Genomic DNA, 61,869 nt, shown 5'->3' with positions numbered 1-61,869 from the left:
TCAACATGTGTGACGTGTGAGCTGTTAAGAAAAATGTTTAATCTAATATCTATTTTTTTTATTTACATGACCCACGGTCTTACTAAAAACTTTTCATATTATGTATTGTAAATATTTCTTATAATGAGTGAACGGTTTACCTAGTTTGCTCATCTGAAATTAATAATCATATGTAGAGTCCGGATTTATATTCTGTTAAAACGTTTGAAATATGATGTTTATATGCAGCTAAAATTGACGAAATATTCCCCAAAAATATTCTTAATATTCTCAAAATATTGATAATACCATTGATTATAAATACTCAATGATAATACTAACTAATAAGTAAAAAAAAAAAATGCAATATGATTATTGATTATGATTATGAATTTATAATTTATCATTATAGGTATATATAATTATATCTTATGTTACATTATTGTCTTATATATGCTGAATATCCTTTAATATAATCCAATATTACGGAAATATGCTAAAATATTCTATAATATGTACCATATACTAAAATATTCTGAAATATTCTCTGAAGTCAAAATATGCACTAATATTAATATGCAAAAAAAACTTTTTTTGACAGATTCTACAGGTTATGAAATGCAAACATTTCTTACGCTTGTTAAAAATATGTTTTTGCATAAAAATCCGGACTCTAATCATATGTCATTACTTTTTTTAAGTGAAAAAATTAATTTTAATTTTTTTTCTAAGCAGAAAAATTGTTCGGAGTAGGTATTTTGATAAATAAAAATTAAGTACTAAACACTATAAATAATATCATAAGTATTAAAAATATATTGATAGGTAACGTCGTTACTCGTTAAATACATCAATTTACGATAAACGTTTTGTTACGTATGGTTGAATTGATTGTCAATTACAATTTATATAATTAGTGAAGTGATGAGACTGATAACCGTCAGTTAATTTTGAAAAAAAATAATAAATAAAAATAAAACAAATGTAAAATGTACGTAGGCCCAGTGACGGACTTACCTCTTCAACCGCCCTAGGCTATTAGGAAAATGCCGCCTCAAAATCATACAATCATTTTTTTTAAACCAATATGAGCTTCATATAAGTGTTATTTTAGTGCACAATTAAAAACTTGTGAAATCAGGTACTGGAGAAACGGGAGATTTAATTTTAAAATACAAATACAAAAATACAAAAGTAACATTGCAGGTGTTCGTGTAAAAACAAAATAACATTAATAGTTTGAGTATCAAGTATCGTCCCGCGTCCGTATGCAATGTAAATATAACAATAATAATCGCTATAGCAAGTTGACGACAACAAACAAAAATTGAAAAAAAAAATAATTCCCAGAATAATAGTAACATTCGATTCCTATAACATACTAAAAATAGCACGTTTGATTAGAGACGTCGGATTTATATAACCAACGGTCGACGTGGCTCTGAATCATCAACTGTCATTAGTTGGTGATTCAACTCTATTTCTTCATCAGATGAGACCAAACCAAGTGTGACTGATGCTTGCTCCAGGAGCTTAAATAAGTTATAGAATTAATGAAAAAAAAATCACCCCAAAATGTCCAAACTGGAGGATGTCGGCGAATAGAGGTTTTTAGCATACTGTGGAAACTCTCAATAAAATTATTGGTCCGAATATTTAATCCAAAAACGAAAAATCCATCTGGATGAATAATATTCAACCAAAAATTTTGTATATATTTAAAAATATCTGTCAGATGTACAGATACATTCATGCTTCTTGCTAATTCTTGAATGATCAAAAAACCTCAAACAATGTGGAAATTGTTTGGAAGATCTGGATTTCTTTCTGATGGCAAATGAGGTAATGCTATAACCTGTGAAAAAATATATTTATTTATTTTTATTTATTTTCTAAACTTAAAAATGTTTAAAAAATTTAAATCACCATTCTAATAATAGTAGCAATATTGCTATTATTGCGAACTAATTGAATCATGTTATGATTTTGAATAAATCGTACTATACTCTGTAATCAAGTAAATTAATTATAATTAAATATTAAAATTAATATCATCCAATACATTTAAGAGGCATCCTTGCCATCACATATACATTTAAACACATAATAGTCTCTCCCATAGCCCTCAAAGTATTCGGTACTTGTGGACTAAATCTACGCTGAACATAGCGTATTGCTCTATGTGCATGTTCTCTTGACTCCTCTATTGCTGCATTGGGAAAATGGAATTGAAAATGGTTAAATTACATTTTAATATAACTATAATTACTCAACATTTTGTAGTAATATATTTACCTTCTAAAGACTTCTTCATAAATAGCTCTTGCTGGTATACCCTCGTTTGAAGCCCTCAGTCTTAATGCTGCTAAAAAATAGCCAATTTCAATATCATGACCTGGCCCATGGTTATGTGGCTGGTACATAATAACTGGATCATTATCGTGGATCAACGACATGGACGCAGTCGTAACTGCCTAGAGCCAAAATATTTTTATATATAATTTTACATGCATATTTATTATTTTAGTTAATTAACCTTCGATTGGTGGATACATGATTTTGAACATAAGTATAATCTTGTGTATATGCGTATATTAAATCGTCTCTAATACCTGAAACTCTTCTAGATTGAAAGTTATTGTCTTCAACATTTCCCAAAACATGAGCAATGTTAAACATAGTTGAAGATCGAGATCTAGAACGTGGTGTTGGATCATCTTGTGAATCTAAATAATTTAAATTAATAAAACTGAATGAATATCTTTAATGCCATAAGTGTAATTTTATTTTATGTATTTATTGCTGTGAATTTTACTGTTTTTTGTTTCTTAAATACATGTAAATTTTAAAATAATTGGTGTCCATCTAATAGTTAATATATAATAGTTTGTGCCCATTAACGTTACAAATCAATAAATTTGGCAACATTGCAGTAAAACTCAAATTTCTCGTCCCACTTTTTTCAGACTTCGAACTGACAGAATAAAATTTATTGGATTATTCTGGTGTGGTTAAAAAATGTTCTTCCTTGTTCTGTTGCATCGTTATTATTTCTTATTGTAGGTACCTATTATATTTTTAATAAAATTAAATTTAAATTTTTCGTGTTACTTTAATTTTGCTACTTATATTCTTTATGAAGTTTTTTTTTTTTTTTTTTTTTTTTAATTAGCTTTTAGTATGTAACTATAATAGCTCAACAATTATTAAGTAAAACAAGTAATAGCTATGACAAAAATATAGTAAAACAATATATGGTAGTTAAAAAGAAAGAAGTAACAAATTATAGTATCTAATTAAATAATGATATGCGTAGATACCTCCTTATATTACAAAGCCAGCTTCCAATAAAAAATGTATTATTTTTTTTATAACTGTTTCGACTTGGGTGTTGAGTATAGAAGGGAGAGTGGGAGGAATGTTTAAGAACTTAATATAATTAATCAAGGATGTACGCTTAGAATACAATGACGGACAGTCAAATAGTAAATGAGAGATGTCACAGATGCTTTCGGTTATGTGTAGTGTACAGAGGGGAGAGTCATTTAGGCCAAGTTTGTATGCATGATCTGGAAGAAGTGAGTGGCCCACGCGGAGTCGGTTAAAACGGACAATGATAGACCGTGGTAGGTCTAAGTTGTAGAACCAAGTTTTTTTATTAGTGATACTGGGGACAATTGATTTATACCTAGAAGCAAAGTGAGCAGGCAGGTTATTCCAGTGATTGGACCAGAGGCTGATAATATGACGACGCAATAAAGGGGAAAAATCGGTCCAAGGCAATTGCGCAGGAGGAGGAAGGATAGTATAGGATGCAGCTTTGGCGAGCCCGTCAGCCGTTTCGTTCCCATGTATGCCGATGTGGCTAGGGATCCATAAAAATTGAATATGATGATTGGACTGCTCGAGAGTGTATATATATGATTTAATTAGAAAAACAAGAGGGGATAATTTAGAATTAAATGGATTAGATGTAAGAGATTGTAAGCAGGACATGGAATCAGAAGCAATTAAGTATCTATTAGGGGCTAAATCAGAAATAAAAAGAAGAGCTTCGAGAATAGCGTAACATTCAGCAGTGAAGGAAGAGGACGAAGGGGGGAGATTGTTAGAGAAAGAAATATGAAGTTCGGGAATATAGAAGGCATAGCCGGCTGATAAAGGAGACACTGAACCATCGGTGTATATGATAGTGAAGTTGGGGTAATTAAGATTGAGGAAATTAGAAAAAAGTTTATTAACAAAAGAAGAAGACATAGATTTAAGTTCAACGAGTGAAAAATTAGAAAAATTGTCAATTTGGACTAAAGGGGTATAAAGGAGAGAGTCAAAAGGTTGCTCATAGAGTGGAAGTTTATAAGAATTTAAGACAAATTGGTGAAAATTGGAGAGAGAGTTTGCAGCAATTGATAGGACCGGCATTGACTTGGGTGTATAACGCCAAGTGATATATAGAGAATAGAAGGTATCGAATATAATGTGGTTGGAATGAGCTAAAGATTTTAAAATGAATTTTCCTGCGAGCCATCGGCATCTAATATTAAAAGGAGGACAGAAGGTTTCAACTTCCATCGCCGGACCAGGGGTAGACCTAACATATCCCATTATAGTTCTAAGACAAGACGATTGGAGCATATTAATTTTTTTCCAGTTGGAGTAGGCGGCCGAGCCGAAAAGAAAACAACCATAGTCCAATTTAGAACGTATGATAGAGCGATACATGGATAGCAAGCTAGAAGGATGGGATCCCCACCAAGTATTAGATACAGTCCTGAGGAAGTTTGACCAACGGGATGTGAAGAGAGAAAGTGAAGATATGTGAGGTATCCAACGCAGTTTGGTATCAAGGGTAATGCCTAAATAGGTTACGGTTGTAGCAAAAGGAATGAGGTAATTGTCTAGGTATATGTTATGTGGATCAAAATATCTGCGCCGAGTAAAAATAACCGATTTACATTTCTCAGGAGCGATTTCCAGAGATACATTAGATAAAATGGTTTTTAGATCTTGAAGAGCAGCATTTAATCGTTCTATGGCGAGAGGTAGAGATTTATTTGAAGAGAAGATGACCATATCATCTGCGTAGATAAGGCAGTTATGGCCAGACTTTGAGAGATTTTTTGCAACGAGGCTCATGTATATATTAAATAGAAGGGGACTGAGGCAACTTCCTTGTGGGAGACCTGTGAATGTAGAACGAGAACTAGAAGAACCAAATGAAGAAGAGAAAACGAGATTCCTTTTATTGAAAAGGGAGAGTAATATATTGCCGAATTCCGGAGGGGCATTTAAAGAGATAATATAATCAACAAGAATATGTATATTAACAGAGTCAAACGCACCCCGTATGTCTATGAAAGTGGCCACAAAATATTCTTTATTATTGAAGGAATGATAGATGTTACCAATGAAAGTTGAGAGGCATTCTATGGTACCCATGCCTTTCCTAAACGCGAAAAGATTAGGAGGCAGTATGGAATTTGATTCGAGCCACCAGTCAAGTCTTGTTTTGAGCATATGCTCAAAAACTTTACATAGTGAGGAGGATAGTGCAATAGGACGGAAAGATGTATTTGAATTTGATTTAGGTATCGGAATGACTCTGTAGAAACTCCATGAAGTAGGGAACAGCTGAGTGACTAGCAAATTATTGAAAATATCAAGAAGAGAGGCTAACGCAATATCAGGAAGTTGTTTTAGCAGTGCGGGCGAAATGTTGTCGAGTCCCGGGGCAATGGATTTCCGTGAAAATATAGCAAACTTTAATTCGGAGATTGTAAATTTGTTAGAAAGAACGTGAGGATGTGACGTATGGGGGTAGTAAGGAGGACTAGTTTCTAATTCGGAGGGGGCGTAGCTCGGAGCAATTTTAGCGCAAAATGCGTCAAACCAATCATCGTTATCAGGGCGTATGGTGGGAATAACACAATTTTTAAATCTTCTAGCTGTGGCCCAAAGATATTGAATTGAACAGGAAGGGTTTAAATTGGAACAAAACTTTTTCCAGCTATTTCTTTTTTCATTTTTAAGAAGACGAGTGGTGTGTGCACAGACGTTGCGGTATTTGAGAAGATCAGATAAACTGCCAGAGCGACGAAAAATTTTAAAGTGTAAGGATCTAGTTTTGACGGCCTCCGAACAAGACGGGTTCCACCACAAGGGAGAGGATGTATGCGATTTAGGATTGGTTTTTTTAACTGGTATAGCCAAATTTGCGGCGTTTAATATAATTTCTGTAAAGTTGGAGTAAGAATTAATTAAGGCAGAGTCCTCGGCAGCCGAGGATATCGCGTCTTGGATATTGAGTCTAAAAGAAGTCCAATTAGCCTTGTTGAAGTTATAGGGTGTGTGACTAATGAGAATGTTATTGGGTTGATGGTGAGATCGGGTAAAATTTGAGAGACTCCTGTTAGTAGCTGAAATTATAATAGGTATGTGGTCACTACCATGAGGCTCACCCAGAGTGTGCCAGGATAGGTTCCAATATAGGTTTGGGGAACAAAAAGATAAATCTATAGCAGAGTCCGTAGAATTAAGCCGTCCAATGTGGGTAGGACTGCCATCATTGAGTATACAAAGGCCGAGAGAATCTATAGTATTGTAAATAATGTTTCCACGGGGAGACGAAGAATCGGAGCCCCAGGCCGGATGAAAGGAGTTAAAATCGCCACAGAGAATAGAATTACAGGAAATCAGGCTAAACAGAGATTGCCAAACGATAACAGGTACGTTGGAACTACTAGGGATGTAGCAGGACCATATCTCTAGGGGAGGAGATGAATCTGATACAATCTCAACGCCTATAATATCCATTTTGTAATTATTAAGATTGTTCCTAATGATATTATCTATAAGAATTGGTCTAGATTTAAGAGAATGATGGATTGCTACAGCCACACCACCAAACCCATCGGGTCGATCCGATCTGTAGATTCTAAAAAAAGGTATATTAATAGAACGGGAGGGATTGAGCCAGGTTTCGGAAAGTATAGCAATAGAGCACTTATGTGCATGAAGGAGGTGCATAAGAGACGGGAGACGTGCTGAAAGACTTCTAACATTCCACTGTAAGATAATCAAGTTGTTGGTAAAAGAGTTATTATTCATGTTAAGAGACATATGAGTTGCATATAGATATTTGTGAGTCTAGAGTAATAATATGTTAGAGTAATTAAATATCCTAGGTACTTGCGTTTAGGATAAATGTTTAACATTAGGTATAGCTAGTAAGGAAGTTAGAGAAGACTCAATTAGTGATTGAAGGGAAGAGGAGGAGAAAGGAGAGGATAAGGAGGGGGAGTTGATTAAAGTTTCGGATAATTTTATGGATAATGTATGTACCCAAGAAAGATCGTTTAGATTATTCACTAACGGGTTGTGTTGGTTAGAGATATTATTTAAATAACTGCCATTAGGAGGAGAATAAGATGAAACAACAGGTAGGACAACTCTATTATTATTTGACATATTAAGAGGTTTTCTTTTGTTTTTTTTAGAATTAAAAAAATGATGACTTTCATTTAAAATAGGAAAGTTCTCCTCATTAAGAGGAATATCAGTATTTAAATTATTAGAATTTGGAAGCTGGCTATTTACAATATCAGAGTATTTAAAAGCAGACGTACAATATTTATTTTTCTTAAAATCTAAGGCGTCTTTGTAAGAGAGATTCTCTGTAGCCATGATTCTCTTGATGTCCTTTTGAACAGACCATTCCTGGCAACTACGATCAGTGGCAACATGAGGAAGTTTGCAGAAGAGGCATAAGGGGTCCGTGGCGTGGACGGTCGGGCATTCTGTGATAGAATGTTTGGAGCCACCACAGTGACCGCATCTTGGATCACTGCGACAGAATTTTTGCGTGTGTCCGTAACGTAGACAACGATTACATTGTACCGGAGAACGGATGCTGGGGTTTACTTCAAAAATCATATTGTAGATCGAAATGTGTTGAGGTAGTTTAGGAGACAAAAATTTAAGTTCAACGATGCGTGTAGCTACGATATTGCCATCTTTTCTAATAGAAATGCGTTTGAAGCTTACAATTGGAGAACTTGATTGAACTCCATCCCGAAAATCGTCCTCGGAGACGTCTGGATCTAGTTTTATTATACCAAAAGAGTAGATAAGGTTCGATGGGATATTCGCTGTAAAACCATGTTCGTTTAGAGTCTCGGAGTTCAAACAAAGATTTCCGTTCAAAATCGAATCAAAGCTAATTTTGATTTTTTTTGAGCCAGCGGGCTTGATATTGGTTATACCGGTGAAATAAGTAGAAAAAAATTTTGCTGCCTTTATTGGGTGCCAATTCCCCAAGTTTTTATTTAAATCAATGCATTCAACTAGTATCATGACGGGGCCAATATAATCGGATGGGAAGATCTGTTGTGAGCATTGAGACAACATAATTATATCATTGGAAATAACAGTGGAGTGTATAGAAGCGGTTGCAGGTGTAGAGTTTATTTCAGGTACTAAAAACGATGTAGGGTCATTAGCATTATCAATAGATAAACCGTCATTAGTGACCGGGTCTATCGACAGATTGTTGTCAATAGGTGCGGAGTCCATATAATTGAAGGTCGAAGGCGACGTATTTAGAACCGGAGTGTTTTCCATAATATGTTGAAGTCCGGGAGACGTGGGTGTAAGTAAATTAGAATTCGACTTACGTGCATTTTTTTTAGATACGACGAGAGTGTAGTTGGAATCCGAGGAACGATTGGTAGACAGCGTAGGTTTTATTTTGTTCGGGGCGGGAGATTTGCTCACACGAGAGTCGCCGCCCGAAGACGACGACATAATTAGTAATAAGCCGCGTTAACGATGTATACGAAACAATAACGGTAACTGCGATAAGAGTAAGCGAAAGGCACAACCGAACACTATGACTGCAGAAACGCGACTGTCTTTATGAAGTTAATTGGTGATGTTGATGTATCTCTTAATTTGTTGATATCCTGGTGTTTTTTTATAACTGCTTTATTTTTTGTTTGTTTTATTGTTGTTCTAGAAAGCTTAATTTTTAAATATGTATCTGTTTGAAGTTATATTAAAACTTCCACAAATTTTATGATTGATGGATGAGCGTTAAAAAAATATGAATTAAAATGTTTATGAAATGATTCACATGCGTTTGTTGTCTGTGTTAGATTATTACAACCTTTTTCCCATAATTCAGGGGGAAATAGACTATCTTTGCTTATAAAATTGTCAACTAAATAATCAGCAAATGATTGTATGTGGCTTGGCGTGGCGCGTTGGCTGCTACCAGTCGTGGAATGCGACTGGGAGTAAGTAACGGCCACAGCTACTAGTACCCGGATGGGTGACCATTCGGGTTCTTAGTAGTTAAAAACCTTGCCACACATATACACGTGTTTGCAACCGTAACACAAACTACCATACCACTAAATCCCTACCACAATTTCATAACCCCTACAACAGCTGATGGCCTTAGTCGCCGGGCTTAAATTCAATAAAAAAAAAAAAAAAAAAAAAAATGATTGTATTTTTCCTGCTGGAATTTCAGACATTAGTTCTAAAAAGCAATCTGATACTTCTTGTGGATGTAAAAATGGAAGACCGAAACAATATTGTAACTACTTTCCTTCTGGACTATTAGATTTATACATATTTGTTAATCCAAGACTTAGAATTTTTCTGAACCAACATTGCCCAAAGTGAAATCTGCAGGTGGAAAGTTTTATTTCCGGCCAAATATTAGATGCAGAGTTTAAAATGCTTTTTTCAAAATCAGAATATATTTCAACAGGACAAAACTCAAAGTTTAAATTTGAACATAAACGCTTAATATTTTCGAATACATATTCATAGACTTCACTACATTTTGATGGTAACAAACAAAACACTAGAGGTATGTAATGATTATTATAATCTAACGTGTCAAAACTATTCTTTGTAATTTCGGAACGTATAATTTTAATTGGGCAATCAGTCATGTCTTTGGCTCTTTTTTTACACGCACTTCAAAAAATTTGACGATTTAATTTTTTTTCATCAGTATTATGGTTATGATTTAAATTGCTACTCACAGTTACATTTCCATTTTTAATTAGTCTTGCTAAACACGATTTCATTGTACAACGCCAAGTTATATTACCAGATATACTTTCATAAACTTTTCTGAATTTAAAACTGTCCATAATAAGTTAATTTTTAAAATTGTTACTTGCACTTTTTGCTAATATTATTTTATTTTCTGTCATTTTTGAAACAAAAATACACCAAACAGAAATGTGTAATTAAGTGAAGTACGGTAACGACTAACCTGCGGTCGGGATTTCAGAAATATCGTCGTAAAATGCCGTATATCGACTATCTAGGTGTAATACAAATTATCTGCAGCAAAGATAAAAAGTTAGATATGATTAAAGATAAGTATCTATGAAGGTATATTGAGACACAACTGATATAGAAATTAAATTTCCCAATGTTTAGGGTTGCCATACGTCCCGGAAAACCGGGACTGTCACCGGTTTTTGACTTTGTGTCCCGGTGTCCCGAAAACATTTTTCGGGACGCCTATATGCCCCGGTTTTACTGGTTTTAGGAAAAAATTAAAATTGTTTAATTTCTACAATTTTATTTTTAAAAATAATAATTGAAATCGAGAGTCAACATGTTAATGTTAAAGATAACGAATAATTGATAAATCCATAGCCTAAATATAAAATAATAATACCGTTCTATTCGAGAACAACAAACAAGTCATGTGCGCTGTGCACTATGCAGTTTACATGTTTTATTTTTATATTTTATCGTCTTATCGATAATCGATATAGCCATACGGGTGATACAGAGACAGACTAATGACTTTTACATCAGTAGAACGTCACTAGTCACTCGTAGATCGTAGCCTAGATTGTTTGTTTTTTATTTTATTCGTTATTATGGCACCAAAAAGAAAATGTCACTTTCGTGATGAGTTTTCCGTTACTTGGAGTTTTATAAAAAAAGGTAGAAATGAATTTGAAGCTTATTGCACTTTTTGCAAAAGCTATCTTCAAGTTGACCACGGTGGAAAATCTGACATAGTCGATCATATTAAATGTAACAAACATAAAAAAAATTCTCAAAGTGTAAATATTAGTGAAAAAGTGACCAAGTTTTTTGTAACTCCTGATACAAAAGAAGAAAAATTGGTAGCTGCTGCAGAGTTGGTTAATGTTTATAAGGTAATTTTTCACCATAATTCATTTAATTCACTGGACTGTACTACACCGCTTTATTCAAAATTATTTCCCGACTCAAAAATTGCTTGTAAAATGTCAACCGCACGAACTAAAGGCACTGCAATAGTAAAATGCATTTTAGCTCCACATACAGTTGATATATTTAAATCAGATTTAGAAAATACAATGTTCTTTAGTTTGGCGACGGACGCTAGTAATCATAAATCAGAAAAAATATTTCCAATTATAATTCAATATTTTACAAAGTCAGATGGTATAAAAAGTCAATTAATAAAAATGAGTTCTCTTAAAAACGAAACTTCAGAAACAATTTCGCAATATTGTATTGATACATTAAATAATTTGAAAATACCTTTAAAAAAATGCATTGCATTTTGTGCAGATAATGCAAACACAAACTTCGGAGGAATTCATAGAAAAGGACAAAATAATATTTTTTTTAAACTAAAAGAAGCCATTCAAAATGAACTGGAAGGTGTTGGCTGCTCTGCTCACATATTGCACAATACTATTTCTACAGCTGCAAATACGTTTAGTTTTGATGCTGAAATGATCATATTTAAAATATTTGGGTACTTTTCTATTTACACTGTAAGAACAGAAAAATTAAAAGATTTCTGTGAATTTGTGGATATCAACTACAGAACTATTTTAAATCATTCCAAAACTCGGTGGGTATCATTGCTACCAGCAGTAGAAAGAACGCTATCTATGTGGCCTGCACTAAAATCATTTTTTCAGTCCGAAGAGAAACCTCCAAAAATACTATTAGACACATTTAATAGTCCGATGAGTGAAACATATATGTGGTTTTTACATGCACAACTCGTTATTTTTAACAGGAACATTTTATTGATTGAAAAATCTAAAACGAGTATAATTGAACTAAGAAAAATATTAAGCACCATTTTAGATAACTTAAAAAATAGACAAATTAATAAATTTGTTGGTTTAAAAGTTCTAGAAATGTTGAGAAAAGAAGAAATATCTGATCAAGTAAAACATACATTTTATGAAGAAGTTGATGAGTTTTACAATACAGCAATTACATATTTAACCAAATGGTCGGTCTCAACAAATCACTTTCATGTTTTTGACTGGATGTCTTTATTGGAGCCGATAGCATGGCGTGACGTAGAAGAAACAATAATTTATTTATCTGATAAAAACATACAGTTAAATGATTCTTTATTGTTTGATCAGCTAACATACTTAAAAAAAAAAATCGAAGAATTCAAAAACAGTATATTAGATTGGGATAATAAAATTGCTAGTGAAAAATGGCAATGTTTTTTTAGTGTGTCAATACACGATGAACAACACTCAGAACTTTTAAAAATTGCTCAGTATGTTTTTGCAATACCAGCCCACAATGCTAACGTCGAACGTGTATTTTCTTTAATGGAAATACAATGGACTGACGAACGAAATCGTCTTCAGCTTGATACTGTGGAAAGTATTATAATCAGTGGCGCAACTAGGGGGGGGCTAGGGGGGGCTTAGTCCCCCCTGGCTATGGTTTAGCCCCCCCAAAAATATCCTTTATTAATTTTAAATATTACACGTAAAATTGTATTTTGTCACTTGGAAAAAAAGAAATGAATATTTTAAATCTCGAAAAGTTTTCAAGTAAAATAGATAAGAGATAACGATTATGTTTGATAAAATATATTGAGTGAAAAATATCTATTTTTAGACAGGGACTGTGGGTTTTATATTATTTTGTGATATTTAGGATTGCATTGATAAGCTTTGTCGTACTGTCATCTGTCTTGTAATTGAGGTTGGAATATTGAAGAATATTTACAATTATAAAACGTTACGCCTCTGTATTTTTCAGTTATTGTTATTACTTATTTCTTATTAGTTTTGTGAATTTATTGCTATACGATATTAAGATGAACAATAAAGTTTTTAATATTTTCAATATTAATAAAAAAAAAAATGATGAATGCGTAGTGCCCGTAGTGGTCAAAGAAACTTCCATAGTAGAAGCTGAAGAGCCCGTAATAGCACAGAAAATACAGCCGAATAGCCCTAATGATTTAGGTGATATTCACACCGGGCCATACCGACCAATATTACAGGTAAGTTATTCATTATTAAATAATTTTAAAAATTGTGTATATTTAACTTCTATTTTTTTTTTGTTATTTTTGCATGTCATTAATGCCTTAATATATAAATACCTACAACATTTATCATAAATAGCCTAACTATTTTAATATAAAATAGGTATATAGCAACAAAAACCTTTAGGTGTAGGTATGTAAATATTTTTTATAATAAATGAGTACCTATGAACCTACTTCCCTTTTGCTTAAATCATAATAGTATTTTGCCATTTTGGTAAGTACTTTGTTAACTTAAGACTTGTAATAAAATGCATTATTATTCAATTATGTTGCTACCTGACACTTAAATTTTAAATTTTGTTTAGGTGTATCCAAAAACCAAACATGGAACTCAAAACAGAAGTTTTAGTGCTTCATGGTATGATCACTTTCCATGGATTGAGTACAGTATCGAGAGTAATGCAATTTATTGTTATGTGTGCCGTATATTTGGTAATGAGACTTCAGAGGATACATTTGTCAAAATAGGATTCAACAATTGGAAAAAGGTAAATTTTAAACTGTTTTTAACTAAGTTTATTATTGTATTAATTTTGAAATGTGTAAAAGATTACATAGGAGAATATTTCTAAAAATCTGATGCTTTTAAACTTTTTATTTTTACATAGGTGGTGTAATAGAGTGTACATTTTTTCATACTGTATTATATATTTGTATATAGCCTAGTCATTTGTGAACAGTTATTAGTAGGTAAATATAGACATTAATTATTTTTATTTACAGCTTAGTGGCTCTAAAGGGAAAGGATCAAAATCAAAATTACAACTTCATGGCAGTTCTAATCACCATTTGGTATGTTCAGCAAAATGGTTTGCTCTTAAACAAACAAAAAAGTCAGGTTCTGTTCACACTAGCTTAGAAACTGCAAACCGAGAACAAATTTCTATAAACCGTGAATATTTGAAAATATTAATAGATATTGTATTATATTTATCTAGACAAGGTCTAGCTTTCCGCGGTCATGATGAAAAAGAACTGTCTACTAATCAAGGTATATATAAAAAATATGTATGTATCTTATTAAAAATATGTAAAACATTTAATAAACATACATACTATAATTATTATTTTTCAAAATTAAACAATATTATAATATTGGTAAAATATAAAAGTTTTTGTAATTTTCAGGTAATTTTTTAGAAACATGTAAATTAATAGCTAAACATAACACAGACTTTTTCAAAAAATATGAAACACCTATTAATTATACAAGTTGGGCAATTCAAAATCAAATTGTTCAACTATGCGCAGATAATGTAATTTCAACTATAAGCACTGATATAAAGAAATGTGGTTTTTTTTCTATAATGTGTGATGAAGCCAGGTAATAAACCATACCTGAGTTACTAACTACCTAATGTTATTAGCTCATATTTTTTATAATAAAATATATCTTTTTAGAAGTTTTAAAGAAGAACAAATGGCATTGTGCGTTCGATATACCAATCATTTTCAAATCTTTGAACGTTTTTTGGGTTTCATCAATGTTTCTGAAAATCAAAATTCAGAATCGTTGACATCAGCAATTGTTTGTTTTCTCAAAAAATATAACTTAATTGATGTTCCCATAATTGCTCAATCATATGACGGAGCAAGTGTTATGTCTGGGAAACATGGTGGTGTTCAAAAAAAAATTCAAGAAAAGTATCCATATGCAATCTATACACATTGTATGGCACACAGAACAAATTTAGTTGTAATAGATATGTGCATGTCAGTTAATGTAAATATGAAATATAAATACATTTTAGTTATGTTTACAATTTTACAGTATTTATAAATCATTTTTAATTTATTTCTAGGAAGCTAAAAGTCTATTTAATACTTTAGAGGCAGTATATGTACATTTTGCTATGCCTACTACCAACTATAAATTTCTAGAAATTAAAAATAAACTCAAGATTAAGAACAAAAGTATAACTCGAATAAATGACACACGTTGGTCTTGTCGTTATCATAATTGTAAAGTAATTATGGAAAATTATCCTGCTCTAATTGAAGTTCTTAATGAAGAAATTGAAGATAACAATGATAGAGATGTGGCACAAGCTAAAGGTTAAATTAAACTGAAAATAATAAATAATTTTAATCATACACAATAAAATATAAAATGTATTATTTTTAGGAATTTTATCATTACTTCAGGAACCAGGATTTGTGGTTCATCTATTTGTTTTGTATGAAATTTTACTTGTAGTAAACATTCTGAGTAATAGATTACAAGAAAAAACCGCCACTCTAGGACAAGCAGCTCAAATAATTCATTCTGTAATACAAAGTCTAAAAGATTATCGAAATGATGATAAATTTTTGGTTATTTGGAATCAAATAAATGAATTTGCCAAAAAGCATCAAGTTTCGATTGAGAAACCTACAATTGGTAATAACTAATTTGTATTTTTTCAAATTATATTACTTTCTAATTGTAAAAATATCAATGTTATAATTAGTAATTTATATTCATTCTAATTTTAGGTCTTGGGTCGAAAAGAAGAAGAGTTGAAAGTACACGTTTGTCAAATTTTTATGTAACTTCTACAACTAGTGCTCAACAAGAAGTTTCTGCTCAAGTAACAAATGAAGCATTTTGGCGAATCAAATATTATGCTGTGCTTGATTCTGTTATAGAAAATCTTATTCGTCGTTTTTCTGATCAAAGTTTAGAGCTTGCTCAGTCCGTCGACAATTTTTTTCTGCTTGATTTTAAAGAAAGCAAATTATTCATTAACCATTATAAAGTAAGAATACATCATCTTTCAATAAAATCTCTAAACAATGAATATTATGATTATATGCTTTAATTTATATTTTTTTACTACTGTATTATAGGATCTGTTTCAAATTGATACTGATACATTAATGGCGGAAATGACTGTTGCAAAAAATGCTTTTCAAACTGTGTATCAAGATCAGGTATTAGGTGATCCAGAGCAAATGAAAAGTATCATAAATGAAGCTACTTTTCCAAATCTATACAAACTCCTTGGTGTTGCATATACTTTGCCAATAAGTAGTGCAACTTGTGAAAGGTCATTTTCTGCGATGAGGCGAGTCAAAACATGGTTACGGTCTACTATGATACAAGAACGGTTTTCAAATTTATCTATCATTCATATTGAGAGAGACATATCAAACAATATTAACAGTGAAGACATTTTAAACGATTTTTCAAGTGCTAACAATAGAAAAATACCGTTAATTTATTAAAATGTTACCTACTATAAAAAGTTGACTTGTTTTCTTTTTTCTTACTCTCATATTAGAGGTAAACAAATTTAGTTATAATAATAATTAATATTACATTTTTAAGAAACTAGTAAGATACTAATTACTAGTGGTTGCTATAAAATGTTGAGTAGAGTATACCATTTTTATGATGGTATTTATGGACTAGGGGGGGATGGCACCCCATGGGATATTTTAAGTTCATAGGTTTGTTAGGAGGGCTGTAGCCCCCCCATAATTTTAACCCTAGTTGCGCCTATGATTATAATGTGCAAGTACAATTATAAAAAGACTTGTTCCGAATTTTACGAGTATGTTAAAACACAGCCATCTTTACTTACATCGGTTAAATCATCTAAGAAATATGAATGGTACAAAGAAAATGAGACAGAAGAGCCCAGCCACCCCGGCCCAAGTACAAGTAAATAAATAAAAAGTGTTGTTATTTTATAATTATAGTATATTAATTTAATATTGTTAAATATTTTAAATATTATAAAACAATAAATTTAAAAAAAAAGTTTACATTGTCAATTTGTTATAGTAATAAAGTGTATAAGTTATAACACTATAACCTATTTTAGTATTGTGTCGTTTTTTTAATACATATCCAATGGCGAATATAGTTCAATAATATTTAATTCTAAATTTGTTTACTATTTTTCTGTCTGTCCCGGTTTTACCTGATGAAATTATGGCAACCCTACCAATGTTTCAATCCTATACCAAATAATTTCAAGTATAGTTCATGGTGTTCCAAAATTAAAAATTTAAATAAAATAGTGTCCTTTAGTCTAATACATTTTTGAAAAATAATATCAACTATTTTTTTAAGAAGAATATATAATGATCAAAACTCTGAATTAACTGGAACTAAATCACCAATTATAAGGCCAAGGTGTGTCTAGTAAAACATAAGGATTCTGCAGCTGACATTTTAATAACTCCATGTTTCAAGTTTTCAGTTGATATCAATGTAGGTCTATTTCGAATATCTATAGCAGTGGTTTTCAAACTGGGTGCCGCGGCACACTGGTGTGCCGCGAGTATCCACTAGGTGTGCCGCGGTTTTTCCATAAATTACCGATTGCATTGAATTGCGATATAAGAAAATAAATGCTTTCATCTCTATGGATTTGATATATATTTATATATTAATAAATCGACAGTTTGTAGGAATAAAGTGATTAAGATAAGTAATCTCAGATAGCTATTGAACTATAAAATGTATAGGTTATCCGTTATATTGTTAGACCTCTGGCAGTGTATCCGTCGCAATCGGCCTGGACGTTTACGTCGTATTCGTAGAGTAGTTTGTCTCCTAATTGTATTGTAAAAGCATACGAGTATTTAAAAAAAATATATTTGTGATATAGGTACATTTACATATATTTATAATTATTTTAATCATGGATAAATTTGTTACTCGTTCTGTTGACAATAATTCGTCAGTAAGTCAACCACCAAAAAAAAAAAAATAAAATACAGTAATATTCGTCAGTATCACGAAGATTACTTAAAAATAGGATTTTCTTGTACTGGTGATACAGATAATCCTCGTCCATGGTGCGTTGTATGTGGTGAAAAATTGTCAAATGAAGCAATGGTGCCCAGTAAACTTAAACGTCATTTGTTTACTAAACATTCACATTTGGTCGACAAAAATATAACATATTTTCAACGTTTATTAAATTCACAAAATAAACAAAGTAAAAATATGACAACAATTGTAAAAATTTCTGATAAATCTCAAGAAGCGAGCTATGTAGTAGCAGAGCTTGTGGCTAAAACAATGAAACCACATACAATAGGTGAACAGTTAATTTTACCCGCTTGCCGTGAAATTGTAAAAATATTTTTTGGAATAGAAGCTGAACAAGAAATATTGAAAATTCCTTTATCTGATAATACAATAAGTAGGCGCATAAACGACATGTCCGAAGATATTGAGCAGCAAGTATTAAATAAGTTACGCGATTCTCGTATGTTTGCGCTGCAAGTAGATGAATCTACAGATATAAGTGGAAAAGCACAGCTTTTAGTTTTTGTACGCATGGTAGTTGATGATGATATTATTGAAAACTTTTTTTGTTGTAAAACATTGTCCGAAACAACGAGAGGTGAAGATGTTTTTAAAGTTTTGGACGATCATTTATTATCAGTAAATTTATCATGGGACAATTGCATTGGAATATGCACTGATGGTGCACCTTCAATGACTGGCTCAATTAAAGGTTTCATTTCTTTAGTCAAAAAAAAAAATTCAAAAATTATTTTTACCCATTGCTTCCTTCATAGAGAGGCCCTAGTGGCAAAATCCTAAGTAAGTGATTTACAAAATATTCTTGATCAAGTTGTAAAAGTTATAAATTTTATTAAGAGCCGACCTCTTAAATCAAGACTATTCGAAAAAATTTGTGAAGAGATGGATGCAGACTATTCAAGATTGGTTTTATACAGTGCAGTAAGATGGCTTTCAAGGGGCAATATTTTATCACGATTTTACAATTTGAGAGAGGAGTTACTTGTATTTTTAACTATGGAAGAAACTGAATTCAACTTTCTTGGGGATGAAGAGTGGTGGACAAAGTTATCTTTCTTAACTGATTTGTTTGAGCATCTCAATAAACTAAATTCAAGTATGCAAGGTCGTGATGAAAATATACTAACATCGTCGGATAAAATTATGGCTTTCATCGAAAAATTGAATTTATGGAAAACTAAAATTAATCAAGGTAATTTAATCATGTTTCCACGTACTGCTTTACTAGTTGCGGATGACAACATTTTGTCATTAATAGTCGAATCTATCACATTGTTAGAAGTAAAAATGAATAAATATTTTCCAAGTATTAATATTAAAAATTATGACTGGGTACGAGACCCTTTTAATGTGTCTATTAGTGACTTAGTTGATTTAAAACTTGTTGAAGAAGAAAATCTCTGTTCAATTAAAAATGATCGAACATTGCAGTTGAAATTCAAAGAGATCACTCTCAATAAATTCTGGATATATGTTTCTAAAGAATATCCAGAGATATCTATAAAAGCACTGACTATTCTTTTGCCGTTCTCAACCTCATATCTTTGTGAACAAGGGTTTTCAGCGCTTACGAATATAAAAAATAAAAAACGAGAAAAACTAAATTCAGTGGAAGAAGAAATGAGGGTATGTCTGTCAACTATTCGTCCAAGAATTAAGAATATATGTAACGCCCATAAGGCACACATTTCTCATTAAATGTATATAAAATTATAATTAATTCAAAACAATTTTGTTCATCTAAATTCTAAAAAATGGTGAGTGTGCCGTGAAAATTTTTTGAAGTGTACGGTGTGCCGTGTATAAAAAAAGTTTGAAAACCACTGATCTATAGGACCATAATTGAATGTTTCGATTCTATTATTTAATATTTCTACAGTGAAGTACTTGAAGTCAAAAACCATGTATTTTAAAATTAATCCCAAATCATACTTGCATAAACCCTCTAGCATATCATGCATAATATCTACACTGTAATTTTCAGTTGCCCAAAAAGAATTTAAATCATTCCAAACACATTTTTCTTTAATACCTGTCTCTGATACATTGTTAATTATAACATCATTGTCATAGTTAAAAGAATTTCTTAAACTAATATCATTTTGCAATAGCTGTTGTTTACATTCAAACTTTGAACATTTACAAAATCTACTAGGATATCTAGCAACAAAACTTTCTACAAATCCCAGTATGGAGTGTATGCCAAGATTGTCCCCCAGTATCAAACCAACAGAAAAAAATGTTATACTTTTCATTATTTACTATTATGTCTATTCCAACAGTCTCTAAAGAATTAAGTTCTGAGATTAAGTCATTAAATATTTTCTTATTTCCGTACTATTTTTTATCGTCTGTTTTAAATAAAGAGGCAAGAAATATATGATCTAAGGAAGAAGATAGTTCAGGTGGTAGGCAAGCCAAGGAAATATAAACAGCTCCAAGTTTTTGGTTTCCAGAATGTGAACCAAGCGGATAAAGGGAAAATTATTTTATTTTCATGAAGCCTTAATTTTTTTTTCATACCTGTGATTGTACAAAACTATAAATGATCTCGCCGTCGTAAGATATAAGCTCTTTAGTATATTTTAATACAACATCAAAAAAGTTAGAATGCTCGAATAATTGTTTAAAGACAAATTTCAAGGGAGTTAAAACTATTTTAACTGGCTTTGGATCTAATACCACAACTCAACCAAGATGGTCATTTAACCTATATCCAATTACAATTTGATAATTAAAATTATTAAAATATACATCATAGAAAAATAAATATAGTATTTGATGATTCCTAAAAAAACAGTATATATGATAATATCAAAATTTTATTTTACCATTTAGTTGAAGGAGTTAAATTTATTAGCATTTATTTGTAAAATAAGTAAAATTTACAACTTATTAATACTATTACTAGCATTCTGTGTGCCTGTGCTAATCTTTTAGTTGGTAAGAATGACACCAAGCGCTAGTGTAGTTGGAAACCGAATATTTGGTCGAGTTGCTTATCTATTAATTTTTTATCTATGATTTTAATTATCTATAAATACAATTAATTGTTGTATTTGTGTTCATATGTGTGGTTTTGAATATTTTAATAGGTATAAGTTTCGTCATATAAAGTAGTTCATTCTGGAACCAAAAGATGTAAGAAATACATTTGCACAATTATTTTTTTTATCGATATTGTATTTCAAATTTGGACAAATTTAGCTCAAAACGAAATTTTGTGACATTTTAATAATGATAATAATATACATTCTGACGCATCAATGTCTACGGGGAAAATACATTTTTCAAGAAAAAAATCTTTAAAAAAATACCTGTCTTATGAAAAACTAAATTTTGCAACTGAAAAAAGAGTTGTTGATGGTAATAGTAATTAATATTATTATAGTAATTATAAAACTAATTTTCCTTTTTACGATAAAATGTGCATGGCAAGAGCTTTTGGGTTTTCTTTGATAATATGTGCTTGAAGTCCACTATATGGTCCTCTCATATTTGCTACACCATCATATGACTGTCCAATTAAATTTTGACTACAATTTAATCCAAATTTTTCCATAACTGATTTAAAAAGTTCAAAAAGTGACCAACCTGTAGTATTTGACGATTCAGCTAATGCAATTAGCTTTTCATTGAGTTTCGTCTATGTATTTTGGAATTGAATAAATACCTGACTACAAAAGACAAATTGTTCCTTGTGTGAAATATCTAACGTGGAATCAGTACTAATACTAAAATAACGAGCTGATAATATTTGTGTTTTAATAGTCGATAATATATAATGTGAAATAGACTCTATTAACAAATTTTGCAGGCTCGCGATATAAAAGAATTTTCTTTTTTTCCTTTACTTTTGAGTTGGTTTATGTGCACTAACAATATAGGAGAATGTTTAATCAGTAAGACAACCAAATCTTTAAAATTACCTTTAATATTATTTTTCCAATTTTCATTGTGACCTCTGAAGGAATGAATGATTGTGTTGTCCTAAATAGATTGTTATTTCAATTAGCTGTTTTACCAATTCTCTATTAAAGGATACTTGTTGATTATGTTCTTCTACTAATGATGGTAAGAGTCGTAAACAAGATGCTTTTAGTTTAACTTTTAATGATGCCATTATATGAGCAAAAGTTGTTTTATGTTTAACTAAAGCCATATGACCATTTTTCCAATGACTGAAACCATATTTCACCCAGGCATCATTTGAGTTTTTTATATTTATTTGTAAACTTTGTACTGCAAGCAGTAGTTGATTACGAAGGAACCGACGCCACCTTAAATATACTAAAAAATTAAAAAAATGAGCTTAAAGCCATTTTTTTCCAGGACAAGGAAATACAAAGAATATTTTCTTGTGTCACGAAATATTGTTTGTCGATCTTCTTCTTCTTCTTCTTCTTCAGATTATCGGCCCATTAAGTGCCATCGCTGCCATCACAAAACCTCTCCATTTCTCTCTATCGTATGCGTCGTCAAAAGATGACGCTTCCTCTATGTTTTTTATATCTTGAGCTATAACGTCCACCCATCGGGTCCTTGGTCTTCCTAATGGACGTTTTTTATTTATTGTGTTAATTAAAACTTCTTTTATTACTTGTCCATCCGCTCTCCAAACATGACCGAACCATTCCAGACGCTTGCTTCTTATATATGCAATAATATTTGGCCTGTTATATAACTCCTGTAGTTCTTGATTATTCCTTCTTTCATAAGTTTGCGATTCTGCATCGAATTTCGGGCCGTATATATTTCTCAGTACTTTTCTTTCGAAGGTCATTAGCCGTTTGCTGTCTCCTTTGGTCAGTGACCATGTTTCACTCGCGTATGTGATTATTGGTCGTAGATAGCTATGATACAGTAGTGTCTTTGAATTACGTGACAGTAGTTTTGATTTAAGGAGTCTCATTATGCTATAGTAGCATCGATTGCCACATGCTATTCGATCATTGATTTCTTCATGCATGTCGTTGATGCTATTTATGTTAACACCTAGGTACTTAAATACCTCCACTTTCTTGAAACTATAATCATCTACTGTTATGTGGTCTGTGTTTGGGCTTCTTCTTGCTACCATTAAGTATTTCGTCTTTTCCACATTTACACGCAGCCCTATGGTTTTACTTGCTTTCAAGAGTTTGGACGCAGTATTCATGACTTCGTCTCTAGTTTCTCCCATTACCACAATGTCATCTGCGTATGCCAATATTACTCGTTCCCCAAATATTTCCATCTTTTGACCGTCCCATACTTCTCTCATTGCTTTTTCTAATGCTAGATTAAACAAGGTGGGTGATAGAGCATCACCTTGTCTAAGGCCTGATTTTACCTCAAAAGTTTCAGACATTTCTTGAAGGAAACGGACTATGCACACAGTTCTGTTGTTACACACCCTTTTATAAGGCTTACGTACTTTTTAGGAATGCCTAGAACTTCCAGTGCTTCCCATAGTTTGTCCCTATTAATGCTATCATAAGCTTGCTTATAATCTATAAATATAAGGTGCAGTTCTTTATCAAATTCATAGAACTTAGCCATTATCTGTCTCAGTGTAAAAATATGGTCCAATGTCGATTTACCTTTTCTAAAGCCGCTTTGATACTCCCCGACTATTTCGTTAACATATAGGTTAATCCTTTCTAATATTAATGACGTATACACTTTGTAACACGTGTCTAAGAGAGATATACCTCTGTAGTTCTTTGTCTTGGTCGGGTCCCCCTTTTTTAATATAGGACATATTACTGCAAGTATTCCAGTCCTCTGGGAGGGTTTCTTTATCCCATATAATTGAGATCATTTCCATAATTTCTCTTCTTATTTCAGTACCACCTTTTTTCAGTAACTCAGCCACTATATTGTTTTCCCCAGGTGCTCTATTGTTCTTAAGCTTATTGATTATATTGTCGATTTCTTCTCGTTCTGGTTTTTCTATCATTGGTTCTGCTGTATGGTAATAGATCGTTTCGTTGCCTTCCTCTACTACTGGTTGATTTAAGAGCTGATTAAAGTATTCTTTGAAATGGCTCACTACCTCCTTCTCTTCTGTGATTAGGTTTCCGAAATCATCTGAAAGTATTCTTGTTTGTGGTTTGAAACCAGCTTTGATACTTCCGCTTTCTTTGAAAAACTTTCTAGTATTGGATCTATTCCTTTCAATTTCCTCTATCTTTTTCTTTTCATGCAACCGTTTCTCTCTCCTCAAAATTCTGTTTGTCTGTCTACTTTGTTCTTTGAAAATATTAATATTTTCCTGTGAGGAATTTTGCAACATTCTTTTTCTCAGTTCATTTCTCTTGGTTACGGCATCACTACATAAATCATTAAACCAGTCTTTTTTTCGCTGCTTATTCTCCATTCCCAAAACTTGATTTGTATTGTTTGTCGATGCAATATATAAAGTTAATGACCTCATAATGCCTCTCTACGTTTTTTTAGGTATTTATCTTCACATTTAACAAATTATAACCAACTGTTATATTATATTCAGTATACTTTTTTTGCCTTAAACATTACTATAGTGATTGACAGTAATGGCCTCAGTGAGATTCTTGGTTTTTGACTCCTCTCTAGTGAAGACAAGGAAAATATATCAGACATAGCCTCAGCATTTAAAAAATATAATCCACATAATCCTGAGTGGACAAATATCAAGTGTATAATGGCGGACAAAGATTTTAAAGAAAGAAATGTATTCAGTTACCGGGATCACAAATATTGATTTGTTTTTTTTCATTGTTTAAGGTCAACGTTACGTCAAATCGCCTGTGAAAAAATGAAAATTAACACGGGTAAGAAGTATTTTAAAACCTAAATGTATTTGTTTTCTAAATTTTTTTATGTAGAAGAAAGACTGATTTGCTTGAAAATAATACAAAGCATTGTTTATGCTAAAAATTCAATACACCATGATGAACTTTATAAAAAAATCAAAGTTATGGATATAAAATCGGTAATCGATTGCTTTAACAAAAATTGTCACAGTACAGAATATAATGGGTTATATATTTCCAATCAACATTTATATAAAATAGGTATAATTTTACTATATGATAATACTGTCAGGTTTGGTTTCAGACTCAGTTATGTACTTGTTACTTTATTGTTTTAGGAAATAGAACAAATATCAAACTTGAAAGTATTAATCAGAAAATTACACAAGTAATAACAATTTGAGATTAGACCAATTATTTCAAGGTATCTACTTAAGCACAACATAATAGCATAACATTTATATATATCTATTTATAGGGTTAGAGATGTTAATGGTAACGCTACGCGCCCAACGCGACCACATTGCCATCGAATGCTTTTCTAAAACTCTATATTTTATAGCTGGTTTAACTCAAGAAATAAAACAACTTTTTTGGTATTTAACACCATATGCGTTTTATTTAGTGCAATCACCAATAAACAAAATAGATCAAGTTAAAGTTATATCACACATTAGTATGACAGGCGTTGTGAATTCTGGAGAGGGTATCTTAAACGTTACTACAACAATATGTGAGCGCTCATTCGTAACGAGAATGTCTTCCGTGCCACAACATATTCAGTTTGAAGAAGATTTATGACCTCTCTTTGTACTGTCCAGAGTTATGTGTAGATAGGTGGACCAGAAAGTATTATCAAGACGTATGTAGAGTAATTCCTTCAATGGCTGTGTCCAACACTATGGAGCAAAACTGTGTTAATATTGTTACTGTGAGCACAATAAAAAAACGTATTTATAATCAGCACAAAAAATTTCAACATGCATATGTTCAAGCAAAAAGATTGGCCTCTGAGGTTTCTGGAATAGAGTTTTAAAAACGCTTGAAATTATTGAACTTTATTGCAAATGATTGGAAAAAAAATCGAATAATTGAAGTGGATGAAAATATAATTAAAACCAGAACTGACAGAATCTGAGAACTCAAGAGTTGGTACTCAATGAGCCTCAAGAGTTGGTACTAAAAGAGCCTCATGAGACTGTTCTTAATGAGTTACCAATATTATCACCTAGAATTCCAAAAAGGCGCCGTCCAAAAGGTAACCCTAACAGATTAATTGTATAATTAGACTTATACTTATCATTTCACTTACTTAAACCATAATATAATAATATGTAGGTAACGATAAGGCAGCAATTGGCATTCCAAAAAAAAGAAAAATAGTTTCAGTAGGGTTGGTTTCATTTCAAAAACTGCCATTGAAAATGAAACAATGTGAAATGTTAAAATAGTTGGTGGATGAAGAGTCAGCAATGTTTGCAAATGATGAGCTATGCGCCTATGCCCGAAGAGAAATTTTAAGTACCTAACACTGTGAAATAACCCCTGGTGGTCAACCTATTAATTAACTTATTAACACATAAAATGCTACGTTCGAAAGTAACACAAGGAATTTACATAATATTATTTCGTAATAATTCATAACTAGTTTTTGGAAGTTTATGACATAAAACAACTTTAAAAGTGAATTATAAAAGTATGCATTCTTATTGGGTTTGATATTGTTTATTTTAGCGGGTATTAATTATTTTTTCCGAATTACGACCACGGCGAATGCCGATAGCGATGTCAACAATGCGGCTGTGCTATTTCAGTGGCGTAATTACGGGGGGGGATTTGGGTGTCGTATCCCCCCCCATGACCTTTTTTTTTTTAAGACTGGTTAACTACATTTACCTATGTATTTCTTTATCTAATAATATTATTATAAATAGCCTATATTTTATATTTCATAAAAATAATACAAAAAAAAACACAAATCCTTTATGGTAGTTGTACATAATACCATTGATTATATTTATAATCAATGATAATACTTCGTAGTTCGTTATAAACGCAGCCACACATGTGTAAAACTGTTGCAAAACATTTTGTGTATGTTTTGACTTTTTGAGTATTGAGTTTGATTATGCATTGTGTAGTGGTACAAAAATAAACCACCGAGCGGTAAAATATTATTTTATCGTGGATCGACGACGCTCGATGATTATCACGTTATTTTATCTAAATTAAAGACTATCGTTCTATTGAACTAAAAATAACTCATCGAATTGTACATTTAATCGGAATTTTCGTAATGACTTTCGTAGTTTCGTCGTCATTTGGTAATCGGACAATCGGTAATCGGTTAAAATTTACAGTTTCAATCAGCAATCGGCATTCAACTTTTATAATTCATATACTGATATTAGTCTATTACATTCGTCATTCGTGTCTCGTGTGGTTGTGGTTTTGCGTTAATTTTAATATTTTTATTATTTACTCGCCTCTCAGTTATTTTTAAAATTATCAAAATGGAAGGAAAAAGAAAAAAAGATGAAAATACGAAAAATTCACTATTTAATTATTTTAAAAAACAAAATCGTGATGATGTAAGTACTTAGATCAATTTATAAAATGTTTTTTTTTTTAATTAAAATTTTTATTTATTTTGTAAATTGTAAAGGCTCATCTAAATTAGAATGTGATAAATGACCCAGGTCCCAGAGATGGCACTACGGCAGAAACACCAGAAACACAGATTAATGTATTGTCAGGAGAACAGCCTTCATGTTCAACATCAAAAGAAGTAATAATAAATAATATCTAGAACTTAGTATAACTTAGTAGTTGAGATGTTTTAAATATTTTGTTTTAAACTAGTGCTTATAACAAGATAATAATGTATTATTATTATTACAATCTATTTAAATTAATCAAACATGGTTTGTTTAAAAAAAAGCATACAAAAACTAAAAAAATCAATAATTAATTGCCTTAGTAGCTTACTTCCATTTATAAAATGGAATATTGAATATTAAATAATTGATTATATTATACTTTTACTTATTACAAGGCTTAAACGATAAATGTTAATATATTTTAGAACCTGTACTTTAAATTTTGATTTTTGTTATTTTTCCTCAGGTTGAAATTATTGATAATGGATTGGAAACTAATTTTAGATCAAATGATATAGGGCTTTTTGTTAATCGTACACTTACTGACGCTGATAAAAAAATTGTAAGTCAAATAGTAATAGCACTGTAATAAACTATTTTCCATATCAAATCTATTATCTTATTTATTTCAATAGCAATTAACAAAATAATATATCATCATTTTTTTATGCTTATGCAGTCTTATATCTTTATTAAATATTGTACTTACTACTATCATTTGATTATTTGCTTTATGCTAAATGCTTAATATATTATAGGTGCTTAGAAATTTATGGATACCAAATGTAAATTATGAGTTTCCATTGTTAGAAAAATATAAAATAAGAGGTTTGAAATATCAACATAAATGGTTTGCAGAATTCAATTGGCTTGCTTACTCGGAGATAAAACAAGGAGTTTTTTGCAAGTACTGTTTGCTTTTTGCTAAACATGGTGGAGTTGGTAGCCAGCCTCTGGGGCAACTTGTTTCAAATGCTTTTACTAATTGGAAAAAAGCAAAAGAGGTTTTTAATAGATATTAGATATCATAATGTTGCTTTTTTTATTAGACTCTTAGAGATTAGGACTACAAATAATTCATTTTTTTAAATTAAATTAATATGTTATTAAAAAAATTAAAAAAATAATTATTTGTTATCCTACTTGGCAAGTCTAACAAAAAAAAAAAAAAAATTATTATATTTTCTATATTTAATAGTAAAATTATACATTCTTTTTAATTTTAGACTTTTCGAAATCATTCCCAATTAAAGTATCATTTATCATCTAAACTAGATGCTGACCATTTTTTGTCTATACTTGACCATAAACAAGTTTCCATAGTCGATAAAATAGAAACAAATAGGACGGAACAAATTAAATTAAATAGAAGTCGTTTAATTCCAATAATTGAATGTGTAGTGTTATGTGGACGACAAGAAATAGCCCTCCGAGGACATCGAGATTCTGGAAAAATCAATGGTAACTATTGAGACTTGCTACTATGTATTACCTATTATGATAATGTTAAGTGGTTGAGTTATTTATATTTTTCATTATTAGTGAATATTAATTTTTATTAATTTTACATGATTTTTATTATTGTAGAATTTGAAAACCAAGGTAACTTCCGGGCAATATTAAAATATAGATCCCATGGTGATACTTTCTTAAATAATATTCTTCAAGAAGGAAGTGGTTATAAATACATTTCACCAAAGATACAAAATGAAATTGTTTGTATCTGTGATCAATTGATTTTAAAAGAAATAGTTGGGAAAGTAAATGCAGCTGATGGGTTTGCAGTTTTAGCTGACGAAACAACAGATATTGCTACAAAAGAGCAGTTAACATTATGCGTTCGTTTTATAGATGGCAACAATAAAGTAAATGAAAGTTTTCTTAAATTTGTTATTATCCACAGTTTAACGGGTACTCACTTAGCATCTGCTATAATAAATGGTAATGATAAATGATTTATCAAAACAATTAGTTTTAAATAATTTATTGATAATAACATACCTACTAGTTTTATGTACTTTCTGCACTCAGGTTTAAAAAGTTGTGGTATTAATTGTGAACATTTAATTGGCCAAGGGATGGTGCCTCTAATATGAGTGGAAAATACAAGGGAGTCCAAGCAATAGTTAGAGCAGAATATCCTAAAGCCATTTATGTTCATTGCGCTGCTCACACTTTAAATTTAGCAGTTTCAAATGCATCAAATATTCAACCAATTAGAAATTGCCTTGGTATTATTGAGAAACTTTACGACTTTTTCAATACTCCAAAACGCAACAATATGCTTTTAAATTGTATTGAAAATGTAAATGAAACACCAAATGCAAAATCATTAAAGAGACTATGTGCTACACGTTGGATTCAAAGATATGATGCAGTTAGTGATTTTGTGGAGCTATTTCCATATGTTATCGATGCTTTATATAATATTTCAAATTGGCATGACTCTTCAGCAACAGATGCCTCATTACTATCTAAATCAATTGACTCGGAATTTATTATATCACTTCAAGTTGTAAAAGTAAATCAATAATTATAATTACACGTACAAAATAATTATATTCATATTTATGTTACTATAGTTGTTGTTTTCTTATGGCTTACCTTTGTGTAAGCAATTACAAAAAATAAAAATTGATTTGAAAGAAGCTGTCGAACTTTCTAATGATACTGTTAAACATTTAGAATCAATTAGAGCTAATGCAGAAAAAGAGTTCCACAAACTATTTGTACAGGCAGAAGTCAGTATTATTTTCAACAACTAATAAATAATTTTATGAATGTATATTTAAAAGTTAATTTATTTAGACTATGGCTTTGGTAATTGATCTTGTGTTGGATGTAAAAAGAATCACCAAAAGACAAAAAAATAGAGGAAACCCATGTACAGATAATGCAAGAAATTTAGATATTGAAGAATACTATCGAATTACAATTTTTATTCCTTACCTAGAACTTTTTATAAACGAGTTGACCGAACGATTCTTATCTCATAAATCTATTTTTAATGGTATTTAATTATTGTAAATCTTGAATTTCTTTGCATGTTAATTTGAACATTTGCAACTTCTAAATTAATTAAATAATTGTTTTAACTATTCTACAGGATTTGAATGCTTATTTTCTAAACATGAGCTTACTACTAAAGAAGAAAATGAATTTACTGAATTAATTAAATTTTATTCTCCTATGGTTTCCAATAATTCTTCGGTTTTGGTTGAATTAAAACTGTGGTAATCTAAGATACAACGATGTGAAAAAATACCAAATACCGGACTTGAAGCACTGGATATTTGTAACAAAGACATATATCCCAATATTTATGTTCTCCTAAAAGTGCTATGCACTTTACCGGTAACAACATCTTCACCTGAACGTATGTTTTCTACTCTGAAAAGAGTGAAAACATATTTAAGAAACACAATGTCTGAGGTTTGAAATTAATTAATTTAATGTATTAAATACTTATTTATATGATAGAGATTAAATTTAAGTATATTATCTAATTCTTTACTTTTTATTCTGCAGAATCTATTAAATGGCCTCGCTATGTTGGCCATTCATAAAAATATAACAATTGACCCGGAAGAAGTGATTAACGAATTAGCATTAAAGCCACGTAGAGTGGATCTCTTATTGTGAAGTATAAACTGCATTAAACTGTTATGAAGATATCAATAAAGTATAATACCTATTCAGTATTTGTAAATGTGAATATTTTGTAATCATTTATTCCATGTCTCATCGTATATTGCACTGAAAGGTGCTTATTATAAATGCTTTTTATTTTTTATTTTTTTTAGGGGGGGGGTATAAGTAAAATGTTAAAAAATTTCATCCCCCCCCACAAACATGACCAAATTACGCCACTGTGCTATTTCCAAATATGTATTATTTTATTATTTTTGTTGTTACTAAAAATCGTAATTATTTATTTTTTATCATTTTTCCTTACATCGAATAATGAAAATTACATTAAAATATTATCCAACTCTGATGGCTTGTGAAAAGATAGATGTAATACCACGCTCCCGGTGGATTTTTTTTTAACCACAGCTATACGTGAACCACATCAGACGGCACTATGGTAGGCGGTAGCCATATACAAGTTAGACGCCGTTCGTTGCAGGCGCTATGCGCTATGCACGTTCGTCACGACTAATAAGTATATTATACTATTATGTGGTTCGTGTTAAGCAATAGTGTAGTTGAATAATATTATTCTATTTGCACTCGAAGGCATAATATTTTATGCGGCGATCGTAACTGATTGAGATATTTATATATATTTTTATGAATGTGTGAAACGTGATGATGAATCAATAGCATCCGTTAATTTAGCAACACAACAACCAATTAAAATTTTGTAAATAATGTTGCGTATGTGTAATTACGAGCTACGACGGTATGTTTAAAGAGTACCTACTAACATTGTGATGTTATTTATTTTAAAAATATAAATTATTTGTTAATTTATAATTCAATGGGGTCAGCCCTATTGTAGTATAGAATGTGATACAAATGACCGGTGTGCTCATATATTATATTATAAATATAAATTGAATATTATCAAGATTGTGAACACGAGTGGACACCAAATTACTACTGAGCATATTTAAGGAACGACCAGTGAGAAACAAATTGTTTTTAAAATGGGTAAGTGGGTTTATTACATTTTTGAGTGTTTCTATGTATGAAACGTAACTTTTTGTAAGATTTGCTGATTTACCTTTAAGGATAAATTTGATTTGAATTGAACACAAGGTTTTTTATCGAATGAACTCTTATTAAAGGTTGTATTCAATAAATGGTTTAAGCAATACGATTTTTACAATCAGTGATTAAAACAATTTTACATTACTCTATACTTAAAGGTACCTAGAAAATTATTTTTACTTAAATTTAAAAATGTATACCAATTCCTGGTTAGTTGGTTGAATCTGATATTCAATAAATGTATGTATACATTTTGCATCTTTTGCAAAAATAAGAAATCTTACGTTATTACTAAAATTTTGAGGCAAATCATTTATAAATAATTAAATTTAGAAGAGGTGATAGATTCGAGTCTTGTGATACTTGAATCTCTTTCGAAATTCGAAATTATACATTTTTTTTATATTATGTATTGCAGGTATAATACATCTTTGCTAACTTGTGAAATACTATATATAATGACACGCTCCTGACGGATTATTATCTAACTACTGCTATAGAATCTCTTCAGACAGCAGCTAGTTGTTTCAACCGAACTACTATAATATAATAAAATGGATATAATAATTATGTGGTACAATGGTAACAATCAATAAGTAGCTGCTGGCGTGTGTGGGGTACATCTATAGCTGTGGTTAAATAATAATCCGCCGGGAGCTTAGATTTTATAGTTCAATGGTTGTAACTAGGATATTGACAGTACCTACAGATGTTCGGCATGACTATTTATAATGCGGTTTGCGTTAGTACGAGTTAAAGAAACGTTTAGTTAAGTAATATTATATTTGATCTTGAACGCATTATATTATGTTATGCGGTGAACATAACAGATTGAGGTATATCATATGCAATATATATTTTATGGACGTGTGAATCGTAATGAATGAATGGCAGCTGTTAATTTGACAACACCAAAACTAACCGAAATTTTGTAAATACTGTGTAGGTGAAAATACGAACTGCACTAATTTGCTCATACGAAATACAAAATTCTAGGCGAGAATGCATACGATTTACTTTTTAAGAAATATTATTTCTTATGGTTTTGTTTGTTTATTAGATATTGACATGTCTGGGCATATTAGCTTACAATTTTCTGAAAACACTGACCTAACCTATCCTACTAGGTAACCAAATTATTTATTTAAAAAATATATTTTTGCTGATGTAACGATGACCACTATATGTTCAAAATATATCAAAATTCAAATGCCATAAGCAATATAATATTTTTGTTTATAAATGCATAGAACTTATAAAAGTTATTGTTGTGTTAACTTGGTCCTTCAACTTTCATTGCAAGAGAATTGATTTTAAGCTTAAAGCAATTAAAAGTAAATTCAATTAATCAAACTGATGGTATGTATACATACAATTAAATAAATCATTCTTGTAGTTTCATTTAAGTTATTTTAACTGTATTAAGTATATTTTAGTTACATGAATTATAGAATATAAATTTCATCTTTCAATTAAATCATGCATATGCTTTATGTTATGAACTACCTATGTTATTCATTTTAATGCTTTATATAATTAATTACTATAAATAAAATTTAAATAGGTTTATCACGGGGCCGTATTTAAAAATTTGGTGCCCAAGGGCACATCATTTATGCCCTCCGCTAATTATTTATTATTATTATTATTTATTTATTACGGGTCACGAGCCCAATATAATGTACAAAAATATATAAATTTAACCTAAGTGGGTGTTACAGTTACCCAACTATACAAATAGAAATTTTATGGAGATAATAGTAATAATACAAACACATGATATAATATATAGTAGGACATAAATATTTACATATTTTAGGTACATAATAGTAATAATACAATATTCATTGATATCTAATGAACAAGTGAGGGTACTCATTGCCAAGGCGCATCATCCTATCAATTGGCTGGTTTCTGCCGTAATTAGTATTGTGAAGAGTAATAGCAAAGGTAGCGGATGACCTAGTTTGACGGGAAGGAACTTTAAAACCAACTTGTGCGAGTATGGAAGGAGCATCAATTAGTTTGTGTAAAAAGAGTAAGTTAGCTTTAACTCTTCTATCAGCTAAAGAGACAAGACCTAATTTTTGCATTACTGGATGGTAGTCGTGAGGTGGATGATTAATTTTCAGAATAAATGCTGATGAGCTTAAAAATCTTCTTTGGACACGTTCTATAAGAGATGAATCCACTGTCGTACAGGGGTCCCATAGTACTGAGGCATACTCAAGAAGGGATCTAACAAGGGAACAGTAAATAGACTTACGTGATACAGATAATTTAAACTCTTTAGATAATCGTAGCACAAAACCAAGTGTCTTTAGAGATTTACAGCACATTGCTTCGATATGAGGGTGAAAGCTCAGTTTGGGACAGAGTATAACACCTAAATCTTTTTTCATAGATACCGATTCAACGATTGAGTTATTGATGATATATGTATATTTGATAATAGACCTACTTCTAGAGAATGACATACTGTGACATTTATTTGTATTGAACTGGAGTCCAATAGAATTGAACCAGGAAACCATGGATTTAAGCTCACTTTGTAAACAGTTACAGTCACTTAATAAGTCAACACGACTTAAGATTTTAAGGTCATCTGCAAACATAAGGAACTTGGCGGAGGGTATCACATTCTTTAGGCCATTAATAAATAAAGAAAAAATAATAGGGGACAGGTGGCCTCCTTGAGGAACACCCGAGGGAATTTCGATCGGTTAGATGTATGTCCAAAAATTTTGACCCATTGGACTCTGCCCGTTAGGTATGATTTAAGCCATGAAAGACTAGGCTCACCAGATCCCGACTTGTACAGATCATCCATGAGAGTTTGGTGATCGACTCTGTCGAAAGCTTTAGCAAAATCCGTGAATATGACGTCAACCTGAGAGTGCTGTTCGAAAGCTTTAAGGATGTAGTTGTTAAGTATAATTAAGTTCGATGCGGCCCGGTCTGAAGTCATATTGTTCGTCAATTAATATATTGTTAACCGAAGGTTGAATATTCCGTAGCACCAGTAGCTCAAACAACTTGGCAATATGACTTAAGATTGAAATTGGTCTATAATTTTTCACATCAGACTTATCCCCTGATTTGAATATCGGGGTTACAGAGCTCATCTTCAGCATTTTTGGAAAGACACCCAAATCCATAGAACGCCTAGATAGCAACCACAGAGGATAGCATAAGGCCGACTTGATATTGAACAGAAAAGTACCAGATAAGCCATCAGGTCCGGTAGATTTAACGTTTTTTAAAGCAGAGAGAGAGACCAACATCAACATCATCGACAGAGAATATACAGTCGCAGGTAAATTATGATGAGAAAAAGGAGTGTCAGGGTCGTGATGATTATGAAAATTTCGTAGATAGACTGACTTGAAGTACGATGAGAAGATTGGAGAATCGACTCAGGCCCAGAACTAGTTGCATCGTTTTAGAAGACTGAATTAGGGATTCCAGTGCCAGATTTATGTTTGCGTACGAAGTCCCAAAAGGAACGTGGATTTTTATTTAGTTGATTTTCAGTGCGAGACAAAAATTCACTATGACATTTTTTGTAGGTACTCAATCTTATATTGCGCCCGAAGAGTAGAAAATTCAGAGTAGTCACGGGGACATTGAGTAGATTTATACTTCGCATGCTTCTTTTTTTTTTCTCAAACAATAGATTTTAGATCTCTAGAAAACCAACTAGGAAATCTTGAAGGTTTGTACCTGACTTCAGGAACGAAATTTAAGACACAATAATGTAAGGCGTCATAAAGTGCGTGCGTTGCTGAGTCAATATCAAGTGAAGTAATGGTTAAAAGCCAATTAAACGAATTCAAAAATGAGCAAATATGCGTGTTATCAATAGATGGCAGTTCATGGGTGAAAGTGAAAACTAAGTCCAAAGCTGGATGGTAAGGATCACTTGGTACAACCACAGTATCAGATTTTGAAATATACGTGTTAGGGTTATTTGAGAATACTAGGTCAAGGATATTACCTGAAGAGTTAGGTACACTATTTAACTGGAAAAAGTTGAGAAATGCAAATATTTCGGGCATGCAATGTATTCTTGTACCTGAGACAGAAGTGTGAGAGAGCCCATAGTTGTCGTTAGACCAGCTTACGTTTGGAAGATTAAAATCGCCACAAAATAAGAATACCCAATCGTAATGGGTAGAGATTATAATTTGGACAGCTGACATAAAGGACTCATAAGTATGGATAGGACTGTTTGGAGGGATGTAAACGGAGCAAACAATAAATGCAACATGATTGGTTGTAAATTTCACAAATACATGTTCAACATTGAAAATTGATGTGGGCAATAACTAGCCACCACCTCGACGACAATTACTAGTTAAATTATTTCTATCACACCGAAAAATAAAATAGTTTGACAAACCTAATTCATTATCATAAAAACTATCAGTGAGCCATGTCTCGGTTAACACATTCGAGACGAATCACGCGCGAGGCGCATGATACAACTATGTCAATGGAGACGGAACATTTTCGCTCCTTTTTTCCCCTGGAGACGAACAGTTTTTACCAATTTTCGTACAATTATTATGCTTTCGTATTTTAATAAACTTTTATGGTTTTTTCACTATAATATAGTAGAAATGTTGTTGTTTTTAAAAAAAAAAAAATAATTTTCATAACTTAAATACTTCATATTTTTCTTACCGGTCAAAACACGATCAAAAATGACAAAAAAAAAAAAGTCGACCGATTTTTTTTTAATATAAAACTTCAAAAATAACATTTTTCTTTATTCATAAATTCAAAATAAATAACATAATTTATTTATTACCAAAAAACTTAAATATAAAAACAAATTTATAAAAAATAATCTTAATATTCATACTACTTCAGAATTCATGGGTAGTATAAAACAAGTTAAAAAAAAATAATAAAATTACTGAAAATTCCTATATAAAATGTGTTAATACTAATAATGATTTTTAATTTACAACCAATAATTATTTATAGTGTGATATTTTTCAAAACAATCCTCAATACATAACGGTGTATCACACTGTTTGCAATAAAACGAAGTTTCTTTTCTTCCTCTTTTGCCACTTATATATTTTATTTTATCTGCACAAACTTTACAGACTCTTCTTGGATTTCGCTTTGATGCTGTTGATGGTATACGTGCAATAAAATGTCGTCCTGACAGCCGATTTGTAACCGTATCATTATAGTTGTCTTGATTATAGCCACTTTTTTCTGCCAGTTGTAAGCCCAAATTAATTATAAATGTCCTTAATGTTATTTTTTTGTGTTGGTTTACTCTGTTCTTCAATATGTAACTATTTACAACTGTTACCATAAATAAATGAAAGAACATTTTTTTCCACCATTTTAAACTTTTTCTCTGAAATGGATAATATGAAACCATTTGATCTCCGTGATCAACACCTGTTTTGTTTATATTGTAGTCAATAATAGAATTAGGTTTAAACTTAAGAAGTTCACCAGTTTTAGATCTAACTGAGACTTGTTTCATATCTGCTGAATGAGCTGTTGATAACATCAACACGTCTCTTGTATCTCTCCATTTGATACATACCAAAGGACCTTGTTTCGAATATGTCATTTCACCTTTTTGTAATTTTTCCTTTACTACTTCTTTAGGTAGTCCTTTACGGTTAGACATAACCGTACCTACACCATTTGTATTTTTTTTCCAAAGAGCATTTAGAAGTGCTGGGCTTGTATAAAATCTATCCATGTACACAGTGTGACCTTTATAATAATACTCTTCTAAAAGTCTATCAAACAAAGCAATTATCGAATTATCTTTTTGATTTTTACCAGAATAAATTTCAAATTTTAAAGTATATCCTGTAAGAGGATCTGATAGAATATATAATTTCATACCGTATTTATGTGGTTTATTTTTCATATAAACTCTGAAATGTATACGACCTCTAAATGGACACATACCTTCGTCAATAGTCAAATTTTGACCAGGTTGATATGACTCAACTGTTTTTTTATTGATTAAATCAATATAAGGACGGATTTTAAATAAACTGTCATGATTTTCTTTACCTCTTGAAATATAATTTGCATTATTATTCAAATGCAACATTGAAAAAATCGATGAGAAACGATCTCTAGTCATTAGCTTTGACGCAAATGTGCTATGAATAAATGCATTCTTCGACCAAAAGTCTTTGATATGTGGTTTTGGTATTATAGACATATGAAGAATGATTGAAAAAAAACTATATATTTCAGAAATATTAACTGGTTTCCATTTATGCCAAATAGAATTTTGTTTCAGCATATTTTTTCGTCGAAGAGATCGAATAATCGAGTATGCATACCTATTAGTTTCTTTTTTTATTAATTTAATTAAATTATCTGGGAAAAAAATACTAAAAAACTCTATTTCAGTTGATTTACCAAGTACTTCATCTGAGACACCTGACATTGACGTAAATACGTGAGGTTGAGGTTCAGGATTTACTCTTTCCCATTCACATATAACAGGTTCTGTACTTTCAATTGAACGTCTTTCTACATCTCTATTTGTTAAAAAAGGTTCATTATTATCATGATTTTGTATAAAATTTTCATGTTGAATTTCGTCTATGGTGTCATCAAAACCCCATTCCTCAGCTATATTGTCATAATTACTCTCAATATTTTCTATTGGTACTTCATTCATATTTTGCCTTCTATTATCAGTAATTGGAACAGTTAAATCATTATCAATATTGTCAACCATTTCAACAAGATTTTCAAAAAGATTTGCACATTCATTTTCAAATGCAACCGGTAACAAATTCGTATAAACAGCTTCACACGTGTCCTCGTCAGAACTATTATTATCAACATCATCATCTTCTCTATCAGATCCACTATCATCCATAAATTCATCTAACATACGACTTATGTCTTGGTCGTTAATTTTTTTAGACATTTTTCAGTGTAAAAATAATAAAATATTAAACGTAAATTGTTTACTAATCACGCTCTGAATAAAAATCAAATGTATACAGCGTCTATTTTATTTTAGAAATAATTCGATAACAAGACAATATTATGACGTATAATACGTAATATGCGTGTCTTTACACATAAAATTATATAAATAAAATAGTATTACCATTTAGGAACAAACTCCGTCAACAAACTCCGTCAAGCCGACACACGACAGCCCAAGAAAATGAAAAATATTATTTTGATAAAATTATTAATTGAAAACAACTATTATTAACAGCCAATAGGCGATTCGAATCAAATTCCAGAGATGCTCCACGTGGAGCAAATAATTTATTCTTTTTATATAAAAAATCTTTACGATATTACTTATCGATTGATTGTCGTATGAAAACAATGGTGTGAGTATATGATTTTATATCGATTTTTAAAATTCGATAGTAGACACAACGCGCGAGACGCGTGATTCGTCTTTTATAAGTAAAATATTGTAACGCGCCAGATACGTTACGCGTCTCAAACGTAACTTTTAGATTATGACGGACCGTCTCGAATGTGTTAAACAAACAAAAATATAATTAAAAACGGAAACATTACATTTAAATAAATCGAGTTTAGATCTAAGACCTCTACAATTTTGGTAAAAGCAAAGGAGTACATTAGAGCTTTAGGTAGCATTAGGTTCAGCGACATACCTGGTTGCAGACGTCCCCAGAAACGTTTCACAATGACACCTTCAGGCCAAAATGAAGGCTCCAGTACTTCATTTATGTTTTGAAGTGGCAATTGGATATGGAAGTAGGCGTATGTAGGGTGCTTGGTCGTAAGTTGAGTGATAGTGATGTCATCCAATGTAGGGAACAGTTAAGTTTTAAGCATCTCAGTGGTAACGTGCGGATCAAGTCTTGAGACGAATATATCCCAGTGTTTACGGATAGGTGCGGCAGAAATCTTCGTAGGTTTTTGATTACCAGATCCGACAATAAACTTAGATGATTCCGTTTGTGATGGTCGTTTTGCAGCTGAGATCTTACCACCAGATGATAGTTGGGTCGCTTGCATAGTAACTATTGGAGGTTTGTGCTTAACGACATTATCAGTGGATCCAGTCATACCAAGACGGTTGAGCTTATCATGTATTTTCAGATTACTTTCGGAAAGGGTTTTGAGTTCAGAAACAATCGATTGGAGTATGTTTGCGACACCAAATGAGTTAGATGGGGGCATAACGGGATCGGTTGGGCTAAAAAGTTTTTGTGATAATTCATCACTTAGCTTGATACCAGACGGGAGTGATTTGGATAAGATAAAATCCACCAACATTGACTTGGTCCATTTCCCCAGCTCAGATGATAGTATTTCCATGTTTAGGAATAGTAATAAATTAAAATACATAAATAAATAATATATATATTAGTAATATATTAATATTAACAATATTTAATTATTATAATACTAATATTACACTAATTATTCCATCCATGATCAGGATTCTTTAATATTAAAATTAACTTATCAATTTATAAATTATAAAGGTATATTGAAAACAATAATAAGTTTTACTGATTTTTATAACTAATTTACAAACCTTTACTGAACTCCTAGTGAGTCTAAAATGGCATTTAAAATCTAAGTCATCATACAAATTGATGACCAGTATAAAATTTGTTATATGGACTTTAGAACTTTTTAATAAATTATTAAAAAAAAGGTATTTCTTTTTATCCAACGAGTTATTCATATCTTCCAAATAATTTAATCCAAATAATAAAATACATTTAGATAAATTACTATCCATATTTATTATTTAACGATAAATTAAAATATAATTGAATTGAAAAATTGAATAGTAAAATTTCAAATTTCAATTGTGTAAATAAAACCCCATAAAAAGTGGATGTATTTAATTGATAATGAGATACGGTGGTTTATATGTGGTTATGGGTATCAACCAATATGGTATAGCGCAATAACAAAAAAGTGTTCCTAAATTGTAATCAATTCACTGAATAAGCGGATGAATTGACTGATGAATTTAGGAACTTACGGACTGTATTATTATCTACACAGCTGTTTGACGGGCGTCCAGTGACTGGTATCGTCAATACCAACAGACATTCAGTTTTTATTGATGATTACATTTTGCAAAACAGCCTGGTGATGATATGCGCCACGGAATTCTCCAGCCGTGTAATCTTGTGCGTTATTATTCATATAGGTTAATAATAAATTAATAACAAATTGCATTTACAGTTTGTGTATCTAGTTTTAATTGTATTCTGTCCATTTCTTCAATTATTTTGTGTTCAGTATCGCCAGTATCGGTACCTAATTTCTAGATTGCATTGATACTAAATGTTGGTTCATTTCTCTTGCGTAATCTATCACCAGTGGCAGTATTCTTCTTTCGCCGTTCATTAAAATTCGTATTTGTTTAATTTTGTCATCTATATTCATCCCATCAGCTATATTGCGTTTAATTAAATCCTGAAATTTCCTTTTATAATGTTCTGGTATGTTGCTCATATATGCGTTGGATCCTAGCATTACCATTTTACAAATTAAGACAGTTTTCATCTCTACAGGGATGCCCATACCACCAATAGCGGTTCTAGCGTGTGAGCAGGGTGAACAGGCCAACAATAACGGGCCGGAAAATTTTGTAAGAAATGGAAAAAAAATCATATAAATATTTTATGCATTTATGTAACTGCGTAAATTAATATTATATAATATATAATATGTATATTTAAAAAACATAGAATTTGATGCATTGATTTATTGTTTATTAGAATTTATAATTACTTGATTTGTTCATATTGACTACTGACCTAATTCTTTAAAAATGAAATAAATACTACATTTTTTTTCTTGGGGTATGGTTGCATATTTAAAAGGGCCTAGGGGTCACCTATTCTAAATCCAGCACTTAGTAGATGTGATGCTGGTTTTGGAATAGTGTATCCTCATTCCTCAAGATCAATGGTTCCCAAACTGTTTAGCTTTACCGCCCGCTTAAAAAAAAAATCCGACAGACGCCCTCTTAAAGAAAGTATTGTTACAAAAGTATGGAATGAAAAATTAAATTTATTGTTTATAAATAAGTGTATGTTTTATCATAATATTGTACAATGTATAATTGTATAGGTACAAATAAAAAAAGGTGTCCTAAAATGAGATGGACGTGACTGGTGTTTTGCTAGAAGTTGGTTGATGTTATGTTCGATTTTCGTAAGAAGCAAACAATGTAGTAATATCGTTGAAAACAATTGCAACTGTTACCGCCCCCCTTTTGTAATGAAATGCCCACAAATTAAGCTTGTAACTTCCATTGTCCCCTTGGAGAGAATTAACGCCCCCAAGGGGGCGATATCGCACACTTTGGGAAACGCTGCTCAAGATCCTAGATCGTATGCCCATAGCTCAAGAGTACACTATCCAAAATTATTCACACCACGTTTTTTAAGTGCTACAATATATTTTAGAATCATCTGTAAAAAAGAAAAAAGATCTGATAAATGCAATTTTTTATTTTTTGACAATTATTCTTCATTTGTTGTCGTTTTCCTTAAATGTTTAGTTTGCCTACGTTTTAAATTTAAATTTAAATCTAAAATTATCTACGTGGCCTACCATGACCTGTTGTTAGCTGACGGACTACTAAATATTTGTCTGATTGGAATGTTAAAACACAATTGCAGCCAGTTTTCATTTATAATTTAAAATGCTGATATCTACCGATTGGATTCTTCTTTCTAATTTTAGTAACTGAAATTTAAAATCCTTAAATTTTTCCATTAAAGAACGATTTAAGATGTAAATCTGATTTTTTCCAATAAAAGTGTTTCCGAAATTTTAAAAATGTTATTATATGAACCATAAAATATTTATTTAAATACAAAATACTTTAGTTCAATTACATTTCTTACATTTTTGAATCAAAACTATCATAATGATAGTTATTAATATTTATATATTATTTTTATTTCTTTTCTTGTATCTCAAATTTATGTAATTTGGAATTTTTTTCCTTGAATAAATAATATTATTATTATTATATTTGAAATTTGAAGTATTTGGGTTTTTTGATGCGTAATTATTTGAATAATGCATAATCATTTCCAACACTTGTTGGTCGAAAAATTGCTCCAATAGTTCGTAGTTGTAAAGTATTATAATATAGATTTGGTTTTTGATCATCATTAAAAATATTCGGCGTTTTGAGGTCTCCCTAACGCTATAATACACAATGATGAGCAATGGTTTATTAACAATGTTTAAAACAGGTGTAGTACATATAGATGTGTGGGCATAAATTTTATTATTTTTTTTTATTTTTCCTGTTACCGAAAAATGTAAATGAAATCCTGTCCTATCTAATTATATTTAAATATTATCTAACTGCTGGCTTGCGAAAAGCTAGATGTAATACCACGCTCCCGGTGGATTGTTTTTTAACCACAGCTATACGTGAACCACATCAAACGGCACTACAGTAGTAGAGTAACCAGTTACTAGTTAGCCGCCAGTCGTTCCAGTCTGTATTGTATGCTCGTTTGTCGCACAACTATTTAATAGGTATATAATATGATTCATGTTAATGGATAGTGTATTTGCACTTGAAGGCATGATATTTTACGCGGCGATCGTAACATATTACGATATCCTTAATGTATAATTTTATGAAAGTGTGAAACGTAATGAATCCATAGCACTTACGCTGTTACAACAACCAATCGACATTTTGTAAAAACTGCGTACGTGTAAATACGAGCTACAGTACATTATTGGGAGAGTACCTACTAACATTGTGATGTTAATATATTTAAGCACACATAAAATCAAATTAAGCATAAAAAAAGTATATGAAAAACTTCATACTTCATCTTTATTATTATCATTATGGACTGGTTGTACCTCATTGACGCGTTGCCTTGGGAAAGGTTTTCGGCGTTTCTACAAAAAATAAATTTTTGAAATGTATTGTCGAGTGTTGGTTCATATTTTAGGGCTTCACTATTTTCTCCCTGTTGCGGTGGATGCTAAACTCTAGGCAATATTGTTGGACGAGTTGTGATCTTGCTGGACCCCGCCTTCTTGTTAGGCATGGATGACATATAATCGTGATACATTAGCGTCATTTTAAAAAGTTCTACCTATACTGAAAAAACTGAAAAAATATTAATCAAATAAAAGAAATTAAATTATAAATAAAGCTGGTTGGTATTAAAAAAACTGATGGCATTTAATTTTCTTACATTAAATAATAAATATGACCTTCTTATCTAATTATATTTAAAATAATTCCCAACTTTACTATCTTGTGTTAAGTTGATGTAATGCCATGTCCATGGCGGATTGTTATTTAACCACTGCAATAGGTGAACCTAATCAGACAGCAGCTAGTTATTAGTTGGACGCCAGTCGCTGTCAATGTGCACACATACACACGCATGCACATACGTTCGACAAAATTTAACTTGGAACTGGAACCGAAGAATACACTTTTCAATAGCATTTACAAATTTCCTGGAATTACGACCAATGGAATAACACTATGTTGATGTCTTCTTATAAAATTGTGTAAATAATTTTTATTTAAAAAAATTAATTATGTTTGCCGGGCCGCGGCTTCCTAGGTCGCACCATTCGCAGATATTGGAGGAGCTGTATTTATTTAATTGTTAAAACATACAGTAAAATTGTATTAGTCATACATAATATTAAATAATAGATATCAGCACACTTTATAAAATTAATATGGGAAAGGCCTGGTCAGTATGTACTGACTGGGCTTGGGCGCAATGAGCCATGCTGATCTCTAAATTGCAATAAAATAAAAATTACCAACACCATGTTGGCATCTTCTCCTATAAATGCGGTGGTACGTTCACCGTGATTCGGATTATTCCTCCTTCCTCAACCTCTTTCAGCCCCTTTCAGAGGGGTTTTGGTCATGGCCGGGGTAGACGCTTCTTCGTGAACTCGTGCTCAGCGGTGGCAATGAAACCTGCAGACCGAATGATGCGGCGGCGACGGCAGCTGCTGCGCCAACTGTTTTTTTGTTGGTTTTTCATGTTTTTTTAATTTAAAAAGATAACTTTATTATAATATAATCAATTAACAGTGCTACAATTTCAACCTCTTCCTTGAACCCTTTCAGAGGGGTTTTGGGTGTGGGGGTTGGGGGAGACACTGCGTGTGCGACTTGAAGTCGAGTTGGTGGCTTGCGATGGTGACCGATCATGGTCATCATGGCGATGGGGCGGCGATTGCTGTTGTTGTGGCGGCTGCTCCGTGTTTCTTTAATTTTAAAAATTACTTTATTATAAATAATCAAGTAAATAGGGCTAGAATTTAAAAAGTGTATTCAATAACTTATATCATGTTATTTTAAATTATTACCATCCATGTACTTATAAATTGTGTGGATATTTTGAGAATATTTATACTGTTTAATGTTAAATATTTATAATTCTTTACTTTTTTTATCACTAGGTGTATAGTCCAGGTGCAAAAGTGAAAAAAGATCAACGTTTACCGACATTAAAGATCATTGGCTAATGGTCAGTAGAAACATCTCAAACCTAAACAATCTCTAACCTAGCAACATAAACCTAGTTAGTATAGGAAGGATGTGTACAGTATTTGAATTGAAAAAAATAAAAGGGGGAAGCAGAAATAGAAAAAAAATTGTGTACTCGAATATTTAAATATCTTAACGGTTAGGATATATTTTTAAAAGGGATTACTACGCTTAAAAACCGTAATAAACGTTATAGCTAGTTAGAATAAGTGATTTCGTAACAATTGTTGATTTTAGTTGTAGCCAAATAGGTGCAGTATTATAGATTTAGAAAATTTAAAACCTATGGAGTTATGGAGTAAAAGTGATCATAAGCCTAGTCCCCATAATCCTAGACACCTTATCTCATTGCCCGCACAGCTTGCGACGTATATATGGATCGCATTACAACACTTATATCTTCTACAGATCGCGACACTACAATACATAGCGTTCTTACCATCGGTGAAAGCTGTTTTTTTTTATATCAAATAATGAAAATGACCTTCTTATCTAATTATATTTAAAATAATTCCCAACTTCACTATCTTGTGTTAAGTTAGATGTAATGCCATGTTCATGGCGGATTGTTATTTAACCACTGCAATAGGTGAACCTAATCAGACGGCAGCTAGTTATTAGTTGGACGCCAGTCGCTGTCATTGTGCACACATACATACGCATACACAACGTTCGGCACAACTTAACTTGGAACTGGAACCAAAGAATACACTTTTCAATAGCATTTACAAATTCCCTGGAATTACGACCAATGGAATAACACCATGTTTGTGTCTTCTCCTTTAAATGCACTGGTGCGGCCACCGTGACCTGGATTATTCCTTCCCCCTTTCAGAGTGGTTTTGAGTGTGGTTGGGGGAGACACTGCGTGTGTGACTTGAGGTTGAGTTGGTGGATTGCGTGGTGACCGGTCATGGTCATCATGGCGATGAGGCGACGGCTGCTGCTGTTGAACGTGATTTTCCATGTTTCTTTAATTTTAAAAATTACTATATTATAATAGAATCAATAAATAGTTTCAACCTCTTCTTTGACCCCTTTCAGAGGCGTTTTGGGGGAGACACTGCGCGTGCGACTTGAGGTCGAGTTGGTGGATGGCGATGGTGACCGATCATGGTCGTCATCAACCAACTATAAGGAGTACACAATTTACAGTACCTAAGTTAACTTAATTTTTCACACTACACAAAGGAATACTATCGTTAATAATTTTAGATAGGTATTTACATTAAGTTTGAAAACCATCTATCAATTAATACCTATAAAAAATGTATTGATTTGGGTACCCCTTAATATAAAGAAACAGAAAATTCGTATTTTCATTAGCTGAATACCAAAAGTTTACTACAATAATTTTTTTTTTTAAAAACGGGTAAGTACCCATTTAATCACCATAATTCATATTATGACTTGTTGAGAATATTTCAGATATTAAAAATAATGTGATTGACATATTTCTGTCTATTGCAAAAATATTAATTATGTACTGTATATAAAAAAAAGATCAAAAGTAATTAACTTAAGTGATCATAATGCTGCTTGTCACACAGTTGTGGCTCACACCTCATAACGTAAATGGTCAACGTAATCAATGTGTACATCGAGGAGATCCGCATGCTGTGGACGCTGAACACGGGCACCACCAACGTGCTGCGGAAGCCGTTGCGCTTGGGCCTGGCGCAGCTGATCGGCAACGACCTGGCCACAAACACGGTGATCACAGCCCTTGAGCAAGTTGCACACAGTCCAACTGCACGCCTCCCTCACGTGTACGTTTGATTTTTAAAAATTAACTAATAAGTATTTTAGGATTTGAGTCTTGCGAAAGAAAATATGACTGAACCACTGAACATTAAGATAATTCGATCGATAGCAGGTAATAGTGTTGGCCATCTTGTCTTAATAAAATATCCCGATACTGAACATCTATATGCGTATTTGTGTGTGATTAATTATTATTATCAACAAATATTTTATAAAAAAATTCGTTAAAAAAGAATTACATTCCGAGACATTATTTTGTTGATAGCTAATTCTGGTAACAACACCGAGACATGAGTTCCTAACCCGGAATGTCCCAGAAAATCCGGGACGAATGGCCACCCTAAGGTTAATATATAAAAGGAATGAATTTCAATTGCATGTTTAAAATTATAAATCATAATGAATAAAGGTTTTTTTAGATGTAACCGGATTCCGTCCTCCCTGGTCAATTCTGAATTAAAAAAATTCAATTTAAAGGAATTGGAAATTTTTATGCATTCCAGGGGTCATTTAAGGGATTTTAATTTTTTTTTGTTTTTTGTTTGTTTTTTTTAATTTTTTGAAGTGATTTTTCTTTACAGAGGGCATAAAAAAACAGCGGTTGACTTTTTTTATTATTTCTTTTTTGTTGGTTATGTTATAAAGATTGTAATTGTGTTCAATCAATTAATTTATTTTAATCTTCTTCTTCGTACCAGTCACCTGTTTTAGATTCCTTTTTTGAGCCAATATTGGATCAGTTTTATTACTTCGTCAGTTGGTTCTTTGAAAATGTCGTCTCTTTCACAGTTCGTATTAGTCAAATTGCATTGTAGAAGGTGTTGGGAATCTTGAACGTCTCCGCATGCGCATTCTGCAGTCTCCTATCTTCCATCGCATGAGATTTTTTTTCTCCCTACTTCTACTCTTAGGCGGTTTAAAATTTTCCAGAGTCCATACTTCAGGTTCCTACCCGGTGGGAGGCTCTCTGAGGCTTCAGTCCATATTGGGTCGTCCGTTTTACATCTATCTTTCCATTTTAATATACGTTCATGGGCCTTCGATTGTAGGGTCCCTGTAGTGCTGAGTAGGAAACTTGATTTTAGTCTGTTATTTCGTGGTATGTAGCCGTACAAAGGATGTCTTCCGTTGGAGTTGCATTTCTTTCTCTCTTCTTCGTTTGTTACTTGTCTGATCTCTGATGGAGCTATACCGCAAAGAGCATATAATTTGTTGGTGTTAGTCGGTTTTAGGCAGCCAGTAGTAATTCTACGGGTTTCATTAGCTGCTACATTTACTTTCTTAGCATGAGCTGATGACATCCAGACAGGGAAGCGTATATTGCGGCTGATGAGTAGCAGAGCGCCTAGGGCCGTTGTTCTGAGGGTTGTGGGGTCTGCACCCCAATTTGTGTGAATTAGTTTCTTAAGTTAGTTATTCCTTGTATTTACTTTTGCTTTTGTATTTATGCAGTGTTCCCTGAAAGTGAGCGATCTATTTAGGACGATTCCGAGGTATTTGGGATGCGGAGTGTGGTTAAAGTAACTTCTTCCCATTTGATTTGAAGTTCACGTTTTTGCCTGTCGGTTTTTTAGATGGAAAGCGTACGATTGCGTCTGTTAAGATTGGGTTTAAGTTGATTTTCTGCGTATTTGTTTATTTTAATATTAAAGTTCGACGTTGATTTTAAATACATATTTAATGTATTTAAATTAATTTTTTAATGGACAAGTTTAAATATAGTATAAATGGCTTTGGCTACAGTTGAAACTGTTTTCTATAAAAAAAAAAATCTAAATTTGTAATTGTTATGTAAGAAGTATTTTATAATTACAGCACTAAGCCGAGGGAAGGTTCCATCTGTCCTGGATTCCTCATCACTAGAGCGCGGATTTATATGCCCTAAAAACCTACCAAATATGCGTTAAAAAATCTTAAATATGCATTAATATATGCACTAAAATGTTTAAATATGCATGCATAAAAATAATATGCACCAAAAATTACATGTATTTTCCATAAAATAATAATAATTTATTATTATAATAATTAATTTAAATGATTACATTTGTTGTAAAAATAATTTTTTTTAATTTCCTGATTCCTTGATTTCCTGGCCATTTTTTTGAGTTTTAATCTATAAGGAAAAATCGGAATCAATAATATTAAAAATGTATCCCAAAAGAAATTTACTTAGATACCTACCTAAATTTGAATTGCACTGTATGACAATTATTTTAGCAATATTTTCAAATAACATTGATCTACGTTTGTCAGTCAATAAATTTTTATACCTCGAAAATGACCGCTCTACATCTGTTGAAGTAATTGGTGCGTATTTAAAAAATGTCATATCATTTGGGGATAAATCTTCGCCGAGTTCAATTGATTCACTTTTTCCATTTAAAATTTTTGATATTTTACTTAGTGTATCGAAGCCTTCGTTTTTTGATAAAATTTTTTTAAATTTTTCATAAACAGATTTACCTTTTTGTCCGTTACATTTTTGAAGAGATATTTTTGTGTTTTCAATCAAAGTGATAGCATCATTCAAAGGAACTCCCGATTTTTCTAGACATTTAATTGTTTCGGGTAAAAATCCAAAATTAGATTTTATATATATTAAATTCGCATCCAATGATTTGTCCGCTAAAACATCTTGGGCCATTTGTATTGAAATTGCATCATCTGGGTTTAACTGCTTGACAATACTACGAATTTGGTCTATGTTTTCACAATAGTATATAGCAGCGTTTAGCCATGTCCCCCAACGAGTGATGATCGGTTCTGGCGGTAAAGGCAGACCAGGTGCTTCATTTTTAAAAAAAGCAACGCGATAAGGAGATTTTAAAAAAAATTTTTTTACATTTGATATAAGTTTGTCTACATTTGGAAAACATTTCCTTACTTCTTCAGCTGTAAGATGTAATCCATGAGCTAAGCAAGTAACATGGATTATTTTAGAGTAAAATGCCTTGATTGCACCGGCTGCTTTTACCATGTACGGCGCAGCATCACTCAAAAATAACAGTACAGAATCATGTTGTATACCTTCAGGCCACAATAAATGTAGAGATTTTTCAAATAGTTTGTGAAATAGTGGAGTTATTTGCCTTGTCCAAAACTTCAGAATTTAATAACATCGTTGTACCTGGACCATCAGATTCTAATGTTCCGATGATGACATTGGCGACATATCGCCCTTCAATATCTGTAGTTTCGTCTATTGACAACCACACCTTTTTTCCTTCGACTTTATTACGAATTTTATTCATTGTTTCAATATAGCAATCATTTAAATAATTTTTACGAATTGTTGATTCATCGGGTATTTTTTTGAGAGTATATTTTTCCAAAAATGATTTGAAATGTGTATCGTTAAGTTTTTTAAGCGGAATATTTGCCGAAACTAGTGCTTTGCATAAATCTACACAAAATGGATCTTTATTCAATACTTTATTAGTGAGTAAACTTTGAACATTTTGTTTTTTAGTCTGGCTCAAACTTACAGATTTTAAATGCTTTTCAGTTTTAATATGTTGTGTAATTGAATATCGTTTATCGTGGCCAACTTTTACTTCACATAATTTGCACAGTATTACTTGACCATCGGTTGAAAAAATATTCTCGCCAAATTCATGCACATAACTACGAAGACGACTCGATAAAGACGATTTTTCTTTCGGCATCTTGAAAAAATATAATACACGGAGACTCGCACTACGACAGACACGAACACACGGTTGATACTAAATATTTTTACAGAATGAATTATTGGTCTGATACCGAAACTGATATTTTCTGAGTATTCGTATAGGTATATTATTTGATTATTTCACCGATAAAGATAATTAATCTAAGGACCGAGACTCTACACACAATAAAATGAAATATGACACACCAGACCGATTAAGGGGAATTTCCCACAAAATCTGAGAGCGATAAGATTTTCTTCGTAAAAGATATATATTTATATATATTTTTTGTAACGGTTATTACTTCAAAAATGTTTAAAAATCAAATGAACACCAAAGTATGCACTCTAAGAAGAAAAATGCAATTAAAATTGTTAAATAAGCTCTTAAAAATTAAAAACGACAAAATATGCAAAATATGCACTAAAAAAAATTCATTGTTTAAATCGTTATGCCAAGAAACAAATTTCGTGCTCACTTAGCATATCATACAATAAACCAAAATACATATGCAATTGCATACAAATCCGCGCTCTACTCATCACCATTGGGACGTTAACCTTTTTTTTTTATTATTTTGAATTTGATATTTATATTCACCACTGCAATAGATGAACCTAATCAAACGAAAGCTAGTTATTAGTTGGACGCCAGTCGCTGTCAATGTGCACACATACACACGCATATACATACGTTCGACACAACTTAACTTGGAACTGGAACCGAAGAATACACTTTTCAATAGCATTTACAAATTCCCTGGAATTACGACCAATAGAATATATAAAGCTGGTTGGTATTAAAAAAACTGATGGCATTTAATTTGCTTACATTAAATAATGAAAATGACCTTCTTATCTAATTATATTTAAAATTATTCCCAACTTTACTATCTTGTGTTAAGTTGATGTAATGCCATGTCCATGGCGGATTGTTATTTAACCACTGCAATAGGTGAACCTAATCAGACAGCAGCTAGTTATTAGTTGGACGCCAGTCGCTGTCAATGTGCACACATACACACGCATGCACATACGTTCGACACAATTTAACTTGGAACTGGAACCGAAGAATACACTTTTCAATAGCATTTACAAATTTCCTGGAATTACGACCAATAGAATATATAAAGCTGGTTGGTATTAAAAAAACTGATGGCATTTAATTTGCTTACATTAAATAATGAAAATGACCTTCTTATCTAATTATATTTAAAATTATTCCCAACTTTACTATCTTGTGTTAAGTTGATGTAATGCCATGTCCATGGCGGATTGTTATTTAACCACTGCAATAGGTGAACCTAATCAGACGGCAGCTAGTTATTAGTTGGACGCCAGTCGCTGTCAATGTGCACACATACATACGCATACACATACGTTCGACACAACTTAACTTGGAACTGGAACCGAAGAATACACTTTTCAATAGCATTTACAAATTCCCTGGAATTACGACCAATAGAATATATAAACCTGGTTGGTATTAAAAAATCTGATGGCATTTAATTTGCTTACATTAAATAATGAAAATGACCTTCTTATCTAATTATATTTAAAATTATTCCCAACTTTACTATCTTGTGTTAAGTTGATGTAATGCCATGTCCATGGCGGATTGTTATTTAACCACTGCAATAGGTGAACCTAATCAGACGGCAGCTAGTTATTAGTTGGACGCCAGTCGCTGTCAATGTGCACACATACATACGCATACACATACGTTCGACACAACTTAACTTGGAACTGGAACCGAAGAATACACTTTTCAATAGCATTTACAAATTCCCTGGAATTACGACCAATAGAATATATAAACCTGGTTGGTATTAAAAAATCTGATGGCATTTAATTTTCTTACATTAAATAATGAAAATGACCTTCTTATCTAATTATATTTAAAATTATTCCCAACTTTACTATCTTGTGTTAAGTTGATGTAATGCCATGTCCATGGCGGATTGTTATTTAACCACTGCAATAGGTGAACCTAATCAGACGGCAGCTAGTTATTAGTTGGACGCCAGTCGCTGTCAATGTGCACACATACATACGCATACACATACGTTCGACACAACTTAACTTGGAACTGGAACCGAAGAACACACTTTTCAATAGCATTTACAAATTTCCTGGAATTACGACCAATGGAATAACACCATGTTGGTATCTTCTTATAAAATTGTGTAAATAATTTTTATTTAAAAAAATTAAGCTACAGCGTCGCCGCCTCTGCTACCACCACCACCACCTCGCTTCTGAAGCTCTCTCTTATGTTTGCCGGGCCGCTGCTTCCTAGGTCGCATCATTCGCATTCTTCCTTTCGGAGAGTTGCAAGCACACTGCGCGAGTCAGTGTTCGCCTCTTCTTTACACCACCGGTAGGCGGACCCCCACGGCTTCTCGTTACCCTCCTCTGTGGTAAACGTTCTCCAAGTTCTCTTGTCTGCTCTTTTCTCCTCCCTGCCGTATACTTGTTCCTTTCTCTCCTGTATATTTCTTCCAATGTGGCTGTCCTTTCCTCGCTTCCTCCGGCTCGTGATTTACATATTTTCCGTCTTATACGCTTGATGTATCGTCGCTGGGTCTCAAGTTCCTCCGTGAACCACGTCGGCATTTTGAGTCCATGCGGCTTTATCATCGGCATCGACTTCCTACATGCTTCGATCAGACAGAAATTAGATAATTAGAAGTTAGATAATCCGCTCTGGAATGCATGTCCTCCAGCCAGAGCTTGATCGACCGTCGAACAGTCTCTCAGCTAGCCTTTGTTGGAAGGTGCTCCAGTCGGCTTTCCGGACATTGAACCTTTTCCTTTCCCAGTCTTCTTTGCTTTCGTCCAATTTTTCATTGTAGCAGAAAACAATCAGTCGATGATCACTGGTAATCGCGTTCACGACAACCCTCTAGTCACAGATGTTCACTGCGGCTTTTAACTGACGCAAGCGTCAAGTCAAATATCGCCAATCCCATACTGGATTGAAATGTGGGTGTCGATCCCACGTTACAGCAGATCATGTTAGCCGATATGATCATATCCCCTACCTTCTACCCTTTCGCGTCTGAATGCGTGTTATTCCGTAGTGTCGATCTAGCGTTGGCGTCGCCTCCAATGAACCAGTCCGCACCATCTAGCTCACCGACGACCACTTCCAGTCTTTCGACATGGATATCGGTCCGCTCCGAGAACTGAAGTACACACTGCCCACATAGAAGCTTCGATCACCGTTTCGAATTTCCACTATTACCGGGTGAGTTCCGCTAAACTGCGTTATCAATGTCGCCCCACGTTTGGGGTTGACAACCAACACCGCTGCCGCTGGTTTCTCACCCGGCAAGGAACCTGTAATAAACCGGAGTGGTGATTTACCAAGGTTGGCAAACGTCCCAACTCCGGTCACGTGTGGTTCCTGGATCAACACAACATCCACACCTCTCTGCCTCACCTCGGACAGCAGGTCATCTGTTGCCAAAAACGATAATATTGTGTAAATAATTTTTATTTAATTAAAAAAATCAAACAACTGCGCCAGCGCCGCCGCCTCTGCCACCTCTTTCACCATTACCCCCATCTCGCTTGCGCAGCTCAAGCTTGTGTTTGCCGGGCCGCGGCTTCCTAGGTCGCACCATTCGCAGATATTGGAGGAGGCTCCTCCGAGGAGCTGTAAACATATTGATGAATTTATTTAATTGTTAAAAAATACAGTAAAATTGTATTAGTCATACATAATATTAAAGAGATCAGCACACTTTATAAAATTAATATGGGAAAGGCCTTGTTGGGATGTACTGACTGGGCCTGGGCGCAATGAGCAATGCTGATCTCTATATTGGAATAAAATAAATCTTACCAACACTATGTTAGCGTCCTCCCAAAGGTTGAACTAGACGTTTTCATTAGACTGGACCACTAATGAAAGTCAATTTGCACCTATCATATCCAAAAGAATAAAGGGTGGAAGGCGATAGGGAACACCGATTTTTGTTATTAAAATACAGATGTATAAGTATAACATAAGTAATTTATTTTATTACATTTAAAATAATATGTTCTTAACAAATGTATACATTAATACGGAGCCAATTAGCCTGGGCCATGGCCCAGTTTGCTCAGGCCGTAGTTCCGCCTATGCGTCCTCCCCAATATAAGCGCTGGTGCGGCCACCACCGCGACCTGGCTTCCTTATTATTGAATGAGGTATACACTTTATGTCTAGGAGAAAAGAAAAAAATAACAATTTAAATAGCTTTAAATAAACCTTTCATAAGTAATACGTTTTAACACTATAGAACTTACATGATTTGAGTTATGAAGGTTTGAATGTGTTTGTTGTAGATAGCATGAGTTTAACTTGCTTACTTGCATGTGTTTAGTAAAGACCTTGTGGCAGAGATATGAAACAGAATCACCAGTAGAGTTCATTTAATACAGAATTCTTCATACCTACTCACAGTTAATATAAACAAAACATTAACAACTAATGTTTAGTCCTGTTCTTAAATATAATATTTTATGTTGTTACTATCATCAAAATGTTAATCAAATTTGTGCTCTGTAATCTAAGGTGAACTTAACATTATTTAATTAAACAGAAACTAGGTACTTAAAAAAAGTTCAAAAATCCAAAATATTAAAATATCAAATTAATGACTAACGTTCATTTATTCACGTAAGAATTTAACCTAACCGCAAATATTGGTTGTCTACATTCGAAGTGGTTACCTTATAAACCATAGTTAATAATTCATTATCATAATTTATAATATATGATAATTGGTAAGCGAATTTTGTATTGTTTTTTGATATATATCAAAATCAAATTTGAAATACGAGTTTTGGAAAATGGAAAACTGATTCTGATGTATAATTACTTGTAGAATGTTTTAACCTATGTAATAAATTGTCATTGGATCACCTGGTGACCGAGAAAACACGAATGAAAATTAAAAATTTCGAAAAATGAAAATTCTCGTTTACGAACTGTTTTCCTGGAAAACCGTGTGATAGATAGGACGAAAGTTGTAAGACATAAAATTGATCCCCACAACTACCTACATAAGTTTTATACATTTGATTTTTCGAAAAACTGTTATTAAATATTTTTTATACCATCGTACTTGGGTTAAATATTATTATTAAAAATTAAAAAGTTTAAGTTATGTTTGATAAATTTGAGGTCCTGCTGGAAATCCCAGCTTGGGCCATTAGAAAAATTGTATTAATATGTTTAAGTTACTAATGACACATGTTCAGAAGAAATTACCAAGTTTTATCTTAATTTGACTCCCATGCACAATCGCAGCTGTAACAATGCGTGTCATGATTCTGTAAATGATTGACATATTTAATAATATCTATGGTACAACCAGGCCCAAGGTCAATGCGTTATCATAATAAATATGAAATTTTATTGAAATTTTTTGAAGATAAATTGTTTATTAATTTCTGGTTTGTATTTAATTGTGTTTTTTAAAAATAATGTTGTTGGTAGCTGAAACAAACACACAATCAAATGAAGTTGATACGAACAATACACATAATTATTGTTATGCGGTTATATATACTGGATAACTAAGGAATAATAATAATGCATAATAATTCTTGCATATATATTTAACTGTATATATTTAATTTAATTATTTTTTGTTTATTTTAGTTGTAATGGACCTGAAAGTAAGTATACAATCTATTAACACGTAAATAAAAAAATATATATTTTGAATTTCTATTCATTTCGATGAAATTGATGATATCGTCATCTGACATTGATGAATCCCTTTTCTCATTTGGTAGTATCTGCATTAGCTTATTTAGGTCTTGTTTATATTCGTCTGTTTTCTGCATATATATCTTGTTTATTGTATGAAAATTAGTATTTTTAAAATGTTGTTGGAGAATTGAATTTAAAAATTTTTTAATAAAGGACACTTTTTTTGTAATTTTTGAAAGATATTGGTTTTATTAATGACTGGTTCATATTTAGCAGAGGTTACGGAGTGTATTGTTGTTGGAAGCTGAAACAAACACACAATTATATTCCTCTTCAAACCGAAGGGAATATTTAAAAATCATGGCAGATAACTAATGTGTACAAAATAGGACATGCAATAAAATCGACGAACCACCTGAAAATTTTTCAACAATTCAGTGTGACCAATCTTATTACATTTTATTGTACACATATATTGGATAAGAAAAATACTATTTGTATACGATTTGATTACAATTATCAATGGTTTTCTGAACTTAAAACATTGTCCTCAAAAAAGGACATTAGGTTTACATACGGTGAAATAATAATTCAAAATAAATTATTATATTTTTTAATTAAGTTAATTAAAATACATTTTAACTTTAAAATAATAAGCAATAAATACTAATTGACAAGTAACAGTTTGACTCTAAAGATACAATGATAAATGGATTGGCTTATTATCAAACCATTTTACCAATACCATTTTTTTATCTTCTCTCTCATATTGTTTTGAAGTACCTCTATTTGATTTCATCATTGCTTTATCTGACATTAATGTTATATTTTTTGGCAAATGATTTTTCATTACTGTACCCGTAGAAAAATTTTTTTTTTTAGTAGTATCTGTACTAATTTTTCAGTGATGAAATATCGATCAAAATATAAACACGTTTTGGGTGGGACTGTTTCGCTTAAATGCCACACAACTGATTCAGCCAAAGTTAATGAAAATTCACAATCGTCATGATCAATTGTAGTTTTTTTACCTTGATAAATAAAAAAATCTAAAACTAAGCCATTTTTATCAGCTAATATGAAATTTTTAAGTCCTTCGGGGTTAGGTTTACCTTTGACGTATTGTTTTAATCGAGTGCTGCCAGTAAACGGAATAATTTGTTCGTCAATACTGAGATGTGTATACCTTATTAATTGAAGACAACCATTTCTTACACTATCTAAAATTGGTCGTATTTTCCAAAGAAAATCTTTTTTTTTTATTTCATCCGAGATGGAAAAATCATTGACAATTTTCAAATTAGAGCGGATTAAAAAATTTCGATCTCGTGCCATATTATTTGAAACTAAAGGAACTCTAGTTCCTTTTGTCCAATACATTCGATATATTTAATAAATAATCCACGTATCTAAATGTATGAAATTATGAAAATGTACTCACTTTTTATACTACCTACACACAATTTTAGGAGCTGCTAATACACAAAAGTCGATGAAAAATGCATAAGATTTGTACCTACATTAATTGGAAAAAAACTACCAAAAAAAAACTAGCAATTTTTATTTTAACAACTTTTCTTTAATTATATACGCAACAAAATATACACAATCTCTTTGATGTCCCGCTTTTTGCCCATTATTTTCACTTTGGTGGAGGTGCTGCATTCGTCTAAAATTCAAATAAATAAAATAAAATTAATATTCAACTCTTAAGAGGACGCTATCCATGCATTTGTTGTCTCCGTCTTACACACTTATGACATACCAATACACACCAATACACTAATTCTTAAATTAATTCAATTATATGCTGTTTGCACTATGGAAGAGCCAACTTATATTATTACTTAATTTATGAAAAATGGAAGTTTATTTTTCTTTTTACAAGGTATCATTCAATATATATTTTTGATTTTTGTTTGTTGTATATTTGATGTACAGTCCACATCCTACCCAATGGCCTAAGTTGCCGCTGAATAAAAAAAAAATATTAAATAATATTTCAAAACATTTCCTACATAAATTTATTGAATTATAAAAAGTCAAATTATTTTAAAAATTGTATGGTGTATAGAAAATGCTAATGAAATTTATTACAAGAATGAAGATTCCGCAAAAGGTATTGTCTACCTACATGTCTAACATGAAGATGGTTACATACAACAACGACATACCTAAAATATTGATCATCACACGGTAATGCATTTCAATCCAGTGTTTGGTTATGCCCAATAGTTTTTCGGGCATAACGATTATGTACTCCGCTTTTTCACCCTCTTCTATGGGACTCATCCTTTCAAGAATTTCTAATACTTTTGCATTTGTGTCCATGGTTGAATTATGAATGAAAATAATATTATCCAGTTCACCTCCAAATCCACCCAAAAATTGTATTAACGAGCCTAATATATTATTATAAATTAATAAATATAAGTAGGAAATGTATTGAAATATTTGTATATATTTGTAATAGTAAATACCAAGAATATAAATTATTAAATTGAAATTCTTAGTAGTTTATTAATAAATATGTTGGTTCCGCAGAAATTAATCGCATTATTCTACACATGATTGCGTTATTTGTTTTAATATGTAGCTAATATAAATAAAACGGATGTTATAACAACAGTATATACTTTAACAATTAACACTCATAAGGGGATCGCAGTAGTACAGAACTACAGATTACAGACAAAGTACAGAGTGCAGGGCCGGATTAAGCACGGAGCCTAGGAACCAAGTTAAAAATATTTTAAATATTTTAAATTCTATTTTGGTTACACATTTTTTTCATTTTCATAGTTTTATTGTATTATTTGTATTACGCCATGTACCTACTTTGCCGTTATATGCAATTTTTTCTATAAATAAAAAACATGTTCACAATAAATTAATATAAATAACTAATTATCCAGTAAAAATATGAAATTAATATGTGATGCTCTAATCAAGAAGTTTAAAGATGAAATAAAAGTAAGTAATAATTATTTATAATCTATATTATATTATAAAATAACCTGTAGCTTTCAGGTACAGAAGGGCATTTACATTTATACTGCAAAACATATAACTGTTTAACTGTTTATATTTGATGGTGTTCTAAATATTATTTAGTAGGGGTAATATTTATTTCCGGTTTGTAAAAACGATTAAATTTTATTGAAAATTCTTTCAACCCATTTTTGAAATAAAGTTCCCCAAAGCTTCATTCAAACTTTCCCGGGACTTTGCTAAAAGAATTTCTTCATCTATTTCGGAACTCAATATATTTTCCAATATTGTTTCGTTGTCTATTGAACCAGTTGAACTTATATGGATAATTCTTTGTTTGTGTATTTCAAACGGGGTTTGTCCTCCACTCAACACTTTAGTTCTATCTGTTTCATTTGTTAGTACAATAAATAAGAATACATATCTTCTAATGATTGAAATTTTATGAGCATACATAATGACCGTAGTATTACTTAGCGTACTCTTCTTGATAAAGTTCTAAGTGATGGCTATTTAGTTATCAATTTTAAAAAGTGAGCTATATCTGTTCTAATAAAAAATCCTATGTTTATTAGTTGGTATATTATTAACAATTAAATCAGCACAAACGTTTATATAATATTGCAGTGAAGAGTACTGAGTAAAGCACCACTGTTGAAAGTATTGCTAATGATTGATCGCATACTGTTTGTACGGGCCGGGAGCATAAGATAATAATACGCGCGCCCGGTTACCTAATTACTTCGTGCGCTGCACTAACACACCGACCGACCTGTGTAAATGTGTGTATGTGTGTATACTGTATAGCGACTCAAAGGAAGTGGACGGGGTCGCCGAGCAAGACCAAAGAGTGCTAGTGTGCGGTGATGTGTGTAGATGTGTATTATTGTGTGTGTGTACTTAAATGCTAAACGGATATAGGTAACTCTAGTAAAAATGGTAACGCAAATTGTAGGTATGGTAAAAATATATGATATAATAAAAATTACGGCCCTTTTGGCCCAACAATTAAAAAATGTATAAAAATATGATATGAAGTTGCCGGTTCGGCTTAACCAATAACAACTAATAATATTATACAGCTAATAGTAAATATATTGTATAATAATATTTAACGGTAAATAATAATTCAAAGGTACGTAATAATTTAAATAATAACAAAAACTCACAACTTGTGGAGCACTGCTGGCCAGCCGCTACCTATAAATAATATTGCACACACACACACAAAACACTAAAATAATAATATAATAAATCTAATAAATAATAAGGACGATTAGCGTCTTAACAAGCACAATTAGTGCGCTAAAAAATAATAATATATACTTGTAAATAAAATAATAGTGACAATTAGTGTCTTGACCAAAGGTATAAAATAAATACGGCGATTCGCGCGCGTACACGATATAATAATTAATAATAAATGCAGCAAAAGGCGATTCGCGCCCGGCACAATCAAAATATATAAGTTAGGTGGCGATTTGCGCCCACGCAGTAAAATATATACAGTAAGTGGCGATTCGCGCCACGTACAAAATATACAAAAAAGGATGGCGATTCGCGCCCACGACAAATTATTTGGTCCTCGTTAACAATGCGTAATAATTACGAAGGTACGATTGAGACTGAGCGAAATTACGGCGGCCGTGTTACACTGCGAGCAGATAACACGCCGCCCTCATTTAAATAATTTAATGTTATATAACTCACGGGACAAATAATAATTATAATTAACAAAACAAACAATATAAAAATAGTGGATGGTTGCGCGTGAGTGTGTGTGTGTGTGTGAGTGTCGGCCGGCGGTGGCTATTGCAACCGGAACGCGCATGTATAATATTACGTAAAATCTAAATAAAATATCTATTAGGCGTGAACACTATTATTTTTGGTAATAGTACATCGCACTTTTTCCAATTTGCAAGCCAATTGAAAATT

General features: G+C 31.8%; 5 protein-coding genes across 5 annotated transcripts; 3 read left to right on the top strand and 2 right to left on the bottom strand.

Moving 5' to 3' along the window:
* Positions 1-7,173: 7,173 nt before the first annotated feature.
* LOC132927842 (uncharacterized) lies at positions 7,174-9,024 on the bottom strand. Its single transcript, XM_060992432.1, has one exon. The coding sequence runs from the start codon at positions 8,779-8,781 to the stop codon at positions 7,174-7,176; it is 1,608 nt and encodes a 535-aa protein (XP_060848415.1). The 5' UTR covers positions 8,782-9,024.
* A 3,727-nt stretch (positions 9,025-12,751) lies between these two features.
* LOC132927917 (zinc finger MYM-type protein 1-like) lies at positions 12,752-16,805 on the top strand. The gene is made up of 9 exons (XM_060992487.1): positions 12,752-13,282; positions 13,636-13,818; positions 14,054-14,321; positions 14,459-14,654; positions 14,732-15,053; positions 15,133-15,385; positions 15,456-15,710; positions 15,806-16,068; positions 16,160-16,805. Exons 1-9 carry the CDS (start codon positions 13,094-13,096, stop codon positions 16,535-16,537), a joined length of 2,307 nt encoding a protein of 768 aa, XP_060848470.1. The 5' UTR covers positions 12,752-13,093; the 3' UTR covers positions 16,538-16,805.
* A 1,467-nt stretch (positions 16,806-18,272) lies between these two features.
* LOC132925562 (protein FAM200A-like) lies at positions 18,273-18,878 on the top strand. The gene has a single exon (XM_060989952.1). It carries the CDS (start codon positions 18,273-18,275, stop codon positions 18,876-18,878), a length of 606 nt encoding a protein of 201 aa, XP_060845935.1.
* A 10,748-nt stretch (positions 18,879-29,626) lies between these two features.
* On the top strand, positions 29,627-31,176 carry LOC132925561 (52 kDa repressor of the inhibitor of the protein kinase-like). The gene is made up of 6 exons (XM_060989951.1): positions 29,627-30,055; positions 30,117-30,275; positions 30,343-30,544; positions 30,641-30,726; positions 30,778-30,966; positions 31,063-31,176. The coding sequence occupies exons 1-6, from the start codon at positions 29,627-29,629 to the stop codon at positions 31,174-31,176; spliced, it is 1,179 nt and encodes a 392-aa protein (XP_060845934.1).
* An 18,394-nt stretch (positions 31,177-49,570) lies between these two features.
* LOC132926472 (uncharacterized) lies at positions 49,571-51,271 on the bottom strand. The gene is made up of 2 exons (XM_060990830.1): positions 49,742-51,271; positions 49,571-49,673 (listed from the first exon to the last, which is right to left on the bottom strand). Exons 1-2 carry the CDS (start codon positions 50,535-50,537, stop codon positions 49,669-49,671), a joined length of 801 nt encoding a protein of 266 aa, XP_060846813.1. The 5' UTR covers positions 50,538-51,271; the 3' UTR covers positions 49,571-49,668.
* Positions 51,272-61,869: the final 10,598 nt, after the last annotated feature.

Source organism: Rhopalosiphum padi, chromosome 3, assembly GCF_020882245.1.
Source record: "Rhopalosiphum padi isolate XX-2018 chromosome 3, ASM2088224v1, whole genome shotgun sequence".
Taxonomy (NCBI): domain Eukaryota; kingdom Metazoa; phylum Arthropoda; class Insecta; order Hemiptera; family Aphididae; genus Rhopalosiphum; species Rhopalosiphum padi.
Note: the sequence above shows the minus strand (reverse complement) of the source record. Positions and strands in the feature narration are given on the sequence as shown.

Excerpts from the sequence above, each read along its gene's own strand:
- LOC132927842 (XM_060992432.1), bottom strand. The coding sequence starts at position 8,781 with ATGTCGTCGTCTTCGGGCGGCGACTCTCGTGTGAGCAAATCTCCCGCC.
- LOC132927917 (XM_060992487.1), top strand. The coding sequence starts at position 13,094 with ATGAACAATAAAGTTTTTAATATTTTCAATATTAATAAAAAAAAAAAT. Across the intron at positions 14,322-14,458 it reads AGAACTGTCTACTAATCAAG|GTAATTTTTTAGAAACATGT; the intron begins GTATATATAAAA and ends TGTAATTTTCAG. Across the intron at positions 16,069-16,159 it reads TATTCATTAACCATTATAAA|GATCTGTTTCAAATTGATAC; the intron begins GTAAGAATACAT and ends ACTGTATTATAG.
- LOC132925562 (XM_060989952.1), top strand. The coding sequence starts at position 18,273 with ATGACAACAATTGTAAAAATTTCTGATAAATCTCAAGAAGCGAGCTAT.
- LOC132925561 (XM_060989951.1), top strand. The coding sequence starts at position 29,627 with ATGAGTGGAAAATACAAGGGAGTCCAAGCAATAGTTAGAGCAGAATAT. Across the intron at positions 30,056-30,116 it reads TATCACTTCAAGTTGTAAAA|TTGTTGTTTTCTTATGGCTT; the intron begins GTAAATCAATAA and ends ATGTTACTATAG. Across the intron at positions 30,545-30,640 it reads TCATAAATCTATTTTTAATG|GATTTGAATGCTTATTTTCT; the intron begins GTATTTAATTAT and ends ACTATTCTACAG.
- LOC132926472 (XM_060990830.1), bottom strand. The coding sequence starts at position 50,537 with ATGGTAAAAGCAGCCGGTGCAATCAAGGCATTTTACTCTAAAATAATC.